Source organism: Haliotis rubra, unplaced genomic scaffold (genome assembly GCF_003918875.1).
Source record: "Haliotis rubra isolate DU_JTF1 unplaced genomic scaffold, ASM391887v1 Scf727, whole genome shotgun sequence".
In the NCBI taxonomy this organism is placed as follows: domain Eukaryota; kingdom Metazoa; phylum Mollusca; class Gastropoda; order Lepetellida; family Haliotidae; genus Haliotis; species Haliotis rubra.
The window spans coordinates 113,984-176,527 of record NW_025767443.1 but is presented as its reverse complement, the minus strand read 5'-3'; the positions used below and the strand labels follow the sequence as shown (position 1 = coordinate 176,527).

The window sequence follows — 62,544 nt, the reverse complement described above, 5'->3', positions numbered from 1 at the left end:
ACTTATGATAGTTTTAGAACTAAGATAACTTGATGCTAAGACGATCATAACTGGTCCGCTTTAACAGGAACTTATGATAGTCTCAGAACTAAGATTACTTGATGCAACCTGGTACCCTAGAGCTTTTGTCTCCCAACTGATCTTATTGCTAAGATCATCAGAATGCCTATACTTTAACATAGAATTATAGATCGCTTTGTTGAATCAGGCTTAGGTTATTGTGGTATGAAGTGATCTACGAGCTGGGATGATTCTAACATAGATTTATGATAGTTTAACTCTTGGATTGCATTGTGGAACAGGTCGCAGTCCATTATGTACTTGTACCAGGTATAAATAATTATGTCTAGTGCTGTACAATTATGCATTTATCTTCAAACTGTAATATAGCAGTATATCGTCAATAGTTGTCCCGAGAATATGTTCTGTTGATTTTTTTGGCCTTTAAAGGAGGGAGTCCCACTAGTATTACATCACCTGCAATTTTCTTACATTCATGAAAAATAATTATTTATGATATGCTGGCTACTTCTATGGTGGATTAGCAAGAGAACCTGATGAATGGATTGCCGTTTCTTTTTCATGATGTTTTTTATTCTTTCAATGCAGTGTTTTGGTACATGTGTAGCTACATTTGATAAATCTGCAAGTATCTGTGCTGGAATTTTTAATTGAAACATTTAGGAGCAGAAGCTAATTTAGTCTTCTTCAGGTCAAATTCTACACAAATGCCGTGATTATGACAATACTGAAACAAGAATGCCCACCACGCAGACTTCAGAGTTATTCAAAATATTGTTAACAAATTTGTTAGAGATAGAGAAAAATGTTCTCAAAATTGATAAAATGCAGATGACATTTCTCTCTCAAAAATACTTCCAAGAAAACCTCAGTGTTCCTGTACCTCAGTGTTCCTGTTGCTAGGCCTGCAGATAGGTCTGGGACGATTCACCGATGCATCGCGATACATTAAAGTTGATACAGCTATCATATTGTCGACTGGTGTATCGATACAAAACGATACACAACATTTTTTTTAAAACAGTATTATCTTAAACATGTTACAGTACTTATTTAGAGAAAAATACGCAAGTATGATGGAGTTACTTGTTTATTACAATAGTGTTATTGTTAAACACAAATACTTTGAAATAAATCATTTTAAATCTTGATACTGTGTCATTCTTTCAAGGTGTATGTATCGTGATACGTATCATATCGCAGGTAAATATCGCGATATGTATCGTACATCGTGACATAGTGTATCGTCCCAGCCCTAGTTACAGAGGCACTCCCTCCTTTACAGCCTACAGTACACAGTGTATATTACCTCCATTCTGACCTGATAAATAACCTGGAACCCACTGACTACCATAGCTTCCTTCTGTACGTTACTTCACCGTCCTGTCTCTCATGTCTCTCCACACTCTTCTCCTGGAAACCAACAACCCACTGACTACCATAGCTTCCTTCTGTACATTACTTCACCGTCCTGTCTCTCATATCTCTCCACTCTCTCCTGGAAACCAACAACCCACTGACTACCATAGCTGCCTTCTGTACATTACTTCACCGTCTGTCTCTCATATCTCTCATATCTCTCCACACTCTTCTCTGGAAACCAACAACCCACTGACTACCATAGCTTCCTTCTGTACATTACTTCACCGTCTGTCTCTCATATCTCTCCACACTCTTCTCCTGGAAACCAACAACCCACTGACTACCATAGCTTCCTTCTGTACATTACTTCACCGCCCTGTCTCTCATATCTCTCCACACTCTTCTCCTGGAAACCAACAACCCACGAAAACATTCACAGCTGTTGATTCCTGGCAGAAGAGATGATCTCCATCCAATCACCTACCAATCAGTCAACAACCGGATAAGACGCCATGTTCTTCTGAACATGGATCAACATGCTAAGTTACGCTGGGTACGTTGATGGTCCCTCGTTATTTGTCATCAAAGAATGGAGATATTATACCTGAAAATAATTGCCATCAGACAATTGTCCTTCCGATAATCAAGGATGACCCCTTACTGACAAACAAGGATAAGTTGAGCACCGAACTGACAATTGACCCGTATTAGCATGTATGAGTGCTGCCCACTGGTGATTGCCATTGTTAGGGAAGGGCACCCAGGTTGTCTGTCCTGAAGTGTATTGTGATAGGTGAAGCAAGGCGCAAGGCATGTGCAGCTATGCGGAATCAATTTCATCGTTATACAATGCACGCACACCAGCCTACATCTGCTCTAACTTTCACAAACCAAATGGGTTGGCTCATTGCCGTGCACAGCCTACTTCTCATAACCGCGTTCTCTGTGCCAGTCCAACTTATCCTTGCTTGCCAGTAGAATATGAACATCACTGGATAATGTTTGTATAATGCTTTCATAATGCTCTGTATAATTCTCCGTATAATGCTTTTATAATGCTCTGTATAATTCTCAGTGTAATGCTTTTATAATGCTCTGTATAATTCTCCGTATAATGCTGTGTATAATGCCTGTATAATATAGGTTGTATGCTTCTCTCGAGGGTAATACGGTCTGATGTATGCCTCTTTGTACCAGTATCACCAGAGACGGTAGGCGAGGGATGACACTGCTACAAAAAGGCGTACATCAGACCGTATTACCCGAGGGAGAAGCATACAACATATTTATCTTACCGCCATGTTAAATATACAAAACATCATTTCATTTTATGTTAAAGATCTTGACCGACTATATGACATGTAAATAAAATGGCGTCTGCCTCTCGACTGGATTTTTAAGATCAGTGAAACATATTCTGACAAGCTTAAAACTGCTATAAAAATGGTTAATTATGTTTAAGTTGAGTGTGCAAACCAGTCAATGTATAAAATAGCTTAAATAAAGCAGTTAAAGTCGGAAATATATATCTGTACAAAGTGAACACAAAAACAGCTGATCTAACAGTTTTCAAACTCCGGGCACGGCAAGCGTCATATTATGACGTCATATGATTGTTAGCGCTACAGCTTCTCGGCGGAGAGCTTGGCGGTTACCGTGGCAGAGGGTAATATTTTTTCTAGTTGTCACCCTCCTAGGAGGGGTGACACAGAAACTTGTTAAAGTATCATTGACCAATGAAATTAAAGTATTTTACATGAAGGTAAGATAATGATCTGTATAATGTTTGTATGGTGCTCTGTATAATGCTCTGTATAATGTTTGTATGATGCTCTGTATAATGCTCTATATAGTGCTAGTGTTTCAGGAATATGGACAGGGTTGTGTCCACAGTCTAGATATTATAGGTTCAATATTATGCACACAAATTTATTTCTCAGCTCCATAGGAGGTATACAACCCAAGCAGGATGTATGTATTGTGTTTATATGTACTCATCAGCTTCGATTTTGGCCAGGGTTTCTTACCAGGGCTTGATTGCTGGAAACAAAATTGAAACGTTTGGTAGACTGCATCTGATCAATAGTACTGCCCACTAGAATGACAGGAACTCAAGAAAATTGAATTTTTAGAATATGTGTAACTGGAATATTGTTCATCGGAGCAATAATCCAAAATGGCTTACTCTTTGAGGCTGTGATTAGTTTGGCTAAGTAAGATTATCTGCCCTTTTTGATCTGTGAAGATGAACAGCCTACCAAATACAATCAGACGCTAAAAATTATTCCAGTCTCAGCTCCATTGGGAGTATGAAACATATTAGGAATGTTATTGACAATAGAATTATTTTGAATGCTGTAAAATCATCAAACCATACTGGGTCAGGTTGCACAAATCTATTTTAGTGCCATGACTTGCAAGCATATCTTAAAGTATAGGAGTTTTGGTGCTCAGATAGTTTTGTGCATCTTGACCCAGATTTGTTGAAAAGGCTTGCAGTAATCAGTAATGAATGAGTATTGCGAAACCGTGGCAAAGATTCTGTTTAGAACCATGTGATACAGACAGACAGGTGATATGTGTTTGATTATTTGTGATTACAGTCAACCTTGGATATAGGTCAGGTCAATGCCATGGATAGAGTCTGTTAAGGTTATTTCTTACTGGGTTGGGAGAGGTCAGTTTGGGTTTGGTCAGGTCATTTTGGGTTCGATCAGTTCAGTTCAGGTTGGGTGAGGTCAGCTTTGTTTGGTCAGGTTAGTTTGGGTTCGATCAGGTCAGTTTGGGCTGGATCAGGTCAATTTGGGTTGGGTCAGTTCAGGTTTTGTTTGATCAGGTCACTTTGGGTTGTGCGGGGCTTTATTCAGTTTGGATTGGTTAACTTCAGTTTGGGTTGGGAAAGGTCAGTTTGGGTTGGGAACAAGTCAGGTCAGTTTATGTTGACTGAGGTCAGTTTGGGTTGCTTCAGGTCAGATTGGATTGGATCAGGCCAGTTTGGGTTGGAACAGGTCAGTTTGGGTTGTTTCAGGTCAGATTGGATTGGATCAGGTCAGGTCAGTTTATGTTGGCTCAGGTCAATTTGAGTTTGTTCAGGGCAATACATGCTCATCCTGGTCCTGGAGTTAGGGAAAGTGAGATAAGTTTGAGCCAAATAGATTCTGTCAATGTGAGTTTTTTTTTCATGTTTGCCCTAACCTTCCCTAAGATTGACTGTGATTATATTTGTACTTAAAGGGCCGATGGGGTAACCTAATGGTTAAAGCGTTGGCTCGTCACGCCGAAGACCCGGGTTCGAATCCCCACATGGGCACAATGTGTGAAGCCCATTTCTGGTGTTCCCCACCGTGATGTTGCTGGAATATTGCTAAAAGCGCCGTACAACCAAACTCAGTGTAATTAAAAAACAAGTATTTATGTTGTTGATTTTAAAATGTTTCGGTTGTTTATATATAAATGTACTTAGGAGACAGTTTTCCTGCTTTCACTGAAATTGTAGTCTTCTTTATAGCATTCTTTTAGAAATGTGTAGACATGTTTTTAATGACAGAATTTAGTGAATGTGTCTGGCTGAATCTAGTGATGAAGAAATTTTACCTCTCAGCATCACCGAAGTATGAGCAGCTGTTGCTGGTAGTGCTAGCTATCGATATAGATCATAGAGATCGCCAATCGTTAACTAAATATTGATCAGTTATCGATAAATATCGGAGAAGTAACTCTGAGCAAAGACTTTATTTCATCACAAAAGTTTATTGACAATGTTATCGATGACATAATTTTCATATTGATCATCTTCAATAATTTTTCAAATCGATGATATTTCACATGACTTCATGCTTACTGCAAGGCTTATCAGTCTTTTGCTCCCCTTAAAAACAAATATTTGTTAATATTCGGTTCTGGTGACCACCAGTCCTATTTGCTTGTAGTTCGTTACAGCCTTAATCATCAATTTCTGTGGTTCAAGAAGACCAAAGTTCACATGTGACTCCTGAATGTGCTTCCATTTGCAGAACTTGCTTCTTGTTGATGCAATAGAGTTGTTTAGAATCTGTTGAATATGGTGAATAGAATTTTGTACAAGTATCCTCAGATCGAACTTATAAATCATATGTTAACAAGTGTGTGTTTCATCCTTTTCTGTCTATACTGAACAGAAAGATATGGGATCATGATTGTTGTGAAATTGTGTGCTTATAATTAGTTTGCACTACCAATAATATATCGCAAAATATTCATTTCCAGAACTTTAGCTGTTCCGTATATTATTTTTGTTGATTTGTTAGACATTTTGACACTCAAAAGTGATTTTGATTCAAATGTTTATTTCAGTCAAAAGATTAAGTATTGTGTTTTTGCAATTTCTTTTTGCAAACCTGGTTTAAATCTGATTATGAAAAAAGAATCTGTTTAAAAACTGATTTTTACGTTTTGAGATCATTTCCCATGATTGTTGTGTTTCCTTAGTTTAAGAATATTTTATTCAGCTTGAAGTTTGTATAATTACTATGTTGACATTTAACAGTTTATATATATACTATGCAAGTGATGATATTCTTTATGTTAGCATGATCATTTGAGAATGTGCATGATGTTTAATTGTCAAGTTACCTGGCTTTAGAAATGATGTAGTGTTTTGGTGCTGTTTTCAGGCGTTTAGTTTTTTTGCCATATCAGCTGAGCCTGTCGAAAATGTTCTTTCTGTCATGTAAGATGAGATTATCATTGCACGAGTTTAACTCATAACCCATTGTGTTACTGGCCAGACACAGTATGTACTGATATGATGGATTCATCGGCCTATGACAGATAGTGTCCTGCCACCCAAATTAGATGCATCCATCAGTCATAGGTGAATCCATCAGACTGCATCAGATGTGTATATGGATCCAACAGATTGGTACAACTTTAATATTGATTTTGTAATTCGAGAGGCACAACTAGTTTCCTTCAATCTGTTCTTGAAACTCACAGTCTTGTCACCTCTCTATGCCTCCCCAGAATTATCTCCTAGTCTGTAATTCCTGATCACAAATTGATGGCAGACACTTAATTTTTTGTTAACTTCATGAAGATTTATATCAACACTTTTTGTCGCTCTCTATACTGGCATGACGGTGGATAATGTAGTGGGTAAGGTTTTGATTCTCCATTTCTTGTGTCCTTCGTCGCCTTTTTGGCTGTAATTGTGCTAAAAGCGGCATAAACCCCAACTCACTCACTCCTCTTTTCTGGCACAGTAACACAATGGATATCATTCCGTTTGACTTTAAGATATGAACATGTAGTTGTCTTTTAAGTTTTACTGTTCCAGAAAGGATTTGTAAACTGGCACAATATTCATATATAAGTCACATTTTTCACCTAGTTAACACTGTTTATATTCAATGTATTTGATGTGTATGTTGTTCTATATCCTGTCTGATGTAATCAGATCTAGTCAGTAAACTAGATGGCTATGTCTTTACACATTTAAGTGCTATGTTCGTTACTTGGTTTACGAATCATCTGACAAAAATTTCACAACACAAATGACAATATTTGGGGTACAATCAGTGTTTCGTCTGTTGCAGACAAAGTTTCACCGCCAGACATATTTTATGTTCTTTTACCAAGCAATGGAAAATAAGGCTTAAGAAATTTAAAATGAGATGATGTTCAATTTATAGTTGTAATGGATGTGACCATGATATTCTTCATTAGGGAAATTTATTATCTGAATGAGCAACATAGTACAAATTTATATTTTGCATTTTTGAAATAGCTACTTTGAGTTGTATTTTGCAGTGTATGATTCAATTTAAGCAGATCTGTATTCAAATAAAGTGCTTTTTACATTTGCTGGCTGGTTCCTTGTATTTGTGATTCAGTGAGTGAGTGAGTGAGTTTAGTTTTACACCGCACTCAGTAATATTCCAGCTATATGGCGGCGGTCTGTTAATAATCGAGTCTGGACCAGACAATCCAGTGATCAACAGCATGAGCATCGATCTGCGCAATTGGGAACCGATGACATTTGTCAACCAAGTCAGCGAAACTGACCACCCGATCCCGTTAGTCGCCTCTTACGACAAGATAGTCGCCTTGTTATGGCAAGCACATGGGTTGCTGAAGACCTATTCTACCCCGGATCTTCACGGGTCATTTGTGATTCAGCATTGCAGCAATATGTTGTTCAGGTACATTAGGAATGTGTACCTCCGTTCTGCATGTCGGATATGATCAGGTACAGTAGGACTGTGTACCTCCGTTCTGTATGTCGGAGATGATCAGGTACACAAAGAACATGTATCTCCATTCTGTACGTCGGAGATGATCAGGTAAACTAGGACTGTGTATCTCTGTTCTATATGTCGGAGATGATCAGGTACACAAAGAACTTGTACCTCTGTTCTGTATGTCGGAGATGGATCAGGTACACTAGGACTGTGTACCTCCGTTCTGCATGTCGGAGATGACCAGGTACACAAAGAACTTGTACCTCAGTTGTGCATGTCGGAGATGATCAGGTACACTAGAACCTGTACCTCCGTTCTCTATGTCGGAGATGATCAGGTATACAAACAACTTGTACCTCTGTTCTCTATGTCGGAGATAATCAGGTAGACAAAAAACTTGTACCTCCGTTGTGCATGTCGGAGATGATCAGGTACACTAGGACTGTGTACCTCCGTTCTGCATGTCGGATATGATCAGGTACACAAACAACTTGTACCTCCGTTCTGTATGTCGGAGATGATCAGGTACACAAACAACTTGTACCTCCGTTTCTCTATGTCGGAGATGATCAGGTAGACAAAAAACTTGTACCTCCGTTCTGCATGTCGGAGATGATCAGGTAAACTAGGACTGTGTACCTCCGTTCTGCATGTCGGAGATGATCAGGTACACAAACAACTTGTACCTCCGTTCTCTATGTCGGAGATTTTGAGGTACACAAACAACTTGTACCTCCGTTCTCTATGTCGGAGATGATCAGGTACACAAAGAACTTGTACCTCCGTTCTGCATGTCGGATATGATCAGGTACACAAAGAACTTGTACCTCCGTTTCTCTATGTCGGATATGATCAGGTACACAAACAACTTGTACCTCCGTTCTCTATGTCAGAGATGATCAGGTACACAAACAACTTGTACCTCCGTTCTCTATGTCGGAGATGATCAGGTAGACAAAAAACTTGTACCTCCGTTCTGCATGTCGGAGATGATCAGGTACACTAGGACTGTGTACCTCCGTTCTGCACGTAGGATATGATCAGGTACACTAGGACTGTGTACCTCCGTTCTGCATGTTGGATATGATCAGGTACACAAAGAACCTGTACCTCCGTTCTGCATGTCGGATATGATCAGGTACACTAGGACTGTGTACCTCCGTTCTGCATGTCGGATATGATCAGGTACACTAGGACTGTGTACCTCCGTTCTGCACGTAGGATATGATCAGGTACACTAGGACTGTGTACCTCCGTTCTGCATGTTGGATATGATCAGGTACACAAAGAACCTGTACCTCCGTTCTGCATGTCGGAGATGATCAGGTACACAAAGAACCTGTACCTCCGTTCTGCATGTCGGATATGATCAGGTACACTAGGACTGTGTACCTCCGTTCTGCATGTCGGATATGATCAGGTACACTAGGACTGTGTACCTCCGTTCTGCATGTCGGATATGATCAGGTATACAAACAAGTTGCACCTCCGTTCTGCATGTCGGAGATGACCAGGTACACAAAGAACTTGTACCTCCGTTCTGCATGTCGGATATGATCAGGCACACTAGGACTGTGTACCTCAGTTCTGTAGATCTGAAATGATCAGGTAGATTAAGATTGTGTACCTCCGTTCTGTAGGTCTGAAATGATCAGGTACACTAGGATCATGTACCTCCGTTCTGTAGGTCTGAAATGATCAGGTACACTAGGATCATGTACCTCCGTTCTGTAGGTCTGAAATGATCAGGTACACTAGGATCATGTACCTCCGTTCTGTTGGTCTGAAATGATCAGGAACAATGGGAATGTGTACCTCCATTTTGAAGGTCAGAAATGATTCAGGTACATTGGGACCGTATCTTCGTTCTGTGTGTCTGAAATGATCAGGTACACTAGGATTATAAGGAACGTGTACGTCCATTCTGTAGGTCAGAGTGAGTGAGTTTAGTTTTACGCTGCACTCAGCAATACTCCAGCTATATGGCGACGGTCTGTAAATAGTCGAGTCTGGACCAGACAATCCAGTGATCAACAGCATGAGCAATTGGCTGTAGGTCTGAAATGGTCAGGTACAATATAAGCCTTCGGGCTAATGGAACATAAACAACCACCGAGGGTGCATCAACCCATGTCCCCTTCGTGACCAGTGAACAACGCACTTATCTTACCGAACACCTCAATGTTAATTTTAGACTGTTAAAAGCAAAGATATCGGATGATAGTATGGAGTACCAGAGTTAGGCAATTAGCCAATACCAACAACAGTCCAAACAGGCAACTTTTCTTTTTGCTAGATAATCAAAAGAAAAGACTACATTAATTCAGTCATAATAATGTATTCTTTTAAACCATCACTTATTGTAAGATATATACTAGTAGCTATACACATGAAAACGAACTGTTGAACAACAGTGAGTGAGTTTAGTTTTACGCCGCTTTTAACAATATTCTAGCAATATCATGGCGGGGGGACCCAGAAATGGACTTAACACATTGTGCCCATGTGGGGAATCGGCGTGACGAGCGAACGCCTTAACCACTAGGCTACCCCACAGCCCCTGAACAATAGCAATACTAAACATTACAGTATATATTCTAGCATCTTGTTTACGAATAAAAAGATTGATTGTTCCAATTCTGCGATTAGAAAAGACTTCAGATTCTTGTCTGAGTGAGTTCCGAATGTTAGAACTGCCAGCACAGTTGAAATCTGAAAAAAGTTCACTCAGTAGACTGTCGGTGAGTTCATGGATATCAGCACTGACTACATCTGCCCGTACAGTACTCCTTGTCCTCTCTATGGTTTTCGAGTTAGCTCCCCCAGTCGCCGCCTAATGAAACGTACTCCATTAGAGGGATCGACGGCCAAAGTGTCTTTTGTCATTCAGTCCATATTTTCTTATAAAACGAATGTCAAACTGCACTTTGTTGGCTAGTCCACTTGGTGTCTTGGAATATATGTGAATACTGCTGTAATGCTTCTGTTGATCCAAAGAATGTATTTCTCTCTTATGTTCGACTTCACCATTTCCCTCGATCGGCTTTATCTTCCAGTGTCAAGTAGGGTTTCAACGAGTCCATTTTCTTGGACTCGAGTACTCGAGGGACTCAGACTCGACTCGGACCCGAGTACTCGAAATTCAAACATTTCCATCAAACCATAGCATAACTGGCATGGCATTACACAATACGATGATTGTTTGAACAAGGGTGAATTTGGTAACTTAGTAATACACATACATGTTGTTAAACCATTACAGTTTATGGCATGAAATGTGTTCCGATCATGCAAGTTAACACTTACTTCTTTCCGATTTGATATCGTCATGTGACTTACATTTCCCATTGTTATCATAATGTAAAATCAAAGACCACAAAGTAATAAAAACTCATATGCTTGATTATGCATAATCATGATGCTGATTTCATGTATAATTTACTTACTTACTAGCACGACAGGACTATGGGGCGACTTGCCGCCTTGGGTTCAGATTGCTGTACATTAAGAGTAGCACGTGGTGAAGACATAATCAGCCATTGGCTGTTAGTAAATTATGGAAAACCAATGAAATGAACACTTTCAATCACCGCAATCCATTGAATAAGAGACGGTTAAAAGGAAGAATTTTGATTGATATTGATGGACTTTAACAATTCCTTTCGAAATTATTTAACACGTTCGTTACATTTCAAGATGTTCAGTTAACAGTATCAAGATTCAAGAAGTTCACTCAGGTATCTGAACATCAGAGGATATTGACAAACAAATGAATCACTTATCTCATGTTAACCACATTAACACACAGGTAAACTAACGCAACTGAGTTGCGCAACAGAATATAATAATTTTGTTCGCATTGGGTAAGACTGGTCATTTTGCTTTGTTGCGCAAGACAGTTGCTTTAGTTTGCCTGTGTTTTCAGTTGTTAATAAACAAACCACATATAAGAAATGCTTAAGTCCTTAGGCGGTGTAGTGCTGTGAACATTAGTAATCATTACAATCTCAGAGTGAGTTTAGTTTTTACGCCGCATTCAGTACAATCTCAGACACACTTTAACTGATCGAATGCAAGTTTCCATATTTTCTCGAATATATCAACGTAAGTAGTTAACATTAACTTTTAACAGATAAACAAATAAAACATTCACGTCTCTAACGTTTTCACAAATGTCAATGAAATTGAAAGAACGTAAGAAATGCCGATTAAACTCGAAAGTAGAGCCTTGTGATGTCGTTCACTGACAAAATTTGACAGCCTGTGTAACTGGTAGATTGTCAGTCATATCATTGAAGTGTAGCATCTTCTTACTTGCTGTATTAACAATGTCACTATAAACTTTGAAACATTTAAACTCGAACGTCAATAAGCAAATAGCTTCTGAATTTGAAAACTTCAACACATATGTGGGAGATTGGGAAGTGGCGGTTGAGTGATGTTAGTTACACCAGACTCACTCGACACTGTCTGAGGAATGGGATTAACCGGCTCCACGATTATAGCGACTGCTGGCACTGGTGGACAAGACGACGTTGAAGCGGACGAGGTTTGTAGAGTATTTCTCAGGTTTTTATTCAGAAAGATGATTGCAGCTGCTGTGCTTGAATCAAGTGATGCCCGCTGTTTGGTGATCTTGAGACCGGCGGTAGAGAAAGCTCTCTCAGATGGTACACTTGTACCGGGTATGCACAGATGTTCTTGAGCCAATGCTGCAATTCGTTGAAATAAGTTGGCATTTTCCCGCCACCAGCCAAGAGTTAACGATTTTAGCGTTGACGACCCAGACAGCTTGTTAGGGGCACACAGATAATCATGATGCTCAGCTCTGGCATCTTTGTGAAGGTTCTCGTCATCATCGATTTCGGTCATGTCATCCAAGAGGAATGACATAGCAATGTCATTCTCACCAAATTTGGACTTCTTGCTTGGCTGTTTGGGTGTTGTTGCTGGCGAATCTGGCTCTTCTTCTGGTTCCTCCGTCACATGAAAAGTAGGAGTTTCTTCTGTTGGATGACGTGTGTGGTTGCGTTCAATCAACTCGATAATATGGTTTTCGATGTCACTTTTTGTATCATCTGTCAGGAACTGCAGATTTTTGTAACAAGGGTCCAAGGCCGTTGCAATCATTTGAGGTCTCTTCCAAAACTCGTCTTTGAGAAGACGCCTTTCCAGACCCATTGCGATGGTTGTCTTCATGTCTGCAATGATATTCGTGTCCAAGTCTGACACTTTCAGGTGCTTGTTGACTAGCGCAAACAGAAGGGGGTACACACCTGAAGATGTTGGAAACTCTTCAGTGCAAAGGACTTCTGTGGCGGATACTAGTGGCTTCAGTGCCACGACAAGGTATTCCAGCAAACTCCAGTGTGTATCTTTTAGATTCAATCCCTTGTGTTTCTTCAGCAGCGGGTCATGGAGCACAGCCACGATGTTTGTGTGGAGTTCGGCCAGATGTTCCAACATGAAATAGGCAGAATTCCAACGAGTCACCACGTCGGTAATGACATTTTGGGGGGCTTTACCAAGCTTTGATTGATGTTCTCTGAGTTGTTGAGTTGCCAGAGTTGACTTTGAGAAAAACGCTACCAGCTTATTTGCAAACATCAGCATATTCTCAATAGAAGGAAGTTTCAAACCATCATGGACTGCTAGTTGAAGAGTGTGGGCGAAACATCTCACATGAGGATAACCTGCTGTCTTTGCCGCCAGAGACATGTTGCTCGCATTGTCAGTAGTTAGGCCGACCACTTTAGCAGTTCCAAATTCCTCCTGCACAGAATTTAAAATCCGTCCAATATTCTCGCCCGTATGGCGTTCCTCCACACTCCATGTGGCGAGCACACACAACTCAAGTACCCAATTGCTAAGAAAGTGAGCCGTAACCGCAATATAGCCCTCTGTTGCTATGCTTGTCCACATGTCTGTGGTAAGGGCAACATATGGAATAGCTTGAAGTTTGTTTTTTAGCTCTGACTTAGTTTCGTTAAAAGTATTATGCAAGTAATTGTGGAGAGTGGTTGAGCATGGGACTTTATAGTTAGGGTTTAACTCGGCATAGAATGCACGAAAACCGTCACCGTTCACAATGTTTAGTGGTCTAAGGTCACGAACGCACATGAGCATTGCTTTCTGTTTGACCCTTTCGTACCACTTTCTATCTACAGGTTTTGTCATTCCAAAATTACCAAATGACCAAAGAGTGGCCTGCTTTTGCTTTGGCTGGTCAGAATGAGTATTTGGGTGTTAACATGACAAATGCTTTTTAATGGTACTGGTTGTGCTCCCTGCATAACTCAGTGATGTACCGCACAGACGACATTTGGTTTTTGTCTTTTCATTATCCAAATCAAAATACGCCCATACATTTGATTTTTTATCCTTCTCCATCTCTGTCAATTGGCAATAAGATAGTTACCTAATCATTTTAAGAAGTGAAGTCTCAATTTCTCAAACGATTTCTTATATCAGATGTTAACAGCCGCTTTGCACAAGGCAGACAGACAGTCTGACAACGTAACCCGATAGAGTTATCTCCCCTTATCGAGTCCTCGCGTCCTAGAAAATGGACTCGAGTCCAGCTAAACCCGACTCGTGCTCGAGTACTCGAGTACCCGTTGAAGCCCTAAGCCCTAGACTGTCAAGGTTTTGAAGCTCTCATTTACGTCAATGAATTCGGTATCTTTGATGTGGTGGGGATTTCAAATACCGATTAAATCCATGCCTCAACGATTCCTGTGTCGTTACCTTATAAAGTTCACCTGTTTGCGTCCTCACATCGACGTAGAAATGGGACAACACTTCAGCCAGTTAACCTGTGTGAATCAAACGATTCAAATCATGTATCGTGTTTTTTATCCTGCAGGCGTTGTCATAGTAAGTCGCCGCGTTGTTATTCCCCTACTGAGTATTAACAGGGACTACATTCGAACGTTTTCTCAAAACTTCTTCATTTGAATGAGATGCCAATCTTTTTGTTGACATGGATAGATTGTGCAAACGACAGAAAAAACAAATTTAGAGTTATCTCCCTTCCATCGATTTGCATTCGCAAAACATCGGTAATTTCCGTACATCATATGTGATATCTAGAGATGACAAATCGTTATGGATGATCAACTTCTTTATTTTCACAAAGGCGGTATAGATTTTTAGACCGTTTTCAAGCAAGAAACCAGTTGGAAAGAACACCCTGTCAAGTAGCTATTTGTATACTATATTATAAACATGTAAATTCATTCGAACGGCCGGATTGTTCGTCTTCCTTCGGCCATATATACATCAGGGGTGAGTGAGTGAGTGAGTTTTACGCCACACTCAGCAATATTCCAGCTACATGGCGGCGGTCTGTAAATAATCGAGTCTGGACCAAACAATACATGGATCAACAGCATGAGCATCGATCTACGCAATTGGGAACGGATGACATTTGTCAACCAAGTCGGCGAGCCTGACCACCCGATCCCGTTAGTCGCCTCTTACGACAAGCATGGGTTACTGAAGATCAATTCTAACCCGGATCTTCCCGAGTATATGCATCTTAAAAAATATTATCGGTAATTATTACAAAGTTGTATCTTTCGAGTAACATATCAGTGAACATTGTATAACCCACGCAGGTTAAATACAGATATGTGGCATGTGCACAAACTGAACTTGTGAAAATTCGTGGCTTTTGGTTCTGGAAATTTACATAGAGAATACTACACTCGGTCTCATTACATAGGAATTATAGGAAACGAGTATTCTTCCTATGGTATCTGACTGAGCGAAAGCGAGGTCAGAAACCATAGGAAGGTCACGAGTTTCGTACAGCCTCCTACAGTAGACTACTCCGTAGCACCCCATTGCTTCACTCGCCAAACATCACTGGTGGAAACATTGCGTTTATGTTTTTCGACGGATATAATGTCTCAGTTCCACCCACAATAAAACAGCGACACGGCAACGTTCGCAAAGTTTACATTCCCACATATAAGTTGCAGAATGAATGAATTCACGTGTTTCTTATGAATGAACAGGTAGTTCCGTCACAACGTGACCTAACTGAGAGGTCATCGGTTATCCAATCAAATCGTTAGAATCTCAGGTCAAGTCGTTACGACACAGGTCAACTCGATACGACACTCGTGTGGCGTACGATATTAAGTACCTACCTAACTACCTATACGTTGACCACGTGGATAATAAACAAACTTACCAACCCAGATGATGCGTTTGTAACTGGTTATTACACATGGGTTCTTATTACACATGAGGTGTTATTACACATGGAGCGTTATTACACATGGGGCGTTATTACACATGGGGTGTTATTACACATGGGGCGTTATTACACATGGGGTGTTATTACAATGGGGTGTTATTACACATGGAGCGTTATTACACATGGGGCGTTATTACACATGGGGCGTTATTACACATGGGGTGTTATTACACATGGGGTGTTATTCATGCAGCGATGGATGCCGAAACGTGAAATTCGATATATATTTTATGTAAAGGAACTCAGCAATATTCATTAGTACTCTAGCAAGTTCATCAGATTCAGCTTTCTGTTTTCTCCACGTGCTACAGTGGGTATTCCTGGTTTTACATAACTCATTTAGTTTGTCTTTATCCTCTTTAGCTTCAATTCATTAAAGTGTAAAGTTGATGAATACTGAGAAATGTTAGACACTTTATGGATGACAACTTAGTTGATGGATAGTAGTAAGATTGCAAAGATCCTTTACAAGTGAGTGAATGAATATAGCTTAACACGGCATCAGCAACGCTGCAGCTACTCGCGACGAAGATCCTTTATGGATGACAACTTAAGGTAAGGTACGTTATGGATGACAACTTAAGGTAAGGTACGGATGACAACTTAAGTGAAGGTAGGTTATGGATGACAACTTAAGGTAAGGTACGTTATGGATGACAACTTAAGGTAAGGTACTTTATGGATGACAACTTAAGTGAAGGTACGTTATGGATGACAACTTAAGGTAAGGTACGTTATGGATGACAACTTAAGGTAAGGTACGGATGACAACTTAAGTGAAGGTAGGTTATGGATGACAACTTAAGGTAAGGTGCTTTATGGATGACAACTTAAGGTAAGGTACTTTGTCATAAACAAGTAAATATGTCTGACACGATCACCAGCAGGCTGGACACAGACCGCAGTTCCACAAGATACGTCATGCCAAGAGTATGCAACACCCGTCCCTTGTTATCGTGAAACATTGTCACGTTGGATCAAGTCACGTTGGCAAGTCTGACGTTCTGTCTGTCACACAAATGATGTAAGGCGGTACGCCCGTATCTATCTTGCAATGTGTCATCAACCTTGCGTTCTGTCAGAAGATACAACGTACTGACATCTGCTTCCTTCCGCTGGCATATGTAATGCACAGGAGTATTTTCAGCTCTGTCAGCTAAGTTCACATCAGCGCCATTTTGGATCAACAGATTAACTGTTCTGACATCTACACGAGATCTCTGACACAGTAAGTGAAGGGCTGTCTGCCCATGTTTATCGGCCTTGTTGACATCCAGCCCTTTTTGGATCAGCAGTGTGATGGCCTTCATCTCTTCAGTCTCTGCTCCCTGTTGCCTTTCCGCAAAAGAACATCGTACAGCTTCTAGTTCCTCTTTATCTATACCGTCCCTTTCACACAAATGGTTCACCAGTGTCTCCAAACTGTCTGCGATGAAGATCATTGGGTCCTTTGTCGTCCCTGTGTCCCTTGATCCACGTCTGAAGGCTTTCAAGAAGATTCTTGATATAGTTTTGTAAAGCCCTCTCCATCCACCTAAATAAACCCCTTCGTCTTCGCTCTCTCTGAGACATAGGAAGTGCAAAGCCGTCTCTCCATCTTCATTAGCCTTATTTACGTTTGCTCCATAATCAATCAACAGACGAAGAAGATCAACGTCTACATCTCGATGCCTGCATGCATCATGAAGTACACTTTCTCCATAAGCAAGAAACCTGAAAAGCGCATATGGGTCTTTCTCGAAGATGCTTCCGACTACACAGACAAGAATACTTTTAGGTGAAATGTCTTGCTTTGGTGAAATGTTCGCATTTGCCCCATTTTCCAGCAGGATCTTAGCAGCAATGTAGTTGCGACATCTAACAGCTGCATGCAGCAGGGTTCTCCCCTGTACTGTCTCTCTGATTGATACCGACACGGTTCCATGCCTGCAAATGGATTCAGGTAGAGGTTAAAACTATAAGGGCACACTTGATTTGCACACCGCCGGTCATTTAGCTGGTAAAATGCTGAGTGCAGTGTTCAAACATAAACGACTAAACAATCTTAAGGACAAGAACGAAAGTCTTCAGAGGTTCCTGTTCCGTGAGTATTACTTTCTCATTTACACTTACGCCAATGATTCAATTTCTTACCTGGCCAAAGGGAAAAAATGTGTTTGAGACACTTGAGCGTATCAACTGCTCACAGAACTTCCGTTCCCAGCAGAGCTCATGTTGCAACACCGTGTAGTTCAGCTGACGTATTTCTGCACCCAGCCTCTTAACAAGTGCGTCCATGGCTGAGGATGATTCTTTGAAGAAGATGTACATCTCAATTTCCCCTTCCTGTGGCACACGAACCGTACACTTTTGCATGATGACTGAAATAGGAAATTCTTGTGCAGCAAAGAGAGGGTCTTTGTTTCCAACTGCTACTGCCACACTCTCATAGATGGATGGGTGGGAGAATGCAACACCATTTCCACTCACTTTAAGATAGCTTCCCAATAAACTAGATGCAGTATTTTGCATTTCTGTTCTTAGTGTTGCATCTGTAAGGCTTGAAATATCCAATTGACCACCAGCCTTCAGGAGTATTTTTAAATGATCATAACATTTCTGCTTATCAATCAAAACTCGGGTGGTGTAATTGAGAAATTTGAGTGAGTGAGTTACAATTTAACGTCACATCGGCAATATTTCAGCCATATCGTGACGAGAACATTTTACATTGTAATGAAATATGTATATATTATAAAACCTGTCATCGAAGGACAGTAAAACAACTAGAATATCACAATTAGATTTAAAACTAGTGTGGAAGGTTAAAACTAATAGCACTATTAGGACAATACAAGATAAAAACAGGCTATAGATCGCCAACAACTGGAGGTCGATCACCATACTAGGGACCATGGGGACTTACAGTACCTTGGCTACCTGCATGGACCCTAGTTGGATTTACACCATCCCTTCAGCTGCTGGCGATTGTAAGAAATGTTAGCTACAATTAAAATGACAAAAATGCTACGTTTAAAAATCCTGGTAAGTTTAAATTGACTTTCGAAGTTTTGGGACTTACGTACCCTCTCAGGGGGACAATCATTTTACAATACTTCAACCCCCCCCTTGAGAGTACAGCCACTAACAATCTAAGTTACTAATCAAACTACCAATCATTAAAACACAGCTATATACAGAATATATTAATCAAAATTCATTAATGAAATCAATTTCTTTTAAAAAACCAAGAATTAAATGAAGATGAACAGAATTAAAAGATCCTTAACAGTTTTAACATTGAAATATTTATCCCTTATGATGGAGAATTCAACACAGTCAAGCAGGAGATGCTTGACTGTGACTCTCATCACAAAAGGATACAAAACGGAGGATCTTCACCATTTAACAAATATTTGTGAGTATACCTTGTATGGCCAATACGACATCGTCGCATGATGACCTCTTCAAATCTGGACTGACAACCCAAGTAAGTGTAACCGATATAAGGTTTTATTTCATGTAATTTATTGATACCTACTTGGGTGTCCCACTTCTTCTGCATCAGATCACGAATGTAGGTTCTAATGCAAGCTTTGTAATCAGAGTAAGGAATAAGAAGTGGTGTCACAGATTTGTTGAGTGCTGCCTTGGCAGCAAGATCGGCCATCGTGTTCCCAGAAATGCCAACGTGGCTGGGTAACCAACAAAGACGATGTCGCATTGGCCAGTGGCAAGTTGATTGTACAATTCAATAATTTCTAATAAAAGTGGATGTTTACAAGAAATATTTTTAATAGCCTGAAGACACGAAGAGAATCGGAAAAGATTATGTACTGTCTATGTTTAGGATGTCGTTGAATATATTTAAGAGCCGTTAATATGGCGTTTGCTTCTGCTGTAAAAATGGAGCTGTTATCTGGTATTCTAGAAGATATTGTTCTGGATCCAATGACAGTGGCACATGACACCGCGCCACCGTCCTTGGACCCATCTGTAAATAAGGATTTGTAAGTATTATATTTAGTTTTTAGTTGATTATATTCTTGTTTATATTGTAATTCATTAGTTTCAGATTTCTTAAACTTTGTCAGAGTTAGGTCAACTTCAGGCCTAACCAGTTGCCAAGGAGGAGAAGAAAGAAGACGGAAAGGAGCTATATTTTCTACCTCAATGCCGGCAGCAGAAATGAATGGTTTAATTCTTAAACCAAGAGGTGGAACAAGAGAAGGCTTTTTGTTGTACAAATCCTCATAAAGAGGAGTAAAGACACATTTGAATGCAGGGTTGGACTCGTTAGAATAAAGTTTTGTGATATACTGCAAGGACAATTTTATACGGCGTTGTGTAAGAGATGGTTCATCTGCCTCGACGTAGAGACTGTCAACAGGTGAAGTTCTAAAGGAACCAAGACAAAGTCTTAGACCTTGGTGATGGACAGAATCTAATAGTTTTAAGTTGCTTTTGCAGGCTCCACCATATACGATGGAGCCATAATCAAGTTTCGAGCGGACCAGTGATCGATATAGATGTAGGAGAGTGGCTTGATCCCTCCCACTTAGAATTTGAAACGACTTTCAACAAGTCAAGTGCCTTCAGGCATTTAGTTTTAAAGGGATTTAATATGCGGCAGAAACGTTAAATGGGAGTCGAAAATTAAACCCAAGAACTTGGCCTCCTTAACAACTTTGATGGGAGTGCTATTGAGAAACAGTTCCGGGTCTTTATGCGGTTTATATTTACGACAGAAATGTATGCAATTAGTTTTGATTTAGAAAATTTAAAACCATTTTCAAGACACCATTTATTTATTTTATTTAAACACAACTGCAATTGCCTTTCAATAGTATGCATATTTTTCCCTCGACAAGAAATATTAAAATCATCCACAAAAAGTGATCCATCAATTGAATCATTTAAAACCTTGGATAAACTGTTGATCTTGATACTAAAAAGTGTGACAGACAAAATACTGCCTTGTGGGACACCCTGATCCTGAGTGTAATAGTCGGACAGTGTTGAACCCACTCGGACTTGAAATTGTCTGTCTGTTAAAAATTGCGAGATAAAATGAGGTAAACGACCTCTCAACCCGAAATCATGTAAATCTTTCAAAATGCCGTGCTTCCAAGTAGTATCATATGCTTTCTCCAGATCGAAGAAAATGGATACTACGTGTTGTTTATTTACAATAGCATTTTTAACATAGGATTCTAATCGGACTAAATGATCGATAGTACTGCGGTTTTTCCGGAAACCACATTGAATATCTGAAATAAGATTATTGGTTTCCAAATACCACACTAAACGATTATTTACCATTCGTTCCATAGTTTTGCAAACACAGCTAGTTAATGATATAGGTCGATAATTAGATGCATCTGAATGGTCCTTGCCAGGTTTAGGAATCGGAACAACAATAGCATTCCGCCAAGAAGGAGGAAAATTTCCTGAAGTCCAAATTTGATCAAAAATGTCTAAAAGTACTTCAAGACACGATTCCGGCAAATGTTTTAGGAGCTGATAGTGAATATTATCAGCCCCTGCTGCCGTATCATGAGCTTGCCCAAGGGCAGTTTGTAACTCATGTAGTGAAAAGACTTCGTTGTAATCTTCTCCATTTTCGGAGTTGAAATTAATGTTCTTTTTTTCCTCGATCTCCTGATATTTCTGAAATTCAGGAAGATAGTTTGATGAAGACGAGTGTTTAGCTAATGTTTCACCAAGTTTGTTTGCGATATCTGAAGTATTCTCCAAAATAAGATCTCCTTCCTTGAGGTGTTTAACACTCGTTTTGAACCTTTGCCTTTGATTCTTTGGACCATATTCCACACCTTTGATAGAGGTGTGCGGGAATTAATCTTGGAGACGTAGGTTCTCCATGATTGACGTTTATTTTGTTTGAAGGTACGTCGAGCTTTAGCTCTGGTTACCTTAACATTATTCAAATTATGTACACTTGGATGTTTGCAAAATATTTTTTCCGCTCTTTTCCTATTTTTCTAGCCCGTTTGCAATCTCCATCAAACCATGGCTTACGAATGTGTGGATTAGCAGAGGACTTAGGAATGGATTCGGTAGCTATAGCATTCAGTTCATCTGAAAACAGCTGAATGGGATCAGTGATATTCTGGAATGCTTCATGTTTTAATTTCTCAGAACACAATGATGTGAATTTAGACCAGTTAGCCTTTGAAAAATTCCACCTTGATGAAGGCGGAACGTCAGATGGGTTACTGACTGTTAAAAATGTAGGAAAGTGGTCACTTCCGCATAAATCATCATGAACTGACCATGAAAATTCATTCAGAAGGTTTGCATCTGTGATTGTTAGATCAAGGCAGAATAACTACCCGTTGCAGGGTGTAAATATGTGTTAGTACCATCGTTAAAATACATAGACTATTGTCAGAAATGAAATCCTCTAATATTTTACCTTTGGTATTAATACCACTACTTCCCCATAAAGGATTATGTCCATTCAAATCCCCATGAGTATGCAGGGCTGAGGTAACTGGTCATATAGAGATTGAAGTTCAGATTGTTGGAGGTTTGAAGATGGAGGGATATATAAAGAGCATAAAGTAAAAGCAATGTGTAACGTGAGGCGGACTGCAACAGCCTGAAGATTAGTGGTAAGATGAACAGGGCTATGTATGATATCCTGCTTCACTAAAATAGAGGAGCCTCAGTGGCTTTGCCACCCGAAGGAGAAAAGGAATGATGAGAATTGTACTGACGTAAGTCAAATGTATCCGTCGGCTTCAGGTAAGTTTCCTGGAGACAGAAAACAGATGGTTGAAAGTCTTGGATTAACAGCTGTATTTCAGTTAAGTTGGTCTTAAGACCTCTGCAATTCCACTGGATAAGTGTAGTAGTGTTGTTCATGTTACATTAGGTGGTAAGACAGGGGATCTGTTCCTAGACTGTGGTGAATGACTTTTGCGGCGCGTACGGTGGTGAGGGTGACATCCATATCTTCTAGAATTTCATATTTGTTGAAGAGTTGTACCCGATTCCGTTGACCTTTGGGCACTCGTTCCGGTTTTCTTGAATAGTTGATGTTTTTGCTGGCATTTATCACAACAGGTGATGGTGAACGAGATTTTGGACGGGATGGTGGTTTTGTTTGGGTAGACGCCACAACGTGAATTTCAGACAATGACTGTTTTCAGTATGCACCCAGGTGATATCTGTCTGGCATTCAACGGATTTAGTAGACATGTTAGGATGACGTGCAACTACTGCAGAGTATGACACAGCTGCAGTTGGAGTTGTAGTTGACATCACCAAACGTTTAGCCTCTGAAAAAGAAACATTTTTTCATGTTTCATTTTAACTACCTTGTATTGTAGTTGCCACACAGGGCATGATTTGGAAGAGGCAGCGTGATCACCAGAACAATTAACACACTTTGGGTTGTTTGGGCATTCTAACATTTCATGAGCAGGTTCGCCACATCGATGGCATTTCTTTCTGTTGGTACATGACTGGGCACCATGACCAAACTTTTGACATGAATAACACCGAAGTGGATTAGGAATGTACTTATCCACACCAATGTTGCAATAACCCGCTTTAATGGATGTTGGTGGAACAGGAAGAGAAAGGTAAATAGATAGGTGTTTAACTTTACTATTTGACCATTCTGCCTACTCGTGAAACGTTTTACACCCGTCACACCCTGGTCCTTTAATTCAAAAGCTATATCATCTTCAGACATGTCTGAAAGACAACGTTCTCGGTCTCTGACAATGCCTTTCGAGCTGTTTAAAGTTTTATGTGGTGACACAATAACAGGTACTGAAACGAGATGTTTGAGTGCCAAGAGGGTAGCTGATTGAAATGCAGACTTACATTCAATCAAGATACAGCCAGATCGCATCTTTTTCATTGTGACAACATCACCAGCAATACCATAAATTGCTTTTGAAAGAGCAAAGGGATTCAGCTTCAACGGACCATCATCCGATGAGGAAATCACCAAAAGCGTGACCAATAATCAGATTTGCTGTTAGAAACAGCATCATCATCAGAAGATGTACTATCATCTAATGTACGTTTAAGTTGTTTTGGGGTATCATGTTAAGGTTATAGAGGTTCATCATCCCAGCTCCCCACCCACCATGGAGTATCACGAAGACAATGCTATAAGCCAGTGGATTTCCAACTAGCAGCACCAAGGATACTGGGATGATATACTCTCCAGCAGAAGTATCAATTCGAGATCAATAAATCCACCAGATTGACCCATGAGCCATCGCCTTCTGGGCATTAAGACTCTAGGTAAGTATGTTGATCTATGTAAAATCAATTAATAGTGCAGGTCTACAAGCTATTTGAACAAGACCCCATGGCAAACACTTGAAAGAATCAAATTTGTGCAAGAACAAGTTGAATGCACAGGGCTCAGCATGACCAGCCGATTGGTTGAACCGGGCCCATTCAACCACCCGTCTAGGTGAAGTCAGGGGCAAAGTGGTGTGTTGGGCAAAGGAACACTGTTCCTGGAACCAGTGCCCTCAACCACCAGACTCCCTTCCTCCACCGACACAGGGGCGCAACCCACGGCAAACGGGTTGGTGGACCTAATATCCCCACGGGTCCACAACGGGGGGTTGAAGGGCGCTTGGCGTGACCCAGCACCCACCACGAGGAGGTGGCCCTTCATGGGTGCCTGAGAAATTTGAGAGGTGAAGAAAAGAAATTGACAATGTCAATTTCATGTCCACTTGCCCTCAGTTCAACATACATCTCACAACAATGAGGAAATCCATGAGGACTCCGATTATATAAGTTCATCTTGGTACTTTCTGGAATGTCACTTATATTATGTCTGGAAAGATGAAAGTTTAAGATGTCAAGTTTCTCCCTGTCTGTGTTCAGCTTATCGGGATTGACTATTGAATCCTCTCCCAAAACGACGTCTCCGTATTTTCCAAGTTGATTCCTTGCAGCTTCCAAAACATTGATCCTGCTTACAAATATTATGCTTGGACCACTTTTGTGTTCAGTTTCCTTGATCTGGTTTTCTAAAATTATTTGAAATACGGGAAGCCAGTTGCTAAAAGCTCTTTGGTCAAAATCAAAAGCTCCCAAAACATCATTCATCAAAACAACACTGTGAGGAGCTTTCCTCAAGACAAATATGTAGTCCTCAGGAGTATCAATCTTGAAAACTTCCTTCCCATCATCCTGCAGACTCTTCAGCGTCATGTAACCAAGAGTTGTCTTGCCGTCACCAGCATTTCCGGTAACAGTAACCCATCGGCGCCTTGTTTGAAGCTTCTCTATGACCGTTTCAATGGCTGGCACTCTGACCATTCCTCTGTTCCAGATAGCAATGTCTTTCCTTGTTTGATCTGTAAAAGTATTAGCACTTTAAAGAGATATTCTGATACCCATGGGATGTACACAAACTGAATGTGTGTTTATGTCGTTTTAAAGGACATGGCTGTAAAGGACATGACTACTGACTGACTGAGTATTGTTTTACGCCGTTTTTCGCAATATTCCAGATAAATCACGGCTGGGGAGACGTTGGTCATAACGGAATTACTTACATACTTTGAAATATATTTTCAAACATATTATTATCATATATGTATTTGGTTATTTTATTCATTACATGAAAGAAATTGGTCTATATCATAAATAATAACTGATTGCCTGTTTTAAATTAGATTTGGTGGTGTTTTTAATGTAAAAATATTGTGATGTTATGAGGTTATATATAAATACAATATGTTATGAGGTTATATATAAATACAATAGAACTTTGTAATTATAATGGACTTGTGTATATTTGTCTCGTCGCTAAATAGCAAAAATGTAGCCGATGAGACGTTTCTCACTCACTCCAGTTTTACCTTTTAAATGACACAGCCTTTCTTCATCCACATTGTTGTTTACTGGAAAAGAAAGGAAACAAAAGGTCAGTAATGGCATTTTATAGAAAAACGTAATAGCATGAAGGATTTATGGACATATGTAACAAGTCAAGTTGACGTTTCTACTAGGGGTGGCCGATAATACCGGTTAACCGAACTTCACAATACGATATATTGTAGTACATTTTTCGCGAACCGATTCACCCGATACGATGAGAAATTTCCGTGACCATAATTGGTAATTTTGGTGATGTAGTCAAAAATACTAATAACATTTCAATTTCTTTTGTATTATTATACATTAATACTTCTGAGTATGTTTATTGGTAATATAATTGCATTTGCGTGACTTTTAAACCATCTTAATAAAAAAAATAGATTGGTAACGGCACTCGTTGTATTGATAAACAAACCAAAATAGCGGACGCCGCGGCAGACTCTTTCTCTCGAGTTCCAAACTTTAGAGCGAGGTCATCAGTTTGGAAACGTTTTCAGTTGATTTCTTTGAAAACCACGTCTGAGTCCTGACAGTGGCCAGTGGCATTGTTTCAAAAGAACGGAAACAGTACTTTCATTACCTTAAGCCATGTGTTACATTATTGCAATACGCCACGAATATCGCAATATATCGCAATACGAAATTTTTGGCAATACCTAACCCTAGTTTCTACTAATTCTCTATACGGAGTAGACCCATGTATAAGGTAACTAGGGGTCTTGAGTATGTTATAGTTATTCTGGAGACATACCCTTTAGCGCCTCTTGGTGGAATCCCGAGGCATACACGCCGTGGTCAATGTTGCAAAATACTCTATTCGTTAGCGTGATAACGTTCATTTCTTGAGTATGTTATAGTTATTCTGTAAACATACCCTTTAGCGCCTCTTGGTGGAATCCCGAGGCATACACGCCGTGGGCAATGTTGCAAAATACTCTATTTGTTAGCGTGATAACGTTGATTACTTGTGATTTTTCTCAGATAGATAGAATAACTAGAGGAATAAATGTATGTGAACGTTTAATGTTTAGCGTCCCTTGGTGGATTCCGATGGCAAACACGCCGTGGGCAACATTGCAAAATACTCTTTTTGTTGAGGTGACAATATGTTCATTCGTTGTATAAATTCCCGGGCATATTAGGTAACTGGAGGAACAGAAGGACGTTATAGTTATATTGTAGGCATACCGTTTAGAGTCCCTTGGTGGATTCCGATGGCATACACGCTGTGGGCGGTTCCTTGGTTACCAGTAACGTGGACCGACGTACCTGGATACAAAACAATGTGTTATCAAGATTAGCACAGCCAATGATATTCCACTAAGTTTTTGTGTTGGAACTAATATAACAGATATTGTGTTATTCCACTGTTTCAAAATGTGGTTAAGCAGGTTAAAATGTAAAAGCCAAAACAATTTCAATGAATTAAACTTTGTGAAGGTTCAAAGACGATCCGCACATTTATCATGTTCAAACTGACCACTAAAAATGGACTCCATCGTCTTATTGATATACATGATGTTTAGAATTGGTTTTATTTTATCAGTGGACATGTTTGGAGCATTCCTAAAGTTCACTAAAAGTTCAATAAATTGTAAAGTTTGTTCAAACTTGAAAGAAGCTCTAATCATACGAAATCAAAGAGAAAATCCTGTTACATTTGCTAAAATATTTTTAAGGTAGTTTAGTAGGCATCTTCGGGTTTTTTACAGTTTTTTTCTGTAATCTGAGAACCGCGTATTCCTCCAGGTAACGACACTGTGAGTGGCTGCTGTTAGGTGGAAAGCATCCATGTGGAATTGCCAGTTTATCTCACCTTTCTCCGCCATGTCTGGAGCCCAGTCTTGCTCGATCTGAAAGAAATTGTATGCCAGTGATAATGTTAAGAGATAAATTTGTAGGCACTCTTATACGACCGCCTCCGTGTACGTGATAGTGTTAAGAGATTTTGTAGGCACTCTTATAGCGTCCGCCCGGAGAGCGGAAGGTCGCGGGTTCGATCCCCGACCGCGTCATACCAAAAGACGTTAAAATATGGTACTTGTTGGTCCCTGCCTGGCGCTCGGCATTAATGGGTACAACAAGGACTGGTCGGCTCGAAGTCAGTATAATGTGTCTGAGTGGGGTATTCATGCTTCACTGCGGCATGGTATCTCAGTGGGCTAGCACTATAAAACCAGCTTAAGTCTGGGCTAGTACAAGCAGCCGCACATACACATACACACGCATGCACGTCGTCATATGAGCGAAATATTCTCAAGCACGACGTTAAACCTCACCTCACCTCACCGCACCGTCACCTCAGCGTATATAGAAAGTTGCTTTCAATGACATGTTAACTGAAACTTGCTTTACAATGTTAGCGTCACAGAGATTCATCAACACATGCTCTGTGATAGTATCGCGTGGTGTCAATAAGTGGATTGTCCGTCCCAGACTCCATTGGTTTACAAACAATTTTGCAACATCAAACAGCTGTAATACTGCTGAATCAAATATATGCTCGAGGTTTAGTCACAATCGACTCTCCTTTTAGCAGAGATTTTTTCACAGCAAAATAACTTAGTTTCCGTTCTTGTGGAAATCTAATGGATACTGGGTAATGTAGGTTTCCGCAAGGTTTCTGTACCCAGAAATTGACAGTTAGGCTTTCCGCTTAGTTTAGAAAACTGAAACCAACAATTCTAGGTCTCCGTCATGTTTCTACCAGTGAAACTGTTGCTGAGAGTTTCCATTTAGTTTCAGTGCGCTGAAACATATTATTTCATTGCAGACTAAAACTGTTGAATTGTCTCAAACCTTCGGAAACGAAGTCTATTAGTTTATATGAGTGTGTAAAGGGTTTTATCGCTTCTATTCAAGTGACAAGAGTGAGAGACGTGAACGGACAATATCTATTGTTGACTGACACACCAACATGTTACATATTTACTAGGTCTGACTATCGATATAGAACATAGAGATCGGTAATCGTTAACTAAATATCGATCTATTATCGATACATATCGGAGACGTAACTTTAAGCAAAAATGCCCAAAATGTCCTAAAGAAATGAATATACATGTAACTATGTTTCGCATCACTGGTGAGTGGTAACATGTGTTTGCATGGTTATTAACAAACGGCGTCCTGAACATAAGTTAGTGAGTGAGTGAGTTGAGCTTTACGCCGCACTCAGCAATATTCCAGCTATATGGCGGCGGTCTGTAAATAATCGAGTCTGGACCAGACAATCCAGTGATCAACAGCATGACCATCGATCTGCGCAATTGGGAACCGATGACATGTGTCAACCAAGTCAGCGAGCCTGACCACCCGATCCCGTTATTCGCCTCTTACGACAAGCATAGTCGCCTTTTGTGGCAAGCATGGGTTGCTGAGGACCTATTCTACCCCGGATCTTCACGGGTCGAACATAAGTTAGAAGGAGACCATGAATATAGTCATAAATGTTGTACATGTGTGGCAGTGTTGTAGATATGTCTGAAGTTTACATATTTGTATATACATTTATATTATATTATAATGAAATAATGTATTTACTTTTACTGTGAAGTACAGAATACAATAAACTTGCTTTCTACTTAGCTCCTGGATGACTTTTCTCTAATTCAACTTTAATATTATTTAACTGCCTTTTGGTAGCTGTGGGGTAAATACTGATGTTAAGCACTTCAGCTACACAGCACACAAGCCACTGTAGACTGAAACTGGCCATATGTTCTAACAGGCAAGCTATGTATTTTGTATGGCTTTTTTACAATTATGTTCTTGTAAAATAGTACTTACACAGGACCAAAAGCCGGATAGTAAACCATTGAAATAAACGTAAATACAGTAGGCAATACATGCCATGGCAGGATTTACGTATGTTTTCAGATATTTCCTAACTTCGGGCATATATTTCATATGAATCTATACCTTTGAAACATATGCTCATCGTACATTTTCGTATGTACAAGCACCTTCGTTGCCCTGACCGGATGGTCAGGGATTTCCAAACATGAATTGCAAAACAGATACCCCGGTAAATACATGATCATACAGTATTTCCAATGCATTCCTTTGAATTTCAGATAAGACTTCCGCCCGTATCCCCCCAATGGATCACGTGGGTCAAATTTTAAAGCTGAAAAAGTCTAAATTTCTTTGAGTTCTTCAAAAGTTGTATGTCTTCAGTATGTTCAGATCTAAAAGAACTGTATGTTAAAACTCATCCTAATTTACCGATTGTTTTCCAAACACTGGATGAGGAATTGTATACTCAGGTGATATTATTTGTAGACTAGAATGAAATTTAAGAGGCGATACGGGCGGAAGTCTTTCCGAATTTCATAAATTTTTCAGATCCTTCGATTTCGTTCTAAGTTTCCACCTCGGGTTGAATTGCAAACATGTGAATTTTTCCACTTCCTTTGAGGTGGGAAACACATGTAAATTTTCAAATTTGCAAATATTTACACACCTTAGATATTTATGTATCATACCGGATTTCAGGGGTATATATGTGCACCGTTCATACACCTTCATCTTCCCTGTACTCAAGCAAGATGATCATATGTTTCCATCATGTGAATTACTTGGTTCATGTAATTTCATTTTCACACATTTTAGTACGTTTGAAATCAACGTTCACTTGACCTCAATATTCTTATCACCACAAGAGCCTGACAAAGAAAACAGTATTACGCAAGTTCATACGCCTTATCAAGCTGCACTCGCTCTTGCTACCAGTATCAGTTACGCCTTGTCTGTGGTGTTGGCAAATCTTGTGAGGTGCATGTTTCGAGGGATTAAAAGGTTCAGTGGTGAACAAAGGGCGATGCGTTGGTCCTTTGTCCTCGCAAGTGTCCCTAGCTGTTCCAATAGAATAGCACTTTGTCTCTCTTGGAGCACAGCCAAATCTGCTAGACGAACCAACTCGTAATTTCTTAAGTCTGTTCAGCTCGCGCACCACTACTATAAAATATTTTGTGGCAGTACATAATTGGAATATTATTGCACTGCATGTGACCTTCCCTAATAGTCTCACAGTGCCTGAACAATGTTATTTCTCCATTCGCTCAGCCTTTACTGAAATAGCGCCATACATAAACTTAAAGTTGTCCACATGTATTTCTCTAACGATAACAAACAATGCCATATCAAATTATATATTCTGTGAGACATGAAATGAAAAATTGTTTTTATCGTGTAGCGATTATGACCGGATAGCACAGGCGGGTGCGTTCTCTGAGTATATCATAGGCATAATGGATCTCCGTGCCTTTTGTGAAATTCGTCTATGTTGTCCTGTTTAAATTGACGATCCATAACTCAGATTGCGAGTAAATATCACGTAAGTAATTGTGATGTCGCATTGCTGTAACTGTCCCTGTCGCAGAAGTCATTCTCACAAGTTATATATTCCCTTGTTTGAAGAAGATGTATGGCTATTACGCCCCAGTGTTGATAAACATCTTGTAGGCCTTTAGTCTGACACAGACGCAGACCTCGCATGTTCAAGTTCGGATCTGACAGGGGCTGAAAATATCATTCCGACATGAGCACAATATATCAGTGTTTTCCTAAGTAAGTGGAGTGCTTTCTACAACATTGGAAATAACTGTATCGTTATCCTTCGGTGATGATTGTTTTTCCATCGACATGTATAAGGATGTTTTGTTACAGTCATGATTACATACTGAAAGCCATTAAAATCGCAATTGGTATTTGTTGTCCTGAAACTTACAAAAGTTCTATTGAAGATTTTTTCCTGCGATACAGAGGATGTAGGGATAAAAGGCTGTTATTCTGGCCCATTTCGAGTTCGAGTCCCGGAGCATTCCCCTCACATGAACTTTGATACTTAAAACTGAACATTTGACATTTCTCGTAAACACATCCACATTCATGAAACACGTTGTGCACATGCATTACCTGCACCCAGGCCCTGTAAAAGCACAAGGAATTGTGGAACTCAATCACTTTGAGAAAATCCCACACTTGACACAAGACGAAAGGAATCAGGTTATCGGTATGGTCAGCCAAGGTGCTTCAGATGTGATGATATCCAGGCACTTTAATGTGCATCAATCCACTGTAAGTCGACTCAGACAACGTTTTCGGGCTACCGGAGTCAACGTCATTTCAGCGCCTAAAAAGGTGCAAGGACGCCTTGCTGCCTTCAACATCCGGTGTCGGCACTCGTACCGTGGTCCAACCTTATTGCATCGCCACAGACTTGCCAGACAGGCAAATGGGGCCAATCTTGGCAACAGGACATGGCCAGATGTCATTTTTTCAGATGAATCCAGGTTTAACTTAGCCTTTGCAGATGGACGTCAACAGATTTATCGACGTAAAGGAGAAAGACATGCGCCAAACTGTGTCCTTGAACATGTTCGTTTTGGAGGGAGTGGTGTCATCAGACCACAGACCATCAGAGGCTGCAGACCACCCAACAGCTGTTCCTGAGAAATGTGTTTCTTTCAATGCCCCAAAGACTGCGAGCATGTCTTGCAGCGCACGGTGGACACACGATATTGACTGCAAGTAACCCCTCCTTTGTGTGATGTCGTTGTTGCGTCACTGATGTTGTTGTTGACTGAACATTTTCAGATGAAATTATTCACAGATGTTCACTTAAAACATATCTGCCAGTTAGGTTTATATATGTTAAAATTAGTGTGAGTAAAGAAAGTATAAATGTCAAATTGCATTTTTAATGGCTTTCAGTATATGTGAATCATCACTGAAATGCAGTTGTTTATTTTTCATTTGTTTATCATTTATTTTAGCAAAAACACCAAATACTCGATGTATGGTATTGTATCAATGCAGCAGACATGTGTAAACTATGTCCAAACATATTTGTATATGAGGAAATCACATTTCAATTTCGACAATATTTTGAAGCAATTGAAATCATCAAACGTCAAACGATAACTCTTCAAGTCTCATAAAAATGAAAGTTGGGCAAGCCCTCAATACCGCCTATAATATAAATCTTTGCAGCCCATAGGGCTTACACGAAAAATAAGCCTTGCTACGCGCCTGGCAAACGCACGAGAATTGCAATACGGGCCTCTAACCACTGATTCTCCGTGACCTGGAGACACATGTGACTGAGCGTATGTTAGGACGTCGTCTGTCATACAGACCCTGAAGCAAATATATCCAAGCACACGCAAGTCTACAAAATGTGGCAAGTCTAGATTTCCACAGCTTCAGGAGAACTTTTTTTTCTGTAAAATATGTTCGTATCAGAGAGTAGTTGTGAATCTAGTTCTGACGGGTAGAAGACAAAAGACAAAACGGATACTAGTGCTGTTACTATTTTTTCATTATATATAAACATTCGTCCTTGTCTCGGGACGAATGCATATTTTCCACCAAATGTACATTCGGAGGATATCGAAATGTAGGTTAAGCTATTTGAATCATATTTGCAATTAAAACACCCAAACAATGGTATGGAGTGTCATACCAAACATCCACAGCTGGCGGGACCAACATCTCCAGAAACATTTACATCTGCCAACGCTTAATTCGCAAGTGGGGAGGCAATAAGCTAATGAGGCTAAGGGTTTGTGAAATATCTATGATGCCTTATATGCAGTCTATCATCTAAGCATGTCTAGCTATGTATGGCGTTAAGTTACTGCTTGAAGAAAGGCTCCTTTAGAATTTTATTTGGTAAATACATGTATTAGTATTTCCATCATATTGGAAAATACATAGACCAACGCTTAGTGTCTGAATATATATAATTTTGATAGTAACAAACAAACCTATTTAAAATGAAAAGGAGCCCCAGGGAGTTACGAGATTCAGTCCGGCCAGCCATGGCAGTTAGATATGTTTACTTTGTAACCCGACCCCCAAAGTAAGTTAGGTTTCTTGCAGATGTTAACAGACCCTGGACCTGAGGAGATCTAGACTTGCTTCATTTAAGGCTTTAGCATTGCAGAGAGGGCTAGGCAGTAGGGGAAATAATGTGGTTCAGGGACTGTGAGACAGACTAGAAAATGCATGGCAACCTACACTTCATTGTGACTATTTTTAAGGCATCATTTTAAAACACAAGGGTTATTTCCTTTGCGTTAACTGACAGGCTTTCGGTGTCAAATTATTTGAAACTCCGGCCAAAGGTGATGTTAGGCTGTCTGGAAATATGACCTTTTTGCAATGCTTTGGTTGCACATAATGATAAGTGATTGTTGTACATATGATGTTTTTGAAGGATAATCTCAGCTGACTAATACTTTGCACGTGTTTCCCCCCACTCTTTCCATACCCGTAAAAGTTAATTTTCCATATATATGTCTGTCAGAAAATACTGAAAAGTAATTGGATGTCTGAAGTTGGCCACCTGAGGTAGTGACCACAGCACTCTAGTTATACTGCATTGAGAGAGGACAGAACTTGGCAAGATACCAATAAATATGCTTGTCATTTAAACCTTTATCTGATGTTTGTGGAATGTGATTATATAATTGAAGATGCTTCCTGCACATGTAGCCCCAATATAAATGTTGTTAGTCTGTGAATCTTCCAAATTACTTCTTGAAATTAAGATCTTTGCCTTATATCAAAATAATATAATTTCAGTCTTAATTTGCCTATGTCGGGAATCAAACACCGGTTTTTGACCTGACAGGCGAACGCTTCAACCACGAGCATACCCCATCATCCCTTGATACTGTTAAAGAATATACATTGGTACATTTATTATACATTCAAGATTGAACCCAGTTTTGTCACCATATATCATTCAGTTTTTATGTTAGTGACATGATCTGCACACTGATAATTTAAAAAAAAGGAATATAAATAATGATTGTTTTCGATCTTTATCCAATTTAGTTTTCAATTTATCTAGTAATTTTCAGTTTCTATTTCCTGGAAATTCTGTACGAAGGTACTTTTAACAGTTTCACCCAATAACAGTAAAGTATACAGATAAAACGTTTCGGTACTTTAATAGAATAATAAGTAAACATTATATTCCATGATATTGAGATACCAAAATGATTAACATAATTACATAATGTATAACAAATTAGACAGCAAAAAGCAAAAGCAAAAAAGAAAACGCATGAGCAACATAAATGCTGGCAGGTTGTAAGATTTCAAATAATTATCGAAACTGCTTAGTTATGAGCTAATTGCAATCACTACAATTTTCTATAGTCTACCCAAGAGATGGAAACAAAATATGTCTACAGTATATTCCGTCGGGTAACTGAAATTTGAGAAAACGTCCGTATGGGATAATACCTGTATTCCGAATCAAAAAGAGGTCATACCAAGTATGTGCATGTTCACACATTTACAACAGTAATCATTAATACATTGTAATCATATTTTATGAAAGTATAGATAAGGAAATTGGTTCAGTTATGATCAGTCGGATAACTCATACAAGTGAGCACTAAAATTAGGGACCTACCGGTTCATGTCTGTGTGAAAAAATCTGTCTGTGTTTTATTGTAATTAGCAGTGTCTCCTTGTATAGCATATTTAAGAAGTGTACCTAAGGTCAGTTATATAAACTGTTATGTAATTTCCATTTCAAAAAGTATAAACGATATTACCTACTGGTCAGAAAGACTTATCAGTACCCCAACACCGACCCACCGCCACCACCCCACCCTAGGCCTACCCCATGCCACACCCTCCTCCCTCGCACACACACACACACCCTAGCATACATATCGCTCTGGGCCATAGACCCGATATTTGAAGCTTTTAAACAGACACCATGTGTATGTCAAGAAAGACATGCACGTTATTAGTGGTGCTCAGTCATGGGTATCACTTCACCATGTGTTATCTCAGTACATTATGGCGTGCTCGGACGCGCTAACGAACCCTATGTGACAGTTATATTACAGAACCATTGAAATACATGTTAAGGTAGTGCTAATCATGTAACACTATATTTACCCATTTCCAACCATTTACGCATGTGCTAAATATATGACAAATCTGACCCTGGTCATACGAGATTTCAAGGGTATTGAAATCCATGTCCTACAATCACAGCATTTACATATGTTACACATGTTAGGAAACACATGAAAACAATGGCCAGATTTACACACCTGTGAAATACATGTAAATGCAGAGTTGAATGTTGGTTTATTTTAACACCCCTTTAAACGTGTGTAAATCTGACGGCCAAGATGATACGTAGATTTCAAACGTTGTTCATATGGCCGCCGGATGAAACGAGTATTTCCTGACGCTAGTAAAATTGGGTAATACAGTCATTTTGTGTGGTGTTAGTTAATTATAGCGCCATGCTTTAATATCATGTAAATCATCGGTACAGGTATAACCAAAATGTGATTTAACTAAAACAGTAATCCTACAGACAATTTCATTTACCTAAACGTCAGCTTTTCACTTTCCTATTTCTGTCTTTGAGAATGAGTGAGCAAGGATATCCTGTTGATCATGTATGTGTTTATTTATAGCTATGTTGGTTACGTATCTTTTAAAGTGTTCATAGTATGTTGCTGGTCATCCACCCAGTGTACTGGCTTTCATTAGTAATATATATTCAGATTAGATACAGCTGGGAGAATAAACTGGAGCAGATTCCGTGCCCCAGTATAATCCGCAGGGTATGGTTGTAACTCTTTGTGTGTCTTATAAAAACTAGACTTGGGTGATTTTAGTTTTACGCCGCACTCAGCAATATTCCAGCTATATGGCGGCGGTCTGTAAATAATCGAGTCTCGACCAGACAATCCAGTGATCAAGAGCATGAGCATCGATCTGCGCAATTGGGAACCGATGATATGTGTCAACCAAGTCAGCGAGCCTGATCACCCATATTATAGATATTATATGTATATATAGTCAGTGTAGTTTATACCACGATGCTTGAATGTATTTGATTAAATGTGTGAATATATATGAATATAAATATGAATTGTGATTGTGATGGTGGGTGTTGTAAAACAGTGTCGCCGGCATACAACTATACAAGTAAAGCATCGTTTCTTAGTGGTTGTTCAAATTTAACGCCTTTACAGTAGTCCTTCTGTATATAATATACAAGGTCATTTAGAAACTGTGAAAATAATACTGACGATAAATGTTCACCTTGTGGAATGCCAAAACTACATAATGGGTAATCACTCCATTACCTGAACACAAAATTTAACCTTTCGTAACATGCCATGAATAACTTTAAATCACTTTCCAGTTATGCTGTTCAATATAACCCTTTTTCCTTCATTTGAAACAGTTTAAACGTTTTCAGAAAAATCAATAAATGCACAAAACAGTTTTCTATTTTCCAGTTTTCAGAAGTTTGGAAAGATGATAAATTGTAGTGGTCCATTGTAGAATGTAGTGTGAGCTGGTTGTTTAAACTAGATGTAATTAATTTTCAAAAAACAGCTTAAGGGTGTAATAGTTCCATAATCCTCTGACACAGTTTCCGGTGTAGACCATTTCTTTTCATGGTAGAAGTTGCATTCACTGACATGTAAATTATAACTCCGGACACAAATTTAATGTTCGGGTAACAAAGTTACACGAACATTTACAGTATTGTTGATCGACACACCCACAGGGGTTCGAATCATTGTTTGGACAATAATTTAAAAAATGAAAATCTAGATTTTTGCAACCGTATATTGTTCTTATATGTTATGAGGAACTTATATTTCAAATATGAACAAGATCGGAGAAGAAATGGATTTTTCAGAAAATGCTCCCGCTGCACTCATACACTGTATTTTATGTAATCAGTGTCGCGGGAGAATTTTCTGACAAATCCATTTCTTCACCGATTTCCTTCAAATTTGAAATATAACTTACTCATAACATATAACAACAATATACGGTTGCAAAAATCTAGATTTTCATTTTTTTAAATTATTGTCCAAACAGTGAATAGAACCCCTGTGGACACACCCACAGGTGTAGACCCTCAGCCTGGTATGCGACGCCACGCTTGGTTTGCGCTGGGCGAGCTGTTTCTTTCAAATAAACTCCGTCAGACATATATAGTTGGTGGGGTAACATGAGACAGCATACAGAACAGATTCAGCTGGACGGTAATTTTGAAAGTCAATATGTGTAAAGGTGTTAATACTCTTGGTCATGTAAACCTCTACATGAAGGCGCCCATCGTTCAACAACCTGCTCTTCGAGCACAGCCAACAATGGAGGGCGCGACCACAATGACACACCGCTATGTTTGTATTTATGAAATACTTACATCTGTCAGACGGGAGAAATTGTTCTACTCGATTGTCACTCTACCACTAGACGGGATAAATCCAAAACTGCCGTAATTCTTAGTGAATAAAACGAAACACCATCTTGCTGTGATCGTCAGCTATATCACGTGACATAATTGCTTGCGTGAAGAGGTTGTAAGGAGGGGGTTCCCTGACTGGTTTTAATAAGTTGTTGAACGGAGAAGGTGGTCAGGTGAGGTGACATTGAACGTCAGCTTTCATTTCTTATTATACATCACCTTGCGTGCGTGTGTGTGTGCGTGGATGTGTGTCTGCGTTTATTGGTGTGTTGTTATCTACGTAAAGTCTGCCATCACCACCTCAGAATGATTAGCTCAAACCGACGATACATCGCCACAGACTGTGTCCATGCGTTAGTAAGATCTGTTGCGCTATCTAGACTTGACTACTGCAATAGCCTCCACGCTGGATTGAACTGTATGCAAGTACAGGGACTCCAAATAATTCAAAACACTGCTGCCCGTATTGTATGTCTGAAATCTAAGCGAGATCACATAACCCCGTCTCTCATCTTCCTACATTGGCTCCCGGTTAAGTACCGTGTGAACTTCCAAATCCTGTGCTTGTATATAAATGTCTCCACAGTCAAGCTCCAGAGTATCTATCTGAACTTCTCACACTGTACAGGATGTCTAAGATCCCAGAATCAGCACTTACTTACTAAAGTCAGACTTGTCTGCTATGGTCAGGACCGCCTCAGTGGTGTAGTGGTTAGAGCGTCCGCCCGGAGAGCGGAAGGTCGCGGGTTTGATCCCCGACCGCGTCATACCAAAAGACGTTAAAATATGGTACTTGTTGGTCCCTGCCTGACGCTCGGCATTAATGGGTACAACAAGGACTGGTCGGCTCGGAGTCAGTATAACGTGTCTGAGTGGGGTATTTATGCTTCACTGCGGCATGGTATCTCAGTGAGCTAGCACTATAAAGCCAGCTTCAGTCTGGGCTAGTACAAGCAGTCGCACATACACACGCATGCACGTCGTCATATGAGCGAAATATGCTCACATACGACGTAAAACCCAATTTCACCTCACCTCACCTCCTATGGTCAGATACCTTTGCCTACACTGCAGCATGCTTTGGAATTCACTGCCAGATGACGCCAAATGTGCCGAATCACTGAACTCTTTCAAATCCCTTCTAAGAACCCAGTACCTCTCCATAGCTTCCTCTTAGATCTCTTCTTTCTTTGTTAACGCCAGGTATTTGAAATCTCCTGTATACATTGTACATTGCAGGGGTGAAAATAACTTTAATATTGCTAGTGTACTCCGGTACAGTGGCACATGTAAAATCACTTGCCCTGATAATTTTTCCACTATACCGGCCGTTTTCTTGTTGATTTTTTAAATAAACAACATAATCAACATTGGAATATCAACTGGACACCAGTACAGTGTGATATACAACTAAATTTGCTTACCCGACAGAAAAACACATTGGACTCGGGCGTCGGGCAATGGGTTATTTCCACCCCTGCATAGATTTACCCTTTTTGTAGCGCCTTGAGCGAGCATTGAATGCACGGATACAGGCGCAGTTATAAATACCCACAAATATTATTGTGATACTGATTTTAGCATGCTAGCACATCAGCCAGTACTTGTCTATCCTCGTAATGATGAAGTCCCAAGCAGTGTAACAACAGGTACAGAGCGACCGGGATTCGAACCACCGACTTTCTGCTGTCACAACAAACAAACAGGCAAAGAAAGGGAGATGAATACCCAGCAGACATCTGCACATAGAGACTATAGCGCCCTTGGCGACTTCTCCATTGGGGGAATGTATGGTCTATGTAGCACGAATGTTACATGCTACTATCGGGTTTAAAATAACATGATCGGAATAAATATGGCAAATTTTATTTGATCATATTCTTTCACTGGTTAAAACTGAACTGTTATATCTTAAAGTGTTGCCAAGGTATTACATAACGCTACACTCCATATTGTTCCTACTGTCTCACAGCAGCCTGTTGATAATCGAGTGTCGGCAGGACAATGCAGTTTAAGGTAATGTCAAGTTTCCGTTGTTTCCATAGTAACGTCTCCATTTTGATTATCTATAGTGACCACGTTCTATTGTAATTATTCACCTTGTATGTAAAGCATTAAACCACGCCTGCAGAGGCGGACAACTTCCTCATTAACAGAGCGGCGGGAGGAAGGCACTCACCTTAAATTTCACTCAAGAATGATCATGTGCAAAGATAGATTCACTCTAGGATCTCTTGATGCTAGTACTGACACATTCTGAAGTAAAATGACACCAAGATGACATCACTCCACCCTCAGGATCAAAACATTCTCCTGAGAAATGTGAAATATACACTATTTTTATTTTGGGGAATAATACAATACTTCTCGAAAAGGGTGTAAAATGCTATAGTTAACAGCTAAGGGAGACAACTGATAATTTTGTGAATGCTTCATTTACTTTTGGTTATGGGAAACTTAATACATATATACACTGTGACTCGAATTTGAATGTATCTGCAGTTGAAAAAGAAGTGCACTTAATCACTTCATTTCATTTGTATCACAAGTTGAGAAGTTTTACCAAGTACTTGTACAAGTAATTCATGTAATGTAGACAAACTTAACGAAGGTATGGCAGATAGTACTAAGTCAGAATCTCTAGCACTTTCTTACTTCATGTCATTTGTATAATAAGCGACCCGTGAAGATGCCGGGGTAGAATAGATCTTCAGCAACCCATGTGCTTGCCATAAAAGGTGACTATGCTTGTCGTAAGAGGCGACTAACGGGATCGGGTGGTCAGGCTCGCTGACTTGGTTGACACATGTCATCGGTTCCCAATTGCGCAGATCGATGCTCATGCTGTTAATCACTGGATTGTCTGGTCCAGACTCGATTATTTACAGACCGCCGCCATATAGCTGGAATATTGCTGAATATTGCTGAGTGCGGCGTAAAACTAAACTCACTCACTCACTTGTATAATAAGCTGAGAAAAACTATTTTTTACAAAGTATGTGTATATGTTATGACAGGTAACACTATGTCAGAATCTTTAGCACTGTATGTTCTAAAGTGCACACAAATCAGACAGCTGTACGTCAACAGCTAAGGGAATAATATACCAGGAATAAACAGAAATTGTAATCTTTGTAATTCACCGTCGAATTCCACTATGTATTTTAATGCTCGTTCTTTGACAACAAAGATCCCAATATACCCAAACTGTTAACAGTAAATGGCCGAATCTTGTAAAATTTAGACTATTGTTTACCTCAGATGATTATTCACTTGTTATATGAATATTTCAAGATTTGTAAGAATTATCAATAACACTATAACAAGATAAGCACTGATATATTCACTGTTACCAAGTGATCATAACAACTCATCATGTATGGTATTACTTTATTGTACTGTTCCTGTACCACCAATGGTGGTTTGTCGGAATAAATTTTAAATTGAATTGAATTGATAACGAGTATCGGACATAATCCGGGACTAGTATTTCTTAAGCTTACAGAGCCAAGGTGCAATACATGTATCGGTCCTCAAGACTGTTTGTTTATATTCCACGTTGGTCAAATCACTTGCATGCTACATATACCTTTGTGGCATCCTCGCAACTGCCCAACCATTGTACACCTTCTTCATCGATGCTTCTGTCAAACTAAATGATATAATCTCAAGTTTAATCAGTAAATGCGATTATCTGCCATAGCTGGATACGATTTGTAATACGGACGACAGTTATAAGTCATTCTGTGGGTGTCTAGTAAACACACGTTTATTCACTCAGGTAAGAAACCTTACTTTCCTCTGCTTTGTCAAATCTTTATGCTTTACGTCTTAAGTTTAATCTATCGTTCCTTAAATATATGTTACGACACTTGGCAGTATCTTGAGGTTCCTTGTGAAAAGTGGCATCCTTTCATGCATTCCTCAGATATTCTGTATTACTGTTTATGATAGTTTATTCCAATACGGATTAACACTACGCTGTTTTGGGACCATTATAGAATGTAGATTGTATGAACGCCCACTGTGGTGCATCCACTCCAGGGTATACGTTACGATAACTCTCCACTGATCGTAACGTATACCCTGGAACGTAACGTATACCCTGGATCGTAACGTATACTCTGGACATTATAGAGGATGACTCTGGTGAAGTGTTAGTGTATGTCGAGAGTGCTCTATTCAATAATACGTAAACTGCTGTATGAGATTGTGTACCCTGATATTTCTTTTTACTAATGTATGTGCTTTGTTCAATGACATGTAAACATGTACAAACTTGAAATGACAAAACCATATGCATAATCAATTTCTTTATTTTCACAATTGCGACGTTTCGGTGTAGCGTCTTATACAGTTTTCAAGCGTTTTTTTTACAAGAAACCGTACCGAAACGTCCCTGTTGTGAAAATAAAAAGTTGATCATCCATAAATAAAGGTTTGTCATCTCTATGCCACCAACTTCTACAAAGTCACTCAAACAAGTGACCTAAAATGTTGTATTAGATTGTGTACCTTGATATGTATCGTGACTAATGTATCTTTTGTAATTCCTTCATGCCTTTGCTGTTTCTGATTGTAACGTGCTATAAAACTTGATTGTATATGTATCTCGGATCCATGGCAGGCCTCAAATCCATCGCAGATTTTGAAATCCATGGCTAGTTGCCGTACCTACCCTAATCTGTGGCGGATTTCCTACTCATCGCCATTAGAACATTTCAGCTCGGTAGAATAGGTGTTATTTCATTTATGTGTTTCTAACTTACTGATACCCCTGGACCTAGGTTTTCGAAGCTCTGTTAGCGCTAAGATCGTCTTTCGATATTGCTAATGTTTTTACGACTATCATAGAAGTAAGAGAGCTTCGAAAATTTAGGCCATGCTAATTATCGAATACGTTTGCTTTCTTCTTAATATTCAACAATACATGAAGAAAGACAAAAGAGTGAATAACGTGTGAAACATTTTATTTATCATACATCTAAATCTGTCCATCATGGATCTGATGTCTGGTCAACTGGAACCTATGGGAGCTTTGAGTGTCCGTAACCTCTTACACTCGGCCACAGTTAGAGTTCTTAGATGCTGTGACAGTTCCCGGTCTCCAGAAGCCGCTGGTAAAAACAGCGATTCCCTGTTCATCGCGGGGTTTGGTCTGAAATAGACCGCCTGTCCATCCCGCGGGTAGAACTCATCTTCCGTCACGAGCTTGTCTGCAAACTGCTTAAAAAGCAAACCCCAATATTACAAACATGGTTGAACCCTTTGAAGGTGGACATCTTCGATGTAAATATGGCTTCTGCGCTTGTCTGTAGCGAAACTTCCGGGGACCCGTAAAGTGCAGTTTATCCTAAAATCTATTTGCCACCGGGAGTTGGGCTAGGTCACAGGAATTGGCTTCCTCGTCCGGGTGGTTTTGGGTAAATTCACTGCACTGTTGCATTCCTCACATTTTACATTGATGTCAAACAACACCTTAACAGTTTCCCGTACAACCGGGAAAACAGAGCGGCGAATGCTTTAATAAATGGCCGCCGATCTCCTATGGTCCAGTGCGTGGTTTTTAACAATGATTTTTACCATTTCTTCTTTGGTGCAAAAATGCCGATGCGGGGGGTCTAAATCGACACTTTTCTTAAAAATCGCTTGTGATGTTTCGTCAAAGAAATAATTCTCAAGGATTTTCCTTACCATTCTTTCTTTGGCTGCAAACGAGAGGATCTTGCAAATCTTTACACATCCCCATTTTGGTTTCAGCGTTTTCAGTTTTGTAATCCACGCGTATCAAGTTTTTTCATGTCGTTCCAAAATGTTTCTGCATTGGGATCTCTTGATACGGGTTTCGTCTTCTTTGTAGGTAGCTCCGCAATTACAAAACCATCATTTTCTATGGTTTCCGTTTTCTTAGCTTTGAAGATTTTCCTGAGATTACTATCGCCACAAACGGCTAGTGTCGAATAACGTCGGGAACATCGCGTAATGACGTCATTATGCGTTGACGTCATGTAACAATTAAACCTACCACGGATTAAGGTGCGTTCACACACAGGCTAAGTTGTATACAATTTTCGGTATCGTGAGATCTCGTTTTACATGTTGCTTAGCAACGCACTGTAGAAACTAGCATACGGTCATGGCGTCCCTATACAACAGCGATAGTGATGACGATGTACTGGAAGCGGCGGTTGTCGCAATGCTCGTTGATTTTAACCATGGCAAAGCCGACCGTTCGTGCTGGGTCCGTCCCTGGATTGCAAGACGAAGTGATCTAGGAGCTTATAAAGCTTTAATGAGGGAATTTGAAGCTGAGGACACAAAAAGTTTTGTCATTTTTTTACGCATGGACAGAGAGAGTTTTGATCAACTGCTGAGCAGAGTGTCACCGATGATAACCAAAGCTGATACACCCATGCGTGATTCTATACCCCCTGGAGAAAAACTCGCAATCACACTTAGATATTTGGCCACAGGTAGGGCTATGAACAGTCATAATTTCATGAATTATAGTTAATGTATCACACAGATCACCTACTGTTTGTCGATCAGCTGTTTTGTGTTTATCAATAAGCGTGGCAATCTATAAATAAACCAACCACTCCTGACTGCGTTAGCACCAAATGCTTCAGTGCAAAGCCGCTGTCCCTAACCCTGTAAAGAGTTGTATGAGGCTCCCGAAGGTGTGCCACATGTATACACTCAATAACTTTTTGATTATTCAGAATGAATCATCTGTGTGTGTTTTTATTTAGGTGACAGTTACAAGTCTCTAGAATTCTTGTATCGGGTACCAAAGAACACAATTTGCAATTTCGTCCCTCAAGTGTGTGTGGCAATTTATGAAACTCTCAAGAAGGACTTTCTGAAGGTGAGGTGCATGTCAACACTTGAATTCTTGATATTTTTCCCCATGTTTAAACGATGACTAAATAAATCAATAAGCTGTAATGAAACACAATGTGTATTTACTTATAGGTTTAACTTCTGTAGTTCTGTGTAAACGTTATTATGACTTCATGACTTTTTTTCAGATGTCCAAGCATTATGAGGAAAACGAATAAATCCCATGTGATTTATCGAAATAATAATATTAATACTCATTATCTCAAAGCACTCTTGTGTAAACATAATATTATATAACTTAAGTTTTTCACCTGTAGGGCTTTGTAATGAATCGGTTTGCTTCACTTTGTGTAAAAATCTACATAAATTACTGTAACAAAGCTAACACACTCCCAATGATATTTGAACACCACTCACACTGAAGTACAACAGAAAAGCCTTAATAACATGAATTATAATTTATTATTTAAACTGGCTGACAAATGTTTTGGGAAAAAGCTTCACAGCTGACCTGAAATACATATTCTTTGCATATATTAGGATTTCAAGTCAAGCTTCATAAAATTTTCTCAATGAGTTATCATTAAGGACAGATGGCATGTGCATAATACATATAAAATCTTATTCTTCATTTTGATATTCAAAAATAAGTTGTTGAACTTTAATTTTCAATTCATTCCTTTTACTTAGATTGGAAACTCGGGCCATCTCTGATGCCAAATATTTGGCAAAACATAGTTCTCCATTATTTTCACTTTGCGATCTTCTGTTTTCAATTGACTTAAGAGTAGCCAAAACTTGGAGGGGAACACTGTCCTGTCGCTTTCTTTTAGATGGGGTTGGTGGAGTACAATCCATGGTTTCAGCCTGCGCATTGTCTGGTTCCACATTTTCCTTCTCTTGAACCACTTGTTCCACTTGACTGGGTCCATCCTGCTCAGTTGACAGTATGTTGGTTTCCTGTCAGATAAAATTGGTAGTGTAAGTATATGGTATAATTTCGAAAAATATATTTTTAAAATATCTCAAATTTATTTCAGGTGCCACAGTCAGAAGAAGAATGGCTGCAAGTTGCAGAGGGATTTGAGGAGAAGTGGCAGTTTCCACACTGTATTGGTGCTTTGGATGGAAAGCATATATCTATAAAATTACCTGCCAAATCAGGATCACTCTACTACAACTATAAAAACTATTTTAGCATTGTACTCCTAGCTCTTGTTGATTCTAACTACAGATTTGTGTATGTAGATGTTGGTGCAAATGGTAGGTCAAGTGATGCAGGTATATTTGCCAATTCATCACTGTATCGGGCACTGAACAGTAACTCCTTGAAAATTCCAGGTCCAAAGCCATTGCCTGGAAGATGCCTTGAATACTGCCTATGTGATTGTTGGGGACGATGCCTTTCCACTAAAATATAACATCATGAAGCCATATCCCCACCGGGACTTAGTTATGGAAAGGAAAGTATTCAATTACAGACTTTCCAGAGCCAGACGTGTATCAGAAAATGCTTTTGGTATACTGACCAACCGCTTTGGAGTATTTCAAAGGAGCTTATCATTAACACCTTAGACATGTACAAAGGTTGTTCTTGCATGTATTGCTTTACACAACTTTCTGTGTACAACAAAAGACAAAAAATACACAGAAACAGAAGTTTTTCCACTGGATAATGGAAGCAGGCCCCAATCACTACTTCAACAGGGTGGCAACAGGAGTGCCGATAATGCAAGGCAGATTAGGGAAGAATTTGCAGAATATTTCTGTTCTAATGGCCAAGTTGATTGGCAGTGGGATCACATTGTCTGATTCTATGCATGAAGTCAAATGAAGTGTTCATATGGGACAAGCTATTTTCCAAGTCCAATACAGTAAAATGGCACTAATTATTTGATTTATTCATGTTCAGCTTATGTCAATGCCGACAGTAACTTGTTTTATGTAATTCATAAAATTTTGTAATATATATCTATCCATACCAATGGATGTACATGTACATGGTTTATTTAAAGTTTACATGCTTACAATACTAACCAAGTTACTTATAGTTGTTTTTTGATGAACCTGGCTTCTAAGAAAAGGATCCAACAGCTTAAACCATTCCCAGGTAGACTCATAGATATCATCTCGACCAGCCCCACTTTGCCGGGAGAGGGTTTCCTTCCTTAGTTCCTTGCAATAGTAGGTCCGCAGAGCAGAAATCTTAACTGGGACCTGATCCGCTGTAATGAAAAAATGAAATTAAAATGTTTTCATTTGACATATAATCATGATAAATGTATACTTTAATGTAAACATTTGTGTAACCTCAAAAATATGCATGTTTTTACTTTTTACCCTGACCATGCTGACAGATCTCCAATAATCATGATAATGTAAAATACTGTAGATGTTCCAATGAATTTTGCTGTAATGCTCAACTACTACTGATCATATTATCACTAAAATGTTAAACTTTAAAATAATACATGTATAGTTTTTTGCCCAAAAGAGTGAGGCACTTTTATCGTTGATAAAATTCAGATTAGTCTAATGGGGTTGAGCTATACATCATGTTAATACTCAAAAATATTTAAGTTTAATGGGAAAACGTCTTTTATAGAAAATGTATAGGCCTAAACGTCATCATTGGTTGAAAAACAGTCAGAAGAATGTCCAGTTATCTTATGTTCATATTTAAAACCAATTTACTTAACATGATTAAACATGAACAAGAAATAAATTTAGAATATACATTTTATGTTAATATTCAAGACCAACTAATTACCCCCGGTTGGAAGCCTCACCAAATATAGGTCATTCTGCGAGAACCGCGTAAACTGACAGATACTCGGTCAATGTTTTCGGTAAAATGTTGCGTTATTATAATAAAATGAAACCTTTATAAATGGATCTTTTCATATTGTACATATGTTTTATTTACCAAAAAAACATCAACAATGCTTCTAAATTGCCTAAATTTGTACTGATAGCAGGCTGTGGTTCAATGTTTGTATTTTGGTTGTACAGTCAGACCTCGTCTATCCGAACTTCAGATGAATGATCGAGATTATGGATCGTGACTCTGGTTCGCCATCGATGATAATGTGGGCGATACTTCATGACCAAATTTAGGTAAAGTCATACTAAATTTGTTAAGCAAAGAAGTAAGATTAGTTTATCAAATAGAAGCACGTCGAATATATTTCTGTCACTCACCTGTCATAACACCGTTCATCAGTTCGGAAATCGAAACGTAGGCGGCCTGTCTCTGTTCACGTTTTGAATAAAACGAACTAGACACATTCCAAAGACACTCGTGGGAATGGTAGTATGAAATAAACCTTTCAATGTCATGGTTGCTGAGGTCAAATTTTTCTTTAACATTTTTCCGACGTTGTTGTGTCGTCCGTTGTTGTGGTATCGCCATGTTTGATGTCTGCGTAAATATCACGAGACTACGAAACGCGATCTGATTGGAAATAGAGCAAGTTCTATTCCTTGCAACTCGCTTGCAACTTGTTGCATGCAACAAAAATCTGTCCAACTCCCCTGTTCACACTGTGAAATTTGTTGCATGCCACAAGTTTTATACAACTAGTTGCAACGTGTGAACGCACCTTTAGGAAACCCGCCACCGATCTGAGTCCTACATATATGTAAATGTCTACAGAAGACGAATTATGTACAGACACGTGCCTGTTATTTTGGGCCATTTGACGTAATTTCCATAGACTTACATGTTAATTTAGTGTATCATAAATAATTTTCATGAATTTAATATTCGTAAGATCCAAGTCAAATGTTGCACATTTGTGAGGAATCATTTCTGTTTAATTTTCCGTTGCTTATTTATCGAATGGCAACCATTTAATCAACATGAGTACAGTGCCGTGAACTCCCTTAACATGGCGGCCTATGGGATTGTGCATTGTGGAACCATACATGAGTTGACAAAAGTGATGTCTTTAGTTAAATAGTGGTCTGAAAACTGAACTGGAATTATGTGCACAGAGCAGAGATGATTTCACATTTGCCTGTCATATTTTACAAAGATCCATTCTGAACTCACTTTATTAAAATTATTTATGCCACACTGGAAAAGTCTATGGAAATTACGTCAAGTGGCTCAATATAACTGGCACGAGTCTCTATATTCATTTGGTGACTGTAATAAACTCGTAATTCACTCAGGTCTTGCGTTGTGTGTGGGTTGGTAGTTGATTTACAAATACACAAAGACGCTTGAAGATCCAGGTTACAATTGGTCTTCAGTAACCCATGCTTGTCGTAAGAGGCGACTAACGGGATCAGGTAGTCAGACTCATTGACTTGGTTGTCACAAGTGATCGTATCCCAATTGCGTTTATCAATGCTCATGATCTTTGATCACTGGACTGTCTGGTCTAGAATCGATTATTTACAGACCGCCTTCATATAGCTGGAATATTGCCGAATAAACAAACAAACAAACGGCATAATGGAGCCTGCACAACAAGTCACAGTAATGAAAACGTCAATGGCCGATAACATGTAACAAATATTTATTGGTACAATAATATCAGTGTTTCAACAGGTTACACTGATTACCTGACTGCGTTCGGTTTTACGCCGCTTTTAGCAATATTCCAGCAATATCACGGCGGGGGACACCAGAAATGGGCTTCACACATTGTGCCCATGTGGGGATTCGAACCCGGGTCTTCGGCGTGACGAGCCAACGCTTTAACCATTAGGCTACCCCACCGCCCCTTCATCAGGTTACAACACCCATAGATTAGCATGAGGCACCTTACAGTGAGCGATGGAAGAGCAATGTTTTCCATATATATAGATTCTTTGAGTTATCATATTTGGAAATTTGAATGATGGAATGTAAGACGATATTCCAAGTGTTGAAACGAAAAACTAACTTTTATGGATTTTCTTTCTTTTTCGGACAGTAACCAGGCAAAGGCGCCAACATGGGTACACATGGAGAACATTTTATAACAGTTTTATACACTAAGTTAAAATGTAGCTTTGAAATCGGTATTTCCAACAACTGTTGGATACTCCAGTGGCCTTGGTTGTGTGCTCTGTTGCTGAAAAGCCTTGAAACGCTTATTTAAAATGCTGATGCAGCCAATATGTCTTAAACCAACACCCCATCCCTCCCTCCAACACCCCATCCCTACCTAACTTCTCCAGCGGTAATAACATAACTACGCTTTGGAAAATAGTACCTCGTAAAATCGCTTTAAAATAATGGAATAATTTATTAACATTTGTTCATATGATAAAATGATCTTTTAAATGCAATATCATTGGACTTAATAACAGCTGAAACGTTATTTGATCAAGTGTGTGCGCCGGAACATCGTTCATTCACGACTGACGGGTGTCTAGTGACGGGTGACGGTGTGGTGAGGAAACACACTTTGGCAAAAACCTGTCAATATTTGGGAAAGTCAGCGGTTAAAAGTTGGAATATTTAAAAGGTAACCATCCCACGAATACACCTAGAAAATGTTTTCTGTCAAGAAACTTAAGTTTGAAGATTAAACGACATTTTGTTCTGTGGAAGGCGTGTTACATTCACGTCATTGGTCCCAGTAGAGTACAGCAGTTCCAAGAAGGATAACTCTAGTCGTAATCCGAGTAAATGGGAAGAATCCGCCTCATTGGAACAGATGGTCGACTGACAGATGAGCCATTCGAGATGTTGAAATGGAAAACACCACAATTAAATGGACCTGAGAATAGTGTATGTACAGAATGAAGATTTACGGCATGCCACAAAGACTATGACGTCATCATGGTGGCAGTGTGAGGCTGAGGCTGAGTGGGCAGAGTGGTGGAGTTACAAGGGTTTGACAACAATTTAATGATGGACTGATGTTGTTTCTCATTAATTGAAGAGTAACTGTTAATATTGGAATATTGTGCCTGGTTCCATGGCATGCACGCCTTTGCAGACTCACTAGTCACACTTTCAGGTAGCACCTTTAGTCGGTATCTTGCTGCTTCTATTTCCCCGAATTCAGTTTTAACACAAACAGGTTGAAGGAATTTAAGGGCTGTAAAATTCTTATCACTCTTCCTACTAAGTCACCGTCAACTTTAACTAGGTCATTGACCTTGATCGGGGTTAGCCTAATGGCGGCCATGTTTGTTTACAAACAATGCAAACAATTGTTTTCCTTCTTTTTTATAGGTTAATTATTCTAAAAAGACTACTATTTATAACGCAAATTTTATTGCAAAATAATAATGTCTAATAAAAAGAGTATTCATATTCTTTAACCTTTCTGTTTTCTTTGATAAATCTCGGAAGTTGTTTGGACAGCACGTTCTAATTATCAATGAAACGGCAAAAGTTGTCAATGAACTTGGATCATTAAAAGTAGTTCCGTCAACCAATCATATTTCTTCTCTGCTTAGCTGACCAATCAACGTTGAGAATCACTGAAAAGCACGTGTGCGATTATCACACAAATAATCACCTGTGTATCCTAGCCGGTATGGGCAATAAAACAAAATATAGTGTTGAAAATGGCATTTTGAACAATTATCTAATATCTAGGTAGGTTATGTTTCACCAAAAATGCTGGGAGTGTGCAATTTGGGCTAAAAGACACACAGAAACGTCTGAAACCAAATAGCCAGCATAAAGTATACAAACCGCAGCTCGGACGGAATACCAAAACACACACAATGCAACACAGTCGTCATCTGTTGTCACGGAAGAGATGCTGTGGCAAGTCTGACTTTATGCCACTGACACAAATACTGTAAGGCAGTATATCTTTGTACATTCTTCAGTGTGTTATCGGCACGGGGTTCTGTGAGCAGATACACTGTACTGATGTCTGTTTTGCTCCGTTTACAGATGTAGTGCACAGGAGTGTTTCCAGCTCTGTCAGCTAAGTTCACATCAGTGCCATTTTGGATCAACAGATGAACTGTTCTAACATCTACACGAGATCTCTGACACAGTAAGTGAAGGGGTGTCTGCCCATAGTTATCGGTCTTTGTAACATCCAGCCCGTTTCGTATCAGCAGTGTGATAGCCTTCATCTCTTCCGTCTCTGTCCCCTGTTGTCCTTCCTCCAAAGAACGTCGTGTAGCTTCTAGTTCCTCTTTATCTATACCATTCTTTTCACACAGATAGTCCACCAGGATCTCCCAACTGTCCGCCTTGAAGACCCTTGTATCTTTTGTCGCGTCTGTCCATCCCTCCAGTATACCCCCCTGATCTTCGCTTTCTCTTTGACATAGGACGTGCAAGGCCGTCTCTCCATTCTCATTAGCCTTACTGACGTTTGCTCCATGATCAATCAACATACGAAGTAGATCAACGTCAACTTCGCGATTCTTGCACGCTTCGTGAAGTATAGTCTCTCCATAAGCCAGAAGCCTGAACAGAGCATATGGATCATCCTTGAAGAAGCTTCTGACTACACAGGAGAGGATACTTCTAGCTGAAGTTGCCTGCTTTGAAATGTTCACGTTTGCTCCACGTTCCAGAAGGATCCTAGCAGCAATGGTGTTGCAACATCCTACAGCTGACTGCAGCAAGGTTCTCCCTGTCCTGCCTCTCCTGTTGACACCAATGCACCTCCATGCCTGCAAATGGATTCAGTAAGAGGTTAAAAATACAAGTGCAGACTTGATTTACACACACCGTGGACACATAGCTGGTATATTGGTGAATGCAGTGTTAAAACATAAAAAAACACAAAAAAAACTTACTTACAAGAACGAAAGACTTCAGAGGTTTCTATTCTGTGAGTATTCCTTACTTATTAAAAAACCTTCACGTCAATGATTCAATGTAGAACTTATAACTGCTTCGCAATCCCGCAAGAACCCTAAGGCATGGCTGTGTTTCATTATGTTTTCATTGAAACGTTTAGTCAAATGTACAATAACAGCATATTTTAACAAACAAAATCCATGAAAACAAAATTTTCAAGCAAAGAAATCTGATATGTTGTTATTCTTACCCGGCCAAAAAATGGGAAATAGGTGTTAGAGACACTTGAGTTTATCATCTGCTCACAGAGCTTCCTTTCACAGCAGAGCTCATGTTGTATCACGGTATAGTTCCCCTGACGTATTTCTGTAGCCAGCCTCTGAACAAGTGCGTCCATGGCTGAGGACGATTCATTGAAGAAGATGCACATCTCATTCGCACCACCCTGTGGCACATGCACTTTACACTTTTGCATGATGACTGAAATAGGAAACTCTTGTGCAGCAAAGAGAGGGTCTTTGTTTCCAACTGCTACTGCCACACTCTCATAGATGGATGGGTGGGAGAATGCAACACCATTTCCACTCATTTTAAGATAGCTTCCTAATAAACTAGAAGCAGTGCTTTGCACCTCTGTTCGTAGGGTTGCATCTGAAATACTGGAGATATCAAGTTGGCCATCTGCTTTCAAAAGTATTTTAAAATGATCGTAGCATTCCTGTTTATCAATCAAAACACGTGTGGTGTAATTGAGAAATTTGAGAGGTGAAGAAAAGAACTTGACAATATCAATTACATGTCCACTGGTTCTCAGTTCAACATACATCTCACAGCAATGAGGAAATCCATGAGGACACTGACTGTATATTTCCATCTTAGTACTTTCCGGAATGTCACTTATATTATGTTTGGAAAGATGAAAGTTTAATATGTCAAGTTTCTCCTTATCTGTATTCAGCTTATCAGGATTGACTATTGCATCCTCTTCCAAAATGACATCTCCATATTTCCCTAACTGATTCCTTGCAGCTTCCAAAACATTGAGCCTGCTCACAAATATTATGCTTGGACAACTTCTGTCTTCAGCTGCCTTGGTCTTTCGTTCTAAAATTATTTGAAACACGTGAAGCCAAGTGCTAAGAGCTCTTTGGTCAAAATCGAAAACTCCCAAAACATCGTTCATGAACACGACACTGTCAGGAGTCTTCCTTAAGACAACGAAGTAGTCGTCGGGGGTATTAATCTTGAACACTTCCTTCCCGTCATCCTGCAGACTCTTCAGCGTCATGTAACCAAGAGTTGTCTTGCCGTCACCAGCATTTCCGGTAACAGTTACCCATCGGTGCCTTGTTTGAAGCTTCTCTATGACGGTTTCAATGGCAGACACTCTGACCATTCCTCTGTTCCAGATATCAATGTCTTTCCTTGTTTGGTCTGGAAATATGATTATATTTTTAGAAGATGTTAACGTACGTTTTGGATAGAAGTGCACACACTGCTTTAGCTGTGTAGTAATTTGTGAATGATATTGTGAAGTTAAAATGTGTATGTACACAAATTGCTTTTAACAGAACGTTGTATTTATAACGGACTTGGATATATGGTCTCTTTGCTACATGCCTGAGTGAGTGTGGTTTTAAGCCGATTTTAGCAATATTCCAGCAATATCACGGCGGTGGACACCAGAAACGGGCTTCACACATTGTGACCATGTAGGGAATTGAACCCGGGTCATGACGAGCTAACGTGACCTTAACCACTAGACTACCCCACCGCCAGCTACATGGCTGAAATAACGTCGAAGCGGTGCTACTCACTCCCTCCCAGTTTTACCTTTTAAATGACGGATCCTTTCTTCATCCACGCAATTGTTTACTGGAAAAAAACAAACAAACACACTTAGGAGAAACACGGGGTTTCACGGGTGGATTTCCCTTTTCGATGTTTTAATTTTCAAAGAATTCTTCCCAAAACAACATCGCTCACATATCATGTCTCATCACATGCACAGGGGAGACGGCCCTTTAGTCAATACAATCCAGTGGCGTGTCTAAAGTCATGTTTGATGTGTTTGAGTGAGTGAGTGAGTTTAGTTTTACGCTACACTCAAAAATGTTCCAGCTATAAATTGTACCCACCTCACTCAAACTCAATTGGGTATTTTGCCATTTTCCATTAACTGTAAATATATATTCAAGTTTAAATGTTGGTTTAAGTGCTTGTTAATTAATATTTGATATGTAATATTAGAAACGATCAGAAAAACTGCAAGTTGCCAAGTTCATGTGCTGAAATAGAACCTATCACTATACTTCAGTTATTTTATCTATTTTGTGTGTACGCATGTAAGATCAAATTTGTTGAGTATTTACAAAAACATCAAGCGTGCTTGTACTCTATAGACTTAATAGGAATTGAGTTTTCACATAAATATTTGCGTAATTTTTACTCGGATACACGGCTATCTGTACGTCTGTCATAACCAGTGTTATATATATCATATGTGCATATGTGCACATGTGCACATATCACTTTTGCCTAGCAACCATCGTTTCTGGATTTCATCCTTTCATCATGAAACAATTGAACGTGACGTCACTGAAGAGGGTACACAGGACCAAAAGCCGGATAGTAAACCATTGAAATAAACGTAATACGTAATAAACATGCCATGACCGGATTTACGTATGTTTTCAGATATTTCCTAACTTCGGGCATATATTTCATATGAATCTATACCTTTGAAACATATGCTCATCGTACATTTTCGTATGCACAAGCACCTCGTTCATGTATGCCCGGACCGGATTGTCAGCGATATCCAAACATGAATTGCAAAACAGATATCCCGTTAAATACATGATCATACAGTATTTCCAATGCATTCGTTTGAATTTCATTGGGTGCTGAAATTTCCGATTTCGTTCTAAGTTTACTCGGGTTGGAAACATGTGAATGTACTTAGGTGGGGAAACACATGAAAATTTTCAAATTTGCAAATATTTACACACCTTAGATATTTATGTATCATACCGGATTTCATGGGTATGTGTATGAATGGTTCATACACCTTCATCTTACCTGTGCCCAAGCAAGATGATCATATGTTTCCATCATGTGAATTACTTGGTTCATGTAATTTCATATTCACACATTTTAGTACGTTTGAAATCAACGTTCACATGACCTCAATATTCTTATCACCACAAGAGCCTGACAAAGAAAACAGTATTACGCAAGCTAACACGCCTTATCAAGCTGCACTCGGTCTTGCTACCAGTATCAGTTACGCCTTGTCTGTGGTGTTGGCAAATCTTGTGAGGTGCATGTTTCGAGGGATTAAAAGGTTCAGTGGTGAACAAAGGATGATGCGTTGCCCCTTTGTCCTCGCAAGTGTCCCTAGCTGTCCCAATAGAATAGCACTTTGTCTCTCTTGGATCACAGCCAAATACACCACACGTACCAACTCGTAATTTATTAAGTCTGTTCAGCTCGCGCATCATTACTGTAACGTTCTTTTGACACAACATAATCAGAACATTATTGCACTGCATGTGACCTTCCTTAATAGTGCCTGAACAATGTTATTTCTCCATTCGATCATCCTTTGCTGTAATAACGCCATACATAAACTTTAAAGTTGTCCACATTTGTTTCACTAACGCAAAAGTATACGATAACAAACAATGCCATATCAAATTATATATTCTGTGAGACATGAAATGAAAAATTGTTTATATTATAGGCATGTTGGTAACTTCAAAATGTTACTAGCCCCAAATGGGGTTAACGAGACCAGACACCAAGATATGGTGAATTAATTCAGATGTATGGAATATCTAAAAAAATTACCAGACCATCGGGCTGGCTAGCTGTAAATCTAGACCGTGCATCAGAAATCGAGCCCGTCTCGGGCGGTCGTACGGGCCTTATTTTATACACTGCATTTAGATATGTTTATTTTGTAAGCCGACCCCCAAAATGAGATAGGTTTCTTGCAGATGTTAACAGACCCTTGACCTGAGGAGACCTAGACTTGCTTCATTTAAGGCTTTAGCATTGTAGAGAGGGCTAGGCAGTAGGGAAAATAATGTGGTTCAGGGACTGTGAGACAGACTAGAAAATGCATGGCAACCTACACTTCATTTTGACAATGATTAAGGCATCATTTTAAAACACAAGGGTTATTTCCTTTGCGTTAACTGACAGGCTTTCGGTGTCAAATTATTTGGAACTCCGGCCAAAGGTAATGTTATGCTGTCTGGAAATATGGCCTTTTTGTAATGCTTTGGTTGCACATAATGATAAGTGATTGTTGTACATACGATGTTTTAGAAGTATAATCTCCGTTAACTAATACTTTGCACGTGTTTCCACCCGTTCTTTCCATACCCGTAAAAGTCAATTTTCCATATATATGTCTGTAAGAAAATACTGTAAAGTAATCGGATGGCTGAATTTGGCCACCTGAGGTAGAGACCTCAGCACTCTGGTTATACTGCATTGAGAGAGGACAGAGCTTGGCAAGATACTAATAAATATGCTTGTCATTTAAACCTTTATCTGATGTTTGTGGAATGTGATTTTATAATTGAAGATGCTTCCTGCACCTGTAGACCCAATATATAGTTAGTCTGTGAATCTTCCAAATTACGTCGTCTCTTTTTTCAATTGAAATTAAGATCTTTGCCTTTTATCAAAATAATATAATTTGAGTCTTAATGTGCCTATGTCGGGAATCAAACACCGGTTTCTGGCCTGATAGGCGAACGCTTTAACCACGAGCGTACCTCATTCCTTGATACTGTTAAAGAATATTCATTGGTTCATTTATTATACATTCAAGATTGAACCCAGTTTTCTCACCATATATCCTTCAGTTTTTATGCTAGTACTTGATCTACACACTGTTGATTTAAAAGATGAATAAATAATGATTGTTTGCGATCTGTATCCAATTTAGTTTTCCATTTATCTAGTAATTTTCAGTTTCTATTTCCTGGAAATTCTGTACGAATTTACTCGTAACAGTTTCACCCAATAACAGTAAAGCATACAGATAATACGTTTCGGTACTTTGCTAGATTAATGAGTACACATTATATTCCATTATATTGAGACACCAAAATGATTAACATAATTATATAATGTATAACAAATTGGACAGCAAAAAGCAAATGCAAAAAGAAAAAGAAAACGCATGAGCAACATAAATGCTGTCAGGTAGTAAGTTGTCAATAATTATCGAAACTCCTTAGTTATGAGCTAATCACTTAATTTTCTATAGTCTACCCAAGAGATGGAAACAAAATAGGTCTACAGTATATTCCGTCGGGTAACTGAAATTATCGAAACTCCTTAGTTATGAGCTAATCACTTAATTTTCTATAGTCTACCCAAGAGATGGAAACAAAATAGGTCTACAGTATATTCCGTCGGGTAACTGAAATTTGAGAAAACGTCCCTATGGGATAATACCTGTATTCCGAATCAAAAAGAGGTCATACCAAGTATGTGCATGTTCACACATTTGCAACAGTAATTTACACCGGGAATCATTAATACATTGCAATCATCTTTTATGAAAGTATAGATCATGAATTTGTTCAGTTATGGTTAGTCGGATAACTCATACAAGTAATCATTAAAATTAGGGACCTACCGGTTCATGTCTGTGTGAACACATCTGTCTGTGTTTTATTGTAACTGGCAGTGTCTTCTTGTATAGCATATATATGAAGTGTACCTAAGGTCAGTTATTTAAACTGTTATGTAATTTCCATTACAAAAAGTATAAACGGTATTACCTACTGGTCAGAAAGACTTATCAGTACCCCAACACCGATCCACTGCCACCACCCCACCCTAGGCCTACCCCATGCCACACCCTCTCTCTCGCACACTCACACACACACACACACACACACACACACTCACTGACATACATATCGCTCTGGTCCATAGAACCGATATTTGAACCTTTTAAACAGACATCATTTGTATGTCAAGAAAGACACGCACGTTATTAGTGGTGCTGAGTCATGGGTATCATTTCACCATGTGTTTCTAATTATCTCAGTACATCATGGCGTGGTCGGATGCGCTAACGATCCCTATGTGACAGTTATATTACAGACCCATTGCAATACATGTTAAAGTAGTGTCAATCTTGTAACACTCTCTTTACCCATTACCAACCATTTACGCATGTACTGAAAATATGGCAAACCTAACCCTGGTCATACGAGATTTCAAGGGTATTGAAACGCATGTCCTACAATCACAGCATTTACATATGTTACACATGTTAGGAAACACATAAAAACAATGGTCAGATTTACACACCTGTGAAATGCATGTAAATGCAGAGTTGAATGTTCGTTTATTTTAACACCTCTTTCAACGTGTGTAAATCTGACGGCCAGATGATACGTAGATTTCAAACGTTGTTCATATTGCCGCCGGATGAAACGAATATTTCCTGACGTTAGTAAATTTGGGTAACACAGTCATTTTGTGTGGTGGTAGTCACACTTGCTTACCATGTTTTCCTGCAGAAATGTACATGACTTAAATTGATAATCAAGAAAATAATTGTGCCACAGGACTTATACTTATATGTATTTCACACTCGTTTCGTTTAAGTCGTATGACACACTTGCTAGTGTAGTAATCTCTATATACCCGCACGCTTTTAGCAATATCCGAGCAATATCACGGCAGGGGACACCGGAAATGTGCTTCCCACACATTACCCATATGGAAAATCGAACCCGTGTCTTCGGTGTGACAAGCGACAAGTAGAGTTGGTCTAAGTTAACGCTCATCACGAACCGCACGTGCATTTGTTTCACTGTTCCATCTACTGCGCTCACCCCCTTGTAATACAAACCAATAATAGCGATTTGAATGTATGATCGTTTGTTAAACAACTTTTGTCCTACAATGAATAAAATTTTGAGATTTAAATGTTCAGTTGGCAAGGCAAATTTATCAGGATTCGCACTCTTCATTTCACTTTATTTGATTTACTTTTTTGTTCAAAGTGAAATTCATCGGTACGTTTTCACTGCAAACAGACTATAGTTGGGTAACTAAAGGGAACAAAAGGGTATGAACGTTTACCGTTTAGAGTCCCTTGGTGGATTCCGATGGCATACACACTGTGGGCGGTTCCTTGGTTACCAGTGACGTGGACCGACGTACCTGGATACAAAACAAAGGCGTGGTCAAGTCGAAGGACATGAAAAATTAACACAGTTAATGAAATTCAAGTTAAATGTGAGCTTAGGATTGTGTTGGAAATAACATAACAAATGCTGTGTTGCACTGTGTTGCATTCCTGCTATATGTCGGCGGTCTGTATATAACCGGGTCTGGACCAGACAATCCAGTGATGAAACAGCACCAGCATCGATCTACCAAACTGGGAACCGATGACATGTGTCAACCAAGTCAGCGAGCCTGACCACCCGATCCCGTTAGTCGCCTTTTACGACAAGCATAGTCGCCTTTTGTGGCAAGCAAGGGTTGCTGAAGACCTATTCTACCCCGGATCTTCTATTTAATGAATTATGCATGCTTATAAATATATTAATACAAAAATATCTCACCTGTACATCTGTACATTATCTATTTAATGAATTATGCATGTTATAAATATATTAATACAAAAATATCTCACCTGTACATCATGTAGCCATATTACTTTAAGCCGTACGTATCACGGCTTGGTATATCTGCAATATTGTAATCTTGGGAACAAAAAAAAAATATTATAAAAAAAATATATTAAAAAAAAAGTCAGCGAGCCTGACCACCCGATCCCGTTAGTTACTGCTTCCGATAAGCATGGGCTACTGAAGGCCAGTTCTAACCCGGATCTTCACGGGTTGCTCTCCTATGGCAGTTGGCAAAACATACGTGGTATGAATGCGTGTGGAGTTTATGAACTTGTCTGTTTGACTGGTTTCAAATTAATTTCTAATTCGGTTAGAATTTCCTCTTACAAGAGGGTTAAATATTCAAGAATGTTAACACTTAATACAATTTCAATATATATTTTGTTCAGCTTCGTTAGTTCAAAGAATAAGCGCAAATTTATAAATGACCGGTATGTGGACTTCATCGTTTTATTCATGGATTAGGTCTTTCTCATGTGTTTATTTATATTTTCCATGCAGAAAATATTTAGAGTATTCCAGTGTTATTGATGCTCGATAACATTTCAGGTAATTGTTCAAGTTAAAATTGAAAATTGAAAGAACCTCCAATTATACACATTAAAGATTAAATCATGTAAAGTTTAGTATAACGCTTATTGAGGTAGTTAAAAACATTTTAACGATTTTCTATAATCTCAGAATCGTGTATTTCTCCAGATACTAGCACTGTGCGAGGCTGGCCATGTAACACATCAGATGGAAACTCTGTCGGGATGTCAGTTTCAACAGGTATCTCACCTTTCTCCGCCATATCCTGAGTACAGTGTTGACTGATCTGAAATAGATGAAAAGGCACTGTACCATTGATTCACTTTACGCCCCAGTCTAATTTCGGGTGGCGGGGTAGCCCAGTGGTTAAAGGGTTCCTCGTCACGCTGAAGACCCGGGTTCGATTCCCCACATTGGCACAATGTGTGAAGCCCATTTCTTGTGTCCCCCGATGTGATATTGCTGGAATATTGCTAAAAGCGGCGTAAAACTAAACTCACTCACTCACCCAGTCGCATTCTCGTTTGTGGGGCGTTCGGGTAGCCTAGTGACCCAGGTTCGATACCCACATAGGTACAATGTGTGAAGTCCGTTTCTGGTGTCCCCCGCCGTGATATTGCTGGAATGTTGCTAAACGCGGCGTAAAACTAAACTCAATCACTCACTCACTTTCTCGATTGTGTTACCGTAAATATATGGAAGCACGGGTATGTGACAATGCACACGTTTACCGCTAACATACGTAACATGCTATATTCATCGCATGTTCCAATAGTCAAGCGATAAGAAAAATATAATGAAGCACCATTTTTAGTTTTATGTATGCCTGGAATTATTTTAATTCCGTTCAAGCTAAAAGATGTTTAATCTACACAATCACCACCATTCACGATTGTTTTATGCTATTTGTCTGTTCAGACTTGTACATACTGAAATATAAGAGAGATAGAACATTGGACTATGTCCAAAAATATTAAAGACTCAGTCATGTGGATCCTTTTCCCAGCATTACAGAACCTGCTTAAAAAGAAATGTAAACTAATAACTGATACAAATTTAATGTTCAAATAGCGAAAGTTAGTGACACAAACACGCAAGAATGATTGTTGACCGACACACCCACACATGTAGACCCTCCACCTGGTTATGGGACGCTACGCTCTGTTTGCGCTTCGCGAGCTGTTTTTTGTAAACAAACTGCGACGGACATATAGTGTTGGTGGGATAACATGTGGCGGCACACAGAACACTATCAGATGGACGGTCATTGGAAAGACAATGTGTGTGAAGGTGTTGATTCCCTTGATCATGTGAACCTCAACATGAAGGAGCCCACCTTCCAACACCTGCTCTTCGCCTTCGGCCACACCCAACAGAGGAGGACGCGGCCACACCTAGGATTCAATATATGAAATACTTACATCTGTCAGACCAGGGAAATTCTTCTACTCAATTGTCTCTCCGCCACTGGACAGGATAAATCCACCATTGGCATAATTCTGAGTGGATAAATCACCTTGTTGTGATCGTGTATCACGTGACGCGATCGTTTTGTTGTGATTGTCACGTGACACGTGTAAGAGGACGTAGAGAGGGGGGTTTATAGTAAGTCTTTGTCACATTTATTTCGAAATTACTTACAATTGTTCCAACTGTTGTAAAGATATCTTAATTTTAATCAGAAATATCTTGAAAAGAATTAAAAAATCGCGAATAGAGTCAATTGTAGATATCTGCAATAACACTCATAATATTGCAAACTGAATTAT

General features: G+C 39.3%; 4 protein-coding genes across 4 annotated transcripts; all 4 read right to left on the bottom strand.

Annotated features, from left to right (window-relative positions):
- Positions 1 to 15,980: 15,980 nt before the first annotated feature.
- On the bottom strand, positions 15,981 to 17,317 carry LOC124259527 (ankyrin repeat domain-containing protein 7-like). Its single transcript, XM_046693660.1, has one exon. The coding sequence runs from the start codon at positions 17,307 to 17,309 to the stop codon at positions 16,845 to 16,847; it is 465 nt and encodes a 154-aa protein (XP_046549616.1). The 5' UTR covers positions 17,310 to 17,317; the 3' UTR covers positions 15,981 to 16,844.
- Positions 17,318 to 17,686: 369 nt separating this feature from the next.
- On the bottom strand, positions 17,687 to 38,074 carry LOC124259524. The gene is made up of 7 exons (XM_046693654.1): positions 37,958 to 38,074; positions 27,551 to 27,587; positions 26,923 to 27,003; positions 25,716 to 25,757; positions 24,531 to 25,208; positions 18,001 to 18,503; positions 17,687 to 17,793 (listed from the first exon to the last, which is right to left on the bottom strand). The coding sequence occupies exons 2-7, from the start codon at positions 27,561 to 27,563 to the stop codon at positions 17,725 to 17,727; spliced, it is 1,386 nt and encodes a 461-aa protein (XP_046549610.1). The 5' UTR covers positions 27,564 to 27,587; positions 37,958 to 38,074; the 3' UTR covers positions 17,687 to 17,724.
- Positions 38,075 to 45,415: 7,341 nt separating this feature from the next.
- LOC124259526 lies at positions 45,416 to 48,068 on the bottom strand. Its single transcript, XM_046693659.1, has 3 exons — positions 48,044 to 48,068; positions 46,880 to 47,067; positions 45,416 to 45,802 (listed from the first exon to the last, which is right to left on the bottom strand). Exons 1-3 carry the CDS (start codon positions 48,060 to 48,062, stop codon positions 45,464 to 45,466), a joined length of 546 nt encoding a protein of 181 aa, XP_046549615.1. The 5' UTR covers positions 48,063 to 48,068; the 3' UTR covers positions 45,416 to 45,463.
- A 2,975-nt stretch (positions 48,069 to 51,043) lies between these two features.
- On the bottom strand, positions 51,044 to 62,337 carry LOC124259523. The gene is made up of 6 exons (XM_046693653.1): positions 62,197 to 62,337; positions 61,025 to 61,061; positions 59,688 to 59,768; positions 54,396 to 54,437; positions 52,813 to 53,996; positions 51,044 to 52,432 (listed from the first exon to the last, which is right to left on the bottom strand). The coding sequence occupies exons 2-6, from the start codon at positions 61,035 to 61,037 to the stop codon at positions 51,545 to 51,547; spliced, it is 2,208 nt and encodes a 735-aa protein (XP_046549609.1). The 5' UTR covers positions 61,038 to 61,061; positions 62,197 to 62,337; the 3' UTR covers positions 51,044 to 51,544.
- Between the last annotated feature and the right edge of the window lie 207 nt (positions 62,338 to 62,544).

Bases quoted from the DNA above. Each gene is read 5' to 3' on its own strand.
- LOC124259523 (XM_046693653.1), bottom strand. The intron at 54,438-59,687 runs GTAAACGTTCAT...GTTTTTTTCCAG, and splicing joins CCACCAAGGGACTCTAAACG to TAAACAATTGCGTGGATGAA. The intron at 52,433-52,812 runs GTAAGAATAACA...ATCCATTTGCAG, and splicing joins ATTTCCCATTTTTTGGCCGG to GCATGGAGGTGCATTGGTGT.
- LOC124259524 (XM_046693654.1), bottom strand. The intron at 25,758-26,922 runs GTATGCCTACAA...TTTCTTTTCCAG, and splicing joins CCACCAAGGGACTCTAAACG to TAAACAACAATGTGGATGAA. The intron at 18,504-24,530 runs TTCTCAGGCACC...ACTCACTCAAAT, and splicing joins CTTTTCTTCACCTCTCAAAT to TTCTCAATTACACCACCCGA.
- LOC124259526 (XM_046693659.1), bottom strand. The intron at 45,803-46,879 runs GTTAGTATTGTA...TTTATCTGACAG, and splicing joins AAACAACTATAAGTAACTTG to GAAACCAACATACTGTCAAC.
- LOC124259527 (XM_046693660.1), bottom strand. From the start codon at position 17,309: ATGATCTTCATCGCAGACAGTTTGGAGACACTGGTGAACCATTTGTGT.